The sequence below is a fragment of the Cupressus sempervirens genome, chromosome 11, assembly GCF_028749045.1.
Source record: "Cupressus sempervirens isolate cs-2001-9-10 chromosome 11, ASM2874904v1, whole genome shotgun sequence".
Lineage (NCBI taxonomy): Eukaryota > Viridiplantae > Streptophyta > Pinopsida > Cupressales > Cupressaceae > Cupressus > Cupressus sempervirens.
The window spans coordinates 334,602,804-334,674,892 of NC_143128.1; the positions used below are offsets into that span (position 1 = coordinate 334,602,804).

Sequence of the window (72,089 nt, forward strand, 5' to 3'; positions counted from 1 at the left end):
ACAAGTCTCCAATAGTCTCCCAAGCTCTCCACAACCAATAGAGGAAAGAGATAAAGGAATAACCATGTCATCTCTCACATGACATACATGAGCACAAACTAGTGATCATAATATCTAACCAATCTCAAGTCCAATGTAAGCAAAACTAAACATCTAGGAAGATATCCAAGACCAAAGAGAAACCATGCAAATCATAACCTATATCATGTCCTTCTACATACAGCTCTAGATGTAAACTGTGCAAGTATGATCTCCTCCATAAAACCCCAACCAAGAAACCTCAACAACACCCAAACCATACCATATAACTAATCATGGATGTAAGCCTCTCACAAGAAGATCAAACTCATAAACCATTCCTAATCCAAGGAATATGCCCAATATAAAACTATCTCCCAAACTCAACCAGCATAACAACATATGCAAATGGAGATAATCAATGCTAAACCATCTCTCAAAACTATCTCCCAAACTCAACCAACATAACAACATATGCAAATGGAGATAATCAATGCTAAACCATCTCTCAAATGAACCCTCCAGAACTAACTTATGTACCGTAGCTCAAGATGCATATCGATGAAAGAAAGCATAAACATAATGCAGCTAAGAGAAACAATGGGCTATACCTCTCAAGTAGCAAACCGTCAAGTAGACCAAGAGTGAGGAATGAGAATGCTCATAAAGATATCCAAGTATCCAACCAAGAATCTGTTAGGATAAACCACGGACAGAAATAAAAACTACATGCAAATATAACCAATAACAGAAAATAATAGAACACACAGAAATGAACACAAGGCACCAAGATTTAACGTGGTTCACCCAATCCCTAGGCTACGTCCACCAAACAGCAAGTCCGATCTTATTACAATCCAGTGATTACAACCTGATTACAATCCGTAATCCCTTACAGCTCAATACCGCCGCAAGAACCAATTTCGTATCACCATACATCAAAAAAATACCCAACCCTAAGCCCTTTTTATACAAGTATTAAACCGCTTTAGGGTTATAACATGTCGGCCATATGTCGGCCATAATATGTCGGCTACCATGTCGATGTCGGCTACTTCCAAAAAAAAATTTTAACCCCACTATTTATGAAGTATGTACAGTACATTCCTGATCAGTCACCACAATCTAACAGAATCATATAAGAACAATCTCCTTTCAAGTCCATATCAAGTGAATGCCCCTCAGAATTCCTGCTGAAACCATCAACCATCCCAACAAATACTTCTCTAATCCAAGAGAAATCAACATCACCACTGTCTCTAAGTATCCATCAGCACTTGTAACCAATCAATCCATGCCAACTCCAAATGCAACATAGCAATATCATGAAGTATCTAGCTTATGATCAATGTATTCAATATGAAGAAACTAAACCAAGAATAATGTCAAAGTTGCAACTATGGCCTCAAGAACATAATCATGATAACATGATCTAACCATCTCAACCAAAGAGATAACATGCTCCATATGAACATACTATAACATGTTAAAAACTCTAAATACATATCAAGATTATACCATGACATAATAATGAAACCTTCCTCACACCAAGGATAACATGCCAAATGAAAGCATAAATCACATCTTTACCAAGAACCCCATAAGTCCTCAAGATGCAACCATCTCTACACACTATGAAGAAAAACCATCTCCACATACCATGAAGAACCATCTCCACACACCATGAAGATAACCAAGAACCCCATGATTCCTCAAGATCTAACTATCTTTACACACCATGAAGATAACAAGTGCACCATGCAAATGTCAAAGACGCTTCTATAGCAACAGGATCTAAGACAAACCTCCAACATCTGCAAACACTCAATAAATATATCAATGTCAATAACTCCCACTCAACCATGGTACCAAGTCACCCATGGCAATATAAAATCCATCTCCTACATGAAGATCCTTCAGGCCTACACCCACACAACCGAAGTGCCAATACCAAGTGAAACCAAGATCTCCAAACCAAGAAGATAGAAACCAAACTAGGAACTAATCCTACACTATCACCCCATCACTATCACAAGCTCTCACTAAATCATGTATCTAAGCTATCCATGATATTATGACAAAAAAACCATCCTCTAACCATGAGAATCAACCAAGACATCAAACCATAAAAGAACTCAAAGTGCACATCATCAACTCCTCAAAAGGAAACCAAATAATCATGATCCTCAACAAAGAAGATATACCACCATAACAAAATCAGGAAACCAAGCCAATGAACATCAAGGATTTATCTATATATCCAATAATGTCATGCCAAAATCCATGGCACCATGATCACATCCATGAATCAAGCAACTAAATCTCAATGTATCCAACCTGTCAGCATAAAATAGTCAACCACAATCCTTTGCCATGACTATACCTGGTAGCAACATCTCATCCCTTCTACATGATGAAAAAAAATAGCAAATTATGTGACTTAGGGCATAAACAACCCAAATCCAAGCCACCAATCTAAATATGCATCAATAATGAAAGATCAATGGGCAAAGACTACCCATATCCAAGCTATAAATGCAACTTATAAGTATAAACCGCTTACATCACTCCACAACTTGTAGACCCAACAAGTCATCATACATATCCAAACCAAACACTGATAACCATATCATCATGAGACCAATCTGAAATATAAACTAAGCATATAATGACATCAAATCTTAAATCTCCAAAATATACAATGTCGTAAACTCACAATGTTACCATAGTCAATATATACCATAAACTATTCAGATTAATGTATCACCAAATAAACCACGTCAAACCTGCACCAAATTTGAACCAATGTGTAGAGCTCTCCAAGAGCTTTTCATTGACTACTCTAAGTCCAAAATCTGACTCTGTATGCCCAAGTTATGCCCTAATATGTGCTCAAAATAAATATGACTTTCAGGCTCTTAAAACCTAACAAATTATTAGAATCACAAAACCAAACCTACACCATGTTGTAGTGCTCTAAATTAGCTTTCCAATGCCTATAAGAAGTCTAAAATCTGATATCCTAAGAGAAAGTTATGTTCGTTTTACTAAGACAATATCTTTACCATTTTCACTGCGATTTTTTTTTGTGACGAAAATTTTTGACGAGATTAAATTTGATAGCCATCACAGGTTGAAATGAAAAAACCTTTTATTTTCTCTAAATATGGCCAAACTAGGGCATATTATATATCAAAATTTATGGAAATGTTGACCTAGATCCAATGGTGAGGTCTATTTTTATCCAAGAGGTCATTTTTGCAAGCTCCCCCTAAAAACCTCATTAAAATGAAACATCCAAAAAATCTTTTTGTCCAACAATTTCACGTGCCAAAAATCTTCTAGTATCCCATCATAACAACAAACCCAAAACCCTCAGATCTACAATAAACAACTCATATATCTTGCCATTTCTTTTATCCTCTCATGCATTCCCATGGATGTAATTTAGGGTTACAATAATAAAATCATAGCTCTGATACCACTTGTAAGGAAACTTGCAACAAAGAATATAACTATTTCCACATAACTCATAATAGATCTGAAATAAATATGCAATTAAAATCCACATGCAAGAGAATAGACAATATCCCCATAGAATGTTACACAAGATATACCTTGGGAAACCCTCATTGAGGGAAAACAAACCCAACCTCCAAAAACATCCATCACCATGTATTATTCAACACAAATACCATTGCAATACAACCATGGAAGCCTTCAAAGTCATAGCCCTAACCGACCAATCTATGTGAACAAGCATGAATCTGTACATCCCATGCCATGCTTCCAACCTTCACAAATTCTCCCTTGGCTAACTTGTCAAGCCTTGTCCCACTCAACTCTTTCCTTTTTGTCTTCTGTCTTCTCACATCAACAACTACCCTTGTGGTTGTTTATATAGTACCAAGTCCCACAAAATCACCAAGTGGTATTACATAAACCATGTGTTAAAACCATGTGCTACCTAACCCATTGACCCCACATTTAATATTGAAAATTTAATTCTTTTCCCCAATATTAAATAATTATATAAAATGTTATCACAATGTTACAATACAACTCATCAAGTATATCCCATGGGAATCTTTACATGTTGCACATCCATCTAGGTGCAACATTACATAATAAAATAAAATAATATGATATAACAATATTATGCAATGTGTGCAACACCCATTATCTCAACAATTAGTTGGTTGCAATATGAACATTCTTTGGAAGTGAGGGAGTAATGTCTTGTTAATTTTCAGACTACACAATATGTGGATCAAGTATTGTGTGATATTGTAGACATGAGTTCTTGTTACATATTACTTGGTAGATCTTGGTAGTATGATTGCAAAGCATTGCATGATTGTGTCAAGAATGTGTTTATAGTTGAGAAGGATGGCATGAAGCATTCCTTGATTCCTTTGCAGATTGCAAAACTTGGTAGGAGGAACCTGAGTTTTGGTAGGTGAGTTGAGTTGAAGGATTATCAAAGGGGCAATATGAACATGGAAAATAGACTTGTGATATATTGAAGAAGGATATGAACAAGCAGGTAAGTACTTATTTGTTGGAGGAGAAGATTAGCATAAATGGAACAAAGGCAAGAGTGTGCAAGTTGATATGGTGGAGGACATGTATGTGAAAAATCAATTATGGGTTTATGTATTGAACTTTGAAAGATGTTCTTCCAACTATTGAGAACTTTTTTCTACACATAGGGTGTCTGATGCAGGAGCATCCTAGGGTAGTCAACAATATTGTATGCAAGAGCTTTATGCTTGGATTTGTGGAGTTATGCTTTGTGCAACTGGGGACGTGTTTGAAGTATATTGGGAAACCTTGTACTAATTGTGTATAAAGATTGGAGTTATCATCTTGGAGTTAGATTCATTTCGCTGGTTGCTAGTAACATATTCTTGATTTAGTGGTAGACTTTTCGAGATTGTTTTCACAAGCTTCGATTTGAGGGAGTTGGCATGTGTGCTCTTGGATTTGGATAGTTGGATGGCAAATGGACCTATGCCTAAGGGCAAGTGGTTTTGTGTTGTCATATGAGTTAGTTATGCTTAGTAGACTTGGAGCTTGTCCTAAATATTTAGTTATTTTATGTATTTAATGTATGTTGCCAAGACGACTTGTGGCTTGAGGGTTTATTTAATATGTGAGTGTTTATATTTTAATGTAATTTTCTAGGCCGACCTTTGGCTTAGTTTAGTATAAGTAGGGGGGTCTTGTCTTGCCTTAAGATAGGGGTAAATAATGGAGTTCAAAGTGGAGTAGTTGAGAGGAGCGAGTTTAGTAGAGCTAGTAGCTAAGTGTGGGCTTGGAAAATAAGAAGGTTGCTTGGTGGATTATGAGCACACGATTAGATTATCCTTGGGGTTTTCTACCAGATTATGGATCTGGACTAGCCAGTGGTTGGATCTTGCGAGGTCTTGCATAATTACTATTGTAATTGCTTTGTATTTGACCCTAACTTAGAAGGCCTTACAACCAGCCATGTTGGATGTAAATATTATGATTCTATTATGGGAATTGACATTGTTGTGGATATAAATCTCTATATTATTGTTTACATTCCATTGTGTGGTCATTTTTTGGGGGCTAGGATATCTTCTTTGGGGATTCTCTCATGCCTTGCACTGTGTCACACTTGGTCTTCACCTATTGACCTGTCTTGTTTGTCGTTAAGTCTTTACCTATTCCGTTTACTTGTCTAACTTTATTGATAATATAGTTCACCTATTCTCCTCTTCTGCTCAACCATTCAGTTATTAATTTGTTAACTAATAGTGTTGTTCACCGATTGGTAAAGCAATTTACCTAATGTACATCTATTTACTTGTTTTTTTTTTAAACCTTCTCACCTATGTAATGGATTGTCAACAATGACAACCATATCTTTCAAAGTCATCATCAATGTCAATATTTAGATTCTTACAATTAACAAATACTTGAAAGTAACTATGGATTATAAGCTATTTTTTGTGATTCTAATGAAAAATACAATATTGAACATATAAAGGATTTATTGACTCTAATTGGAATAAATATGTACAACCAAAGGTTGACTAGTGGTTAAAAGATATTTTAGATATGTTAAAGGAATTATGGGTTATATTTTATATTTTTCATGGGTTTAATAAAGGAACCATGAATCATTTGGCATTGCTTTCATGATTACAGTAACATTAGCAAGGTGTTGAACCTATAGGGGTTTGTTGATTAGAATAAAAATGCACATTATTAAAGACTAATAAGTAGTTATGGTTTCACTCTCCTTTGAGTAGTGAGTTGGAGCAGTAAATAAGAATAAATGGTTAGATTGTACACAACTAAAATATAGTATGTGCTACAGTAAATGCTTGCACAAAATTTGTGTGGTTACAAAAAAATTGTGTTAATATTGTTTTGTAAGAATTACATGGTCTTTAATTTTGATATAGCATAATTTATTTGACTAATAATCTAATTTACTAGGATAAAAATAAACATATATATTTATAATGTTATTTTCAGGGAGATAGTTATGAGATAAATGTTATGAAACAAATTGAATCTACTAAATACTCTCATTTTTTTAAGAAATATTAGTAGATATTAATATTTTATGATGCAAATATGTAGTAAGTATAACCATTTCATATGCACAAGGTTATCTTCTTAGATGTGCCATAAAATTTGATACTATAAATATTAGTTGAAATAATGTTCGATCTTTGGTGTTCTATTTTAACCCATAAAAATTTCTTCGCAAGAGAAAATGGTGAACATTTAGTTCATAAATTTGTTTTAAAATTATAGGATAAGTTGTGTTAAGTACATGATGTCATTTAGCATAGAGTCTTGTCAATGTCTAACATCATAATGATTTTAGCTATAATCTATTTGAAGAACTTATCACCACAAAAATATTTAAGTTGTTAGGAAAGTCCAATAGATTAGATGTACATGTGATGTTGTTGCAATGCATATGGTGATAACTAAGAGCACAAAAATACTATCAAGGATGCATAAAGGTATACAAGAAATTATGTGTGATTAGGTGTTTATTTGTATCAATAATAGCCATATTTGGTGTTTAGATATAACACAACAAGTCTTGTATGTGATTTATATAAAGATGGTGAATACCCTTTGACCAAGTGGGAGTGCTACTGAATAATTGTATATAGTGTTTACCAATTTGAATAGTCACATTACTTATATTGTGTAGTGTGCTTATGTCATGACAATCAAACTTTGCTTTTGTGACTATTGGTATTCCATGTAATAGTTAAAAAAAAAAGGTAATTGGAATTCCACGATAATATTTTGAGGGTTATAAATTATCATTTGTATAAATAAAATGTGGACGATAGTTCTTGGACACATAGTAAACATGATTTGAGGTTGTATGCTATATAATGCACATTCAAATTCTTTGTAAGAAATATTGTAGTAGGTGTAATTTCGTTATGAATTTAATTTTTATTATCCTTTCTCTAGTGGATTTCTTAAGTGTTTACCATATGCATTTGTGCCTTGTGTATTTATGATTTACATATTATTTCATATATTTCTTATTGTACTAAGTGAGTTACAATATAATGTATAATCTTAAGGTGTTTTTTAATCTTAGTTCATTTGTTTATTATAATAAGGTATAATTTCCAATAATTACTTTTGTGTATACAATCTATATTTATTCCATGTTTTTGAGATTTTTACATGGGCTAAAACTTTACTTAGAACATTATCCTTCAAATTGATTAGGCTGAATTTTCTACAAACTAAGGACCTAGGCTCATGCTTTGTAAGTGGAAGACACTGGTGTTTCCCGCATGTCCTTCCCTATACTCCAATAACAGGCTGAGCGAGTTGGTGGCAGGATTTTAGTTTATTGTGTATTTTCATGATTGCCTTTATTCATAACCTTGAGTTGTTGTTTGTGTTTCTTGGCTTATTTGTGTGGTTTTATTTGTAGTTTAACTCTTATCCTTCCTATGTTTCTTGCATGTGTGCTCTACATGTGTGAGCCACTAATAATTCAAAGAAGTGCCATTTAGGGTTCAAACGAGGTTAAACTCTAACCAGTTTATGCTTTGGGTAATTGATTCTCCAAATAATGATGGATTCTAAGGAGGCACAAAGGATAATAATGGGTCTTCAGAGAATAAAAATCAACCCAAAAGATGGAAACCATGGAGAACTCTCTTACAAGGTTGTGGTTGCAAAATAATGTTCTCCCATTCTAGAGTTGGCAAGATTCGAGAGCAATTTCGACAAAGTGGGTTATGTAAGAGATTTTTCCAAAGAGTCCAACACTAATGGAGATAGATCAAGAAGTGATAATAGAGAATAAATTGTTGGTTCAAGCCCTAAATCTAGCAAGGAAGGTAAGGCCTTGGAGGAGAGTATGATACGTGCCCTTTCTCTAAATGATGACATGATTCAGATAATTAAATTTGAACAAAGTAGGTTAAAGAACATTGATGTTTTCTTTTTTTGTATGGACATTAAATTTATGTCAGCTAGAAAGTTTTTAGATGACTAGATAAATAATACTTGGGGTAAAAAGATGGGCATTATTGTGAGCTTCACCTATATGGTTTAAAAATAATGGTTTGCTATATTTTAAAAAAATAGTGAAATGCATCATAAAGTTTTAGAAAGAGGGAATTGGTATGTTGGGAAAAATCTATTTAATTTCATCCTCTGATCCCCTAAAAATATCCCTTACCATCTTCTTCTTGTGCCTCCCATTTTTGGATTGAAATGAGAAGTGTCAATCCTAAATTCTGATCTTTTATTCCTTCAATGCTCAAGCCTCTAAGGTCCATTCTACAAGTGGAAGACCCAAAAGTCATTCTTTCTAATCTAAATGCCAAAATATTGATCTCTTTGAAACTAGATGTTGTTCTTCCTGAAATAATATCTATTAAATTTGAATCTAAATCTTTTAGTTGGGACTTGGTGAAATTAGGAGATTTAGGTGCATTTTTTCATTGTAAGTTCAATGGTTGTACCAAAAAATATTGCCCTTCTTTAAAGAACATTACAAAATATTTCTCTACTCCTGGACAAAATATTTCTCTACTCCTGGCCCTAATTTGGGTTCAAACCTCCCTAATGGGGATACTACTAAAAAATAATGTTCATAATGATGGGAATTCTAGCTTTAATTTGCCAAATGGTAGTTGAAAAGCTATTAATAAAGATGATAACATGAAAAATACTGATAAACTCTTAAATAAATGTGTGTCTCTTACTAGCCCACTATTTGAAGATAAGTTTGAGGTAAAACCTATTGCTTCTTTTGGGAATTTGGAAACACCAAACCTTTTTGCTTGTCAATCAGTCCAAATGCATGTTGAATGAGAAAAAATTAATCTTGACAATGCGTCGATCCTAAATGCTCAACAATTGACTCTCTCTAGCATAAGCTCTAAGGTTATTCAAAAGAATACTAAAAATGTGTAATCTATTGAAAACATAAAGACTGATAATGGTACCCCTCTCATGTTGTGGAGAATAACGTTGAATCCCTAACTGCCCATTTAAATTTGGAGGAGAAAGAAGATGGCTCCATAGAAGTGGTTGGAAATAAAAAGAGAAAGACTTATGAAAGAATAAATAACACCAAAATTATTGAGAAGCATAATAACAGTAAAAGCTCTTATTTGCCCACTTGCTTTAACAAATTTTGCAATAATTCCACCCCCAGACAATATTAGTTATGATGTTCAACATTCACAACTGAAATATAATAAGGCTTGAAATGCCAGATAGAAAAAATGTGGTAAGAAATTGGTGTAATAAGATTTTATAAGTAATATTTTGTATGCATTTGAAAAATTAAGGTTACTGGTTATTGTGCCTTTAATACCCTTAAGTTTGTTTGGAATAAAGCCACTTATTTCTTTTCTAGCTATGATAGAGGCAAAGCGGGGTTGTCATTCTAATTGGGCCTCAAGAGGATAAAAACATTATTAGTAATGGTGTCTCTCCTTTCCATAGGGCTATCTAGGTACTTATCAATCACAATGATACTACTATTGGTTTATACAACATTTATGTCCCCAATGATTACAAAGACATGAATAGTCTTTGGGTCTAGTTAGCCAAGAATCTCCCCAATACCTATTGGATCCTTATTGGTGAATTTAATATGATTGAAAGTAGCCAAGAAAAATATGGAGATAATAAACATGAGTGGAAAGGCAACAAATTCTACTTTTGGAACAAGCTTAAAAGAAAACTTAACATCAATGACCCCCTGAATAGGATGAAGAAGGAGTGTAACAATATTTGGTTTACTTTGTGCAATGACTAGTCCAATAAAAAGATAATTTACTATAGATTTGACAAAATATATTTGAACTTTGCCATGCTTGACTTTGTTCATCAAAATGGGATTAATCCAATTTGTGTCCAACCAACTAATATCTCATATCACTACCCCATTCAGGCCTGCATTAAAGTGAAAGATTTAAATTCTCAAGATATGATTCATAGAAGCAAGAATCCCTTCAAGCTCAATACTTCTCTTCTGCAGGATGACGATTCCCTAGAGGCCATTAAAATATTCATTATTATTTCTAAGTTTTTCTCTGATGGAGATAATCCTAGAATTAAGTGGGATCAATTAGTGAAAATCTGGAAGAAGATGTTTCAAATGATAGAAACCAAAGAAGCTATTGATAAAAATCACAAAGAAAAATTATACCAAAGAAAACTTAATACCATTTTAAAAGGATCTTCAATCCAAAGGAGATGATCAATCTTTGGTTTGAACCCTCATTCATACTAAATCACAACTCAGAAGAATTCAATCTCTAGATATTTTGTATAGGGTTTTAAGGCCCCTTCAAAACCTTTTTTCTTAATAAAAAACTCAGAAGAATTCAAAACTACTAGATTCATACTCAAAAGGTCAAAGCCAACGTTAAATAGATAAAGGAAAGAGATAGGGAAACAAAATATTTATTTAATCTCAGTAAGGAAAAGTAGAGAAGATAAAAAATCAATGTGATTCATAACAAGAATGGGTTTGCTAAGGGTACTAGAGAAATCCTTAAAACGTTTGTTCAAAATTTCCAAAAATTATTTGCCTCTGAATTTAACATCAATAACATCAATGCTATGGAACAATGTGTCAAGCTTATTCCTAAAAAAGTAAGCCAAGTCCAAGCTAATCGCCTTCAAATAAACATTGATGCTAAAGAAATTGAGGATTTCATTGCCTCAATGACCAATGGGAAATCCCTAGGGCTTGATGGGTTGCCTTAAAAATTTTACAAAGTCAATAAATATTGGATTTCCCAGGAATTGCTTGAGTTGTATGAATATGATTTTGAACCAGGTACCATGGGGGAGACTATTAAAAGGGGGTCATTAAGCTATTTCCCAAATCTGGTGATGTCTCTTTTTAGAATTGGAGACCTATAATCCTATTAAATATTTCTTATAAAATCATTGCTAAAATTCTTGCAAGAAGAATATCTGATATTCTTAATGATTTTATCTCTAAAACCCAAACTAGTTTTTATCAAGGGCAGATACATCCTTGATAATGTTTTGACTAGCTCAGATGCAATGCATTGGGCTAAGATGGATGGTCAAAGCATATCCATGGTTTTACTTGATTTTGAAAAGGCCTATGACATAATTAAATGAGGATTTGTTAGTGTAATGTTGAGGCCTTTGGTTTCCCACCTTATTTATATGAGTGGGTCAAAATCCTATTAGATAATATTTCCCTTTGACACCAACTCTATTTGTGATTATTGTTGATTCCTTGTCTTTCATACTTAAAAACACTCAAATTGGAACTCTTGTCAAAGGTATCATCTTGCCCAATAGGGAAGACCTCTATAGTTTTCTAGTAACATAACCATTTTTGTTGATATGAATGAAGAAAACTTTGATAACATGATTGACATAATTCATTTGTTTTGTTTAGCTTCACGAGCTAAGATATCGCCTATGAAATCCTTTGTCTTGGGGTGGTTAGATTGTCCTCTAGATTGGCTCATTAAGAAAGGGTGATAATGGTAAGGTCCTAATGATATTGTGAGATATTTGGGAATCCCTTTTGCTTGAACCCTTCAACTAAGGAAATGTGGAGATGAATCTTTAAAAAGATTGATTAAAAACATATCAAATGACAAACTCACATGTCATCTATTACATGGAGGGCCCAAATTCTTCAAAAGGTTTTATCCTCCCATGCTATTTATTATGCTTCAATATGGATGTTAGCCAATTACCAAACTAGCAAGTTGGAGAAATTTTTTTGAGGGATTTCATTTGGTCTGATGGTATGGGCAACAAGAAGAGGGACTTATGTGGGTGGGGTAGGGGGGGTTGGCTAGGACTCAAATATCTTAAGATACAAGGCTTAACAAGTTAAGTGGGCTAATGATAGTAGTTTGAATATGTGTTCCTGTAAGAAAATTTACAATATGCTTAAGTATAATGAAGAGATTATCATTAGAATTTTTCATATTTGGGGTTTTAATTGGGAGACCACTAGATGAAACTTTATCTTTGATTTAATTTGGCACTTCTCTATTGAGCCCAAGGTTGCTTACTTTAGATGGATGTTGCTCTTTAAAGAACTTGCCATTGGCTCAATTCTTAGTTCTTTGTGCAATTGTCCAAAAACCTTTAAGCATCTTTTCTTTAACTGCATATTTGCTAAAATGTTGTGATCAATGTTTTTTGGTCTCTCTTGGCATGAAATACTTGCAAGATTTATTGCTAATTTTGATGTTAATTTGAATAGATTTTGGTTTTGTGTGAACTTTTGAAATCACGTGGATCATTTGGAAAAAAAGGAACAAGGAGATTTTCTCAAGAAACCAAATGGGACCTTACTGAGTTTAACTTCAAATTCACATATTTATATATTGTCTCTCAAGCTACAATGACTATTGAAGTCCCTAAAGACATATTCATGGAGCTTCTAAGAGAAGGGGCTATGATTATTTTTCAAGAGAGAGATTCAAAACTTCATGAATATGGATGGTGAATAGGAGCAAGACTTCTACATAGGCACTAGTACTCAAGAGAACTCCAATATGCTTAAACCTTCAACACTAAACAATGTGAACATTGTTCATAATGTAAACAAACTTGATCCTACCAGCAAAGAGAGAAGGTTTTGTGATGGATGTGATACATTAGATGAATGAGATTACTATTATAATTGGCACAAGGAGTTAGAGTGGAGCCAAGACTATAATAGACAACTTGACCACAATCAAAATAATTAATTTTTTTCCAAATAATTGTTCAAAACTTTGGATTGAAATATTTTTTCTATCTCTATGTAATATATCAGTCAACCTTGTCGTATACTTTTGTTGACTCCCATATGACACATGTACTTCTCTCATTGTTGTTGATCTATCTCAATAAGGTTTTTTTCTTTTCTACAAAGCATCCTCATATATGACATGATTTTATGTTGAAAATTCATTTTGTATTTGTGACAATGTAATTATGCAATTTCTACTCATTCTATTGTGGACTCCAACTTTGTTATTCCCTCTAAATAAATAGTGGTGTTTAATATTCTCATCCATATTCAAGTTCAAGCTAGCAAGGTGGCATTGGGAGTCCAACATTTTCAAAGTATGCTTGATCATTAGGACAATTCTTCTTGCATTATGGTCATGGTTTTCTTCTTCTTCTATACCTTACACTAAACTAGCCCATCAGAATCCATGTCACTCATAGTCTAATTCCTTTTGGAACCATTCACACAACTATGATATAACCTCCACTGTTTCACCAAAACTATTGAATAGGCAATGCTCTAATTAGATCTCATTACCATTATTGCACACAAGATTTTTATTTTTGTCATCGGTGTCAAACTTGTTATCCTTGATCTTGTCTAAGGTCCAAAGTTGTATACAAAGAGATAGAGGTTATGATCAAGTTATGCTTAGTTATATGGAAATTGCTTATAGTGGCTTGATAATTTGTAAGGTATGTTCAAGATATGCTCAGTTGTGTTTAATAGTATTCTAGAGTAGTTCAATCATTATGGAGTTTATATTTAGTTTAGTCATACAATATTATGCTATGAACAATATTAATTATATATGATTATAGTGACATAGATAATCAAAGTAGTTTGCAATTGATTATATGAGGTATTTCTGTATATTTTAGATATTTTCTAGAGGTCTGGAGTTTTTGTTGATTGCTTGCTCATTGAAATAATTATGATTATTCTAGTGAACAGTTTGGCAGATTGTGTTTTGGCATTTTGCTCCACATCTAGGCTCATTGGTGTATTTTTGCTTGCATTTAGGGAATGGTGTAGATGGATGATGGAGGATACTATATCTTAGGTGTTGAAGTGCAATTTTCCTAAAAGTTGAAGTTATGATGTTCTATGTAGCAAATTGTAAGAAAATGCAAATGTATTAAATTGTAAGAAAATAATATACAAGAATGCTTTACATTCTTCTTCATCAAATGTTTTGATGTAGTAACTTGATAATATGAATATGTTATGATTAGGTGATGGTATGATTAACATTTGTAATGATTTTGGACGACTACACTATCTCTTGATCTTGTTTAGTTGACATACATAACAATCTAATTTTGTGGGGCTGACCAAAGTTTCTTGGCTCATTATGGTGATGTGTGGTATCTATGGAAAACATATCTTTGATCTTTAGAAGGATGTATATTCATGATATGGTACTTCATACATTACCCTTACACTTCACATGTGTTAGAGGATGTACTTTGGGCTGACAATCTTCATGTTACATGCTACATATTGTTTCACTTGCTTATTTGACATTTCTGGCATTGCAATGCATATGACAATGGTTATCCAACAAAGTAAATTATAATATATACAAGGAAGGTTTGGAACGCTAAGTGTCCCCTTGGTAAGATATGTGTTTTATTTTGTTGTTTAGACACACACACACACACACATTCTTTAAAGAGCATATAGAGATATGGTATGCAATGCGATTAAAAGATAGGTAGCATCACCTGAGATATTGTGAAGTGTGGCATATTAACATAGATGAAATCAATAAAAAGATACATGGTCAAGGATCTGTAATTATAGTTTTTGGGAGTGCACTTCTAACAAGATCAATTAGTATTGTTCCCTTATTATTAGTTGCAATGTATCTTACCTTGAAGAAAAACTATAATCTTTAGTGTTTGCAAATCCTTTTGCATCTCACAAATTTGTGTGCAAGTTCTCTTTCTAAGAGCAATGTACTTTCTTGGTAATGCACTTAAATCAATCAATGTAATATTTTTCATCATATAGTGAGTATAATTTTCACCATGGCTTTTCCAAAGTTGGGGTTTTCACCTAAAACTATTGGTGTCTCATGTTGTGCTTTTTCTATTTCAACTATATATGTTTGCATAGGAATTGTATGGATAATAATTGTTAAGTTTTAGTGCTGGCCGATTCACCCCCATTGTCCTTAGCATCTACAAGTGTTCAACAACCACCCCCCATGGTCTCACTACTAGATTGGGTGGTTTCCATCTTTGCATCACACTCACATATCATCTCAATGATATGGAAGGATCCCCAAATTAGGATGAATTCCTTGATTGATTCTTTCTACATCTTTATTGAGGACTACAAAGAACTAGCCATAAGAAAGATATAGTGGAAAAAGACAATGTTGCTTTTACTCGCTAAGAATTCATGGATATGACATATCTACTAGGTGGATGGTAAATGATCTTGATGAACAAAATCTCCACTATTCAAATTTCTAATATTAGATAATCACAACAATTTCATTTTATTTTTGTCTTATAGAATTTCAATGTTTATTTATAGGTTTTAAATTTTTATTTTATTTACTTAATTAATTTATTTTTAAAAATTATTTATGTTCAACACACCCCCACGAAAAAAATCTTGATAAAATGGAAAAATAAAAAATTCTGTGAAATCATCATCTTGATTTCATCTCTCACAAATGCACTTCATCTCCAAATTGTAAAAAAGAGAAGATTAAGATACAGAGAGGAAACGAAAACGAATTCAAGGCGGGGTAAAGTGTACTCGTTCAGCTGTTTCGCGAAGAGGGAAAAATGCAGGCTGTGCGAGGTTGTTTATCAGTTGCAGGAGTTCGATGGCTGTCAGCGAGTGCGGCAGCTTCCGATTCTGCTTCCATCGCAACCTCTATTTTGAATTCCCTCAAACTTAAAAATGGTAAGAACAACACTCGTTAGGGCTAATCAATGCCATCTGTACTCTGAAAATTCACGGTTTCTGGTTTCTGAATGCAGATAAATTTCTTTAGACGGTGTCGTTCGTTTCGTTAGTTTTTTTCCTGGGTGAATTCGTAATTTTATAACTCCCAACTGATTTATTTGGCCGCCCGTCTAAAGAATGATGGTTTTTTCATAGATCGATATTATTAATTTTGTGTTCAATTTTATAGATCCTATATTTGTAATTGGCAATATTTTTTCAAACCCACAATGCTCGCGCAGGTTTCGCGACCGGTCATTTATATCAGGTAATGCTTAAATTTGACCAAATATTTGTTCTTTCAGCAAATTTGTGGTGTTATGACACAGGTTTCAAACTTGAGAGCTATACAAGTTTAACCAGCAATGTAAATTACAGCGCCTTTAACCCTGCCCAAATCAGCCTGGCAAAGAAATAAAACATTCTTTAATGCAGGTCACTGTCAATGGATTCCGTGTGTTGTGAGGTTATCTGGCCAGAAGGTGTAGCTCTTATTCAATTGATGCCTCAGTTTCAAATTTCATAACAATGCAGACGTACAATTTTCAATATGTACGATGGAATTTATTGAGTTTGGCTGTGATTTTATCCTTCTTAAATAACATTAGCATCTTTTATGGTAATGCTTTTAAATGAAGCATTATATGAAAACTATGAATGCCATATTCAACGGACTTGGTGGTAAGTTAACTTGCGATAGCAAGTATGACCTAGAAGTAACTGCAAGAAACCAAAATGCAACTAAAACTGTAACAGATCCTGTCCACAGGGGTGAACCCAGCAAATAAAATGTGTAAACCTTAAACAAGTAAAAAATAACACCACATTCTGCAAATAGCAATGTAAGAGGAAGGCCTCTACCCAAAGAGCTTAAGAGCAAAAGTTCTATTGGCCACAAATCTGGCCAGGGAGTGTGGCTTGACCATCAATCCTGATGTCAAGGTAGGAACGCGACCTTACATCTTAAAGAACTAAAAAGATAACACCGCATTCTACAAATAGCAATGTAAGAGGAAGGTCTCTACCCAAAGAGCTTAAGATCAAAAGCACACATTATTTTTTGAAGATCAAAACCACACATTATTTTTTGCTTCATCTCAGAATCTCAACGTTTTATTACAAAAAATCAAAAGACACACCATAGGAGCAACCTAAGGTCCCGAAGAAATGATTTGTGATCCTTTATACTTGACTTCTGCTGCCACATATATTTGGCCTCATGAATAGCCTCAGTGGGCTTACGTAAGATTTCCAAGCTACCAAAATTTTCAAGATAGTGGAAGACACATAAATAGTTCGTGATGAAATTATGTGAATTCATTGTTGATTTGAACATTTATCATCCATAGATGCATACGTTCTATGCAATTATTGTGGTTCTATCATGCATTCTCATGCCTGGTTTGTCAACAATAAATTTTATAATGAAATTAATGATCAATTAATGGAGATATGCTCCATTCTATGATCCAAAAGCCTGTGAAAGTATGGCGATATTATCAAACAAATTCATGTTGAAATGAATTGCCTTGTATGACATCTCATCTTGCATTGTCTGCCAGACTGCCTGCTACTCCAATAACAAACATCTTTGTTTCATGGCTATCTGCATCATATCTACAGCTACACAGCAGACCCTTTTAGGCAAATTCAACTTATCTCCTATTCCTTCGGGATCTACCGAGATCTAAGTAGTTCCCTCACTCATTACAGTCCTTAAATTTGACCTGTATTAAGAGAGGAGCCATTTGACTATATGAGAAATTCACTGTAAATCAGATATGTAATTTGTGTCAAGGTGCCAAAAATTAGCTGCGATACTTTGAAATTATCATCTGCATGTGGTAAAGTTGTGCAATCTCATATGCAATCCCTATCATCTCCCACTCAATCTGTAAGATTTTTTGGCAAGATATGTTTACCTCATACTTCTTCTGCTTATGGCATGCTCATTCATAGATTTTTGATAACTTGTTTATGGTTTTCCTGTGTTTGAGGATGTTCTGCTTTCTCATGCCAGAAGATTATGCTACTGGGGACATGACAGTCCTCTTCTCAAGATTGCTTGTCCCAAGCAATTTTAGGTGTGGATGGTTGGAGATTTCTGCCCTTCCCAGTAGCATCATCTATAGGTAGATATTCTTGAATAGCTTTATTTTTTAGGTTCTTCTCTCACACAGTAAGAATGGTCTCTGGCTCCAAAATCAATTTGCTTTCATTGTCTAATGGTGGCAACTCTGGACATGGGGTAAGATGTTGCCCTATTGCCTTTTTGAGGTGAGATGCATAAAACATGTTGCGAGTCCTGCTATTTATGGATAACTCCAGTTTGTAGGAAACTTCTTCTATTTTTGTTAAAATTTTGTAGGATAGCTCCAGTTTGTAGGATAGATCCAGTTTGTAGGAAACTTCTTCTATTTTTGTTAAAATTTTGTATGTCCCTGAAAACCATGCGTTGTAAATTTTGATTACTTTGATTCTTCCCCTCTTTACGAATGCTTTTTGTTCCAGCCTCATAATATATTGTAAAAGGGACACTCTTCTTGACTACTAGAGAAGAATAGGAAAAGAGTGAAGATGAAGAGGCAAGTGCGATACACATCCTGCAACGGTTACGAAAAGTGACATCTCAACACCACAAATGAATTGAAGAGTTGAACAGGAAACTGATAGTCAAGGATACCGACACCATTCAATAACAAATAGCACATAAAAACAATAAATGCCGACATAAAACTGAAAACACAGCTGAATGTGCATCAACGATGCCACATCATGCATAGGAATATAGGAACTGCTCCAAGTCATCATTAACATAAAACATACAAAATGCTACAGCCACGAACAACCTTTGTGAACGATGGAACCAAACACAGAGCACCTCCAGAACACAGCAACCACAAAATAAAAATGGAGAAGAAGAACAGAACTCCATCATGAGCTCTTGCCAAGAGGAAGATTATCAACAGGATGACAATGAAGAGCTATTATTGAATAGGCAAAATTGTCAAGATCTATTGCACAGCTATAATCTTCAACAAAAATAACATGCGAATTAAACGTGCAAAGGAAATGATATTTTCAAGAAAATATGTAATTACAAAGACAAATCTATTGTTGATGTTTCTGATATAAAACATGCATGGCTGTTACATCAAATATACTGTTGTTACAATGCTAGAACATGCACAAATTTTCTGCCAAAACCTGTGTAAAATGATGCAATTCTGCTCGATGATGAACTCCAAGTTAGCCCATCTCTCAAGTAGTGTTGGGTGTCCGTCCAACCTATGAATATCCAAGTGTTTTTGTCCTCATACATGGCTGCTACTGTCAAACCAGCAACAGTGGAGGAAATTATCAAGTATCAAATCAACATATCATAATTTTTGGAGAAGGAAGGAAACCCTCCGAGTAGATTTTCTAAACCGCCTTTGAACATCAAATCGCAATGCAAGATTTTTTAATAAACTTTTGTCTACTCCAAGAGATTCGTCCCACTTTGAGAAGGCTTAATGAATTAAATAAATTTATTTGACAAATCTTCTTTCATGATAAAGTCAATTTATATTTTACTACCTTCTTAGTAACGTCACTATATGGCTTTATTTCATTGCTTGAGTTACTTTATTTTTATAATATATATTTTATAACCAAAAGTGACTCTCCCCCTATAATATTATTACTTTATGGGCTCAGAATAATATCATTTGTTTCTCCATCTATAATAATTGACAATGCCAACCTCTCATCCCTTATATCTCTGAATTAGCTTACCGGGATTCCAAAAGAATAGGCTAATCAGCACGTGAATCATCATCAGTCAACCAACCATGCTTATAGACCAACTAAAGGATGTGATAAGTAGCTCTCATATATTCAAAAATCAACATACTAGGCCAACACATACTGCTGTTATACTTCAGACCAGCAACAAATGGCATGACAATGCTGTCATCATACCAAGGCAAAAGTAGAAGACTCATCTCACGTGGATTTCCCATTAAGTAATATTGTTCCCACCTATTCCAATACATACCCTTAGTTGATGTAGACCTCAACAATTCTAAGAATGTAATGAACAGCCATGTTGGACAATCACCTGGCACTAAACAAATCATGTCATTTGACTCAAATACCAACCAATATGCAGCTGTCCCGTTAAAAGAATCAGGTGCCAATATCAAATTTGCAATCTAGATGCCATCACCAACACCCAAAGTCAACTTGTGAGTGGCTGGTCCACTAGTAGTAACTTACATAGAACTATCATGTCTACCAATAATAGTAATTTGTTGCAGGGGAAATTTTTTTGAGGTGAACAAATTCAGTCCTCTTGGAGGATGCTTCATCAACCAATGAATGACTCATGTTCATCTTTCAAAGCTCGAATGATAGCATTAGGTGACTCCATCACATTGTCTTCTCCGTAATTATGGGCTGCATTACCTTGAGGATGAAGAGATATATCATTGTTGTTATAACCTTGGTTACTGGTTTGAGTTTGAAGAACTGGTTTGCTGGTTTGGCGAGATTTTGGAAAGGGTTTGGGTTTTTTTGTACAAAAACATATAAAAATTATACACACACACACACACGAAGCCCAGAAGCATAAGTTAAAATTAGAATGTCACATAGTATGATTAAATTATATAATTTAATCTTGTAGACAACAAAACACCATAGGCACAAACTTTAAACATGTAATCATGACATCATGAATCATGACCATAACATCATATATTTCAAGTTCAACATCAAAGATTCAAAACATTAAAATTAAATCATGAATAATAACAGCAAGTTCAAGTATCACTGTTTCAAGTTCAACTAATGTATAAAAAATCTCTTAACATTCATCTTCTTCTTCATCATCATGTTGTTCTCCTCCTTCTAGTTCTTCGGCATTAGTTGACTCAACAACAGAGCTAAGGCCAACAGGAACAGCAACAACAGAGCTTTTTTAAAAGTTTTTTTACTACTGCATTCAATGGTATTTTACCTACGTTCTTCTCTCTTTTGCTTCCTCATGCTCTTGAATATATTTTAATACTAATGAATTTGGCACATGTGCATTTCTTTTTCCAGGACATTTCTTGATTCCTCTTCCAGGTTATCCACACAATTAGCCCACCGCACGAAAAATATAAACTATTTCTTTCTACATCACAACCTTGACATTTCCAATGGAAAGCACCACCTTGTGGAAGAGGACGTACAATATCCACATACTTCCACAAAGGAGAATCATAACGGGGTTGTATTCTTTGTTGGGTATTGGCATCGCCTCTTGAGGAAGAGGTAGATCCCATTGAAGTTCCTTTTCCTATGGCAAGAAATTATATACATATTGAGAATGAAAGTTTAGGTAAAACAATGGTTAGATCTTATTGGCAATGAAAGATAAATGAAAAAAACAAAAAGCTTAAACAAAACAAAAAGAAAATGGAACAAGGACTCACCTCTTCCTGCCATTGTAAGCTTGCAAATGTGTAGGAATGAGGCACAAACACTTCATGATAGCTCATAAACCAATCTTCCAACTCCTCCTTGACAAACAAAACTCTTGCTCAACCACCTATTTGCTCTTGCTTAAGACAAAATAGCCTACTTGCACACCACAATTGAGTGTTAGAAGCCAATATAAGCCTTTCAGCTTCATTTTTTAGGGTTAAGGAACTCAAAATATTATAAAATATGCAAAAAAGGTCACTTTTCCACTGTTCGCAGGACCCTGTTCTACAAAATTTGCTGCTGGTTCAATCTGTGTTTAGCCAGTTCGCCCGGGTTTGATGCATGATTGGACCAGTTCAAACTTGGGGCCAAAATATTGAAACCTGTTCAAACCAGTGTTCGAACTGTATTTGAATCAGGTACCGGTTTGAACCCTGGCCTGGTTTGGAGGGCAAAGTAAAGAACTAGGGTAACCAAGGTTATAACAATAAGCACAGATGTCATGATTTTGTGTTCTGCCTTCAACTTTTTCAAGCACCTCTTTATGAGAAACTTCATTCTCAACACTTGTACTTCGAATTCTATGTTCTGATTTTTCCTTATGTGTAGCAATTGTTTCATCATAGGAAACAACTAGCACACTAGAAGATGCATTATGGTCACCCAAATAATCCATACCATCATTACCCATATCAATCACATGCTTAACATGAGGAAGTCTCATGTGAGTCACTCTCCAATACTTTCTTTTTGTCCTTGTGAACCAAATCTGGATGTTTATCAAATTCTTCATGTAGATTTTTCCATACCTCCTTTGAATTTTCTTTCCTTTTGTACTGCTGTTTTAAAGTTGTAGATGATTTTTCTTCTCTTTTTCGTACAAAAGTAGGCTGAAGAGGTCTATTTGAAACTGTTGCAACAGATCTACCAGTATTGTTTTGCCTTCTACTACTCTCGCTTCATGACGTTCTTGATCATTAATGATCCAATCTCATTTGACCTGTTGGCCTAGTTTTTCACCTTGCTTAGTTTTGTTATACTCTATAGTGAGAACTGGTGATCCTATGTTTATAAAAAATGTGAGATGTGTTAAAACCCTAGATGAAATAATAAAAATTTCATGAAACCCTTGTTATGTGCCCTAGTTTTTAAAAATTTCGGAAAGTGGTGTTTCATAAAAATGCGCGGGAAGCTTTTACCCTAAGATTTCATTTTTACCTTTTCCCGTATTTATTTTAAGTTACTTTTCTGGAATTTAAATATCCTTTGTTGTAAACCCTTGTCTTAATTGTGGTTTTACCTTCGTTAATTCCTTAAAAGTTTCCCGAAGTGTTTTAACCACTGCAGGGTTTGTGTTTGATAGCCATTGATCTTTGAAAGATCAACGATGAGTGCTTGCCTGCATTGAGAATTTGCTTGACCTTTAGCAAATGCAGGCACGCGCTTGATTGCCATGTAGTTCTTTATGACGTTAGCCCCTCAACGTGCTGCAAAAGCTGGAAGTGCCAGAACGGTTTTAGAGTTGTCAAATGGACTTCAGAACATGTTGGGAATTTCGAGCCATCTCATTGGTCAAGCTAAGTAGTGGGGTTACCTTTTTGTATTATGACATTTCACCATCGATCTTTGAAAGATCAACAGAAGGCGCATTACTGCAATGAAAAGATGTGTGAAGTTTAACTAATGCGGGAAAGCGCCCTAGCGACACATGTACTCGGTGATGACAAAAGTGTCCCAGTTTTTAATAAGGCGTCGGGAACAGTTGGCAAATGTCAGACACGCTGGAAAAAACAACACATTCCATTGGTTGCTCTTGCTAACAGGGTCATAAAAGATATGAGATATATGCACCGTTGATCTTTGGAAGATCAACGAAAGGAGCATTCCCGCTCTATAAAAGGAAAAAGATCAATAGAAGGAGCATTCCCGCTCTATAAAAGGAACTAAAATTTGACTAAAGTGGGAAAGTGCCTGCTTGCCACGTGGACAAGTGGGGCTAGTCATTCAAAGGGTTGCCTAGTCACGCCATGTTGGAAAGCATGTTGACATGGTACATGATGATTAGTGGAGCAGCCTACGTGTTCGTTGACTTGGAGAGTAATTGTACCAGTGGGCCTGTAACTTTGAAGCCAGACTATAAAGTTATAAGGATCTTCATGATTGTCGATCTCTGGAAGATTGATGATCGATGCTTTACCGCTTCATAAAAGTGAACGAAATTTAACTAAAGTGGGGAAGCACCCTGTTGACGCATGGCAATTTCCAAAAAGGGTTAATACAACCATTTTGATTTCAAACTAAGCCGTCCGATTCTTGATGATCGATGGTTGAATTTCAAATTTTGTGGCGCAACACAAAATGTGACTATTGAAGCATTAACTGTGATCAATGCTGTTTCGTGCGAGCTTAATGCTATAATAAAATTTCCAATTCTCCATTATTGAGCCATAAGATTGCAGAATTTTCGCAACTCAAAGATTTCCAGAGCTAAGGGCAAGATTTTCCAAGGGTTTCGACATATTGTTGAGCTATTTCCAGAGAGGAACAAGCAGGAAAAATGGCTAAGTCGTCTAAGCTTCTGGAAAATTGAGAAGTTGTAATTGCATTAGGGTAAATTTTAAAACATGCCTCCATGAAAGGATTTTTCGAGGAAAGTAGATTATTTGAAGAGGTTAGTACATGATGGTTTCTTGGAACAAATACTACAGTCTATGAATGAATTAGCCAAGGGAAAAGGACTCATTCTGAAAAACCCTAGGTTATTGGTCAATGAAGGTTTTTATGATCAAGCAAACTGGTTAAGGGATGCAAAAGTGTCTGTTGGAGGATTAGGGCTTTTCCAGAAATGGTTTGCAGAAAGAAAATTAGATACTCCAGTGAACAATGTTTGGGAATTCGATATAGGTAAATTGATTGTTCCAGGAGTTTTCTACGATGATGATCTACTAGCAGTAATGGCAAAAAAGTATGACCCAATTACCAGAATTGTAAAGAATCATGTGGGTGATAATCTTTCTAGGGTTTCACCATAACTTATCAAAGAAGTTTTTAAGCTAAACCCTAACCATGTAGTTCATGAAAGAATAGACATGAAAGATCTCCAAGCTAGGTATGATGTACAAAGAATATATCTAAAGGGAGGACCACTGCAGAAGCATTTTATAAAAAATGGATCTTTGCCCTTGGTCACATAAAACACCCCTGAGCCTCTATTGAAAAAGTATTTCAAGCCTAGGGCACATGCCTTGTATTTTTCTCTTTGCAAGATCTTTGGTATGGATGAGCAAGATCACATCCCAGGCTCCATTGTTTTCATTATTACTCAAACTTTTCAATATGGGATGAGTTCAATTTTTGATTTTGCTACTCACTTAGCAGAAGAGATTTATAATGGCTTAATAGGAATTGCAAAGGCTAAGGTTAATAAGCCCTTCTGCTGGTACTCCATGCTGATGTATATATGCTTATACAAGGGAGTTACCTTTTTCTCTAAGGAGATGAAATTGGAACTAGAGAGAAATGGAGAGAAGCTTCCTGTTTAATTATGGAGTGCGGATATGACATGGGAGGTGTCTGATGCCAGTTTTGTCAGGTTTGACAGATATTTTGCTTCTAGGCTTTGAATGTTGTTAATAGGGGACAGCCCTAGGATACCACAACCTCTATTAGAATTGATTAGACCTAATGACCATGTTAAAGGGCTGTTGGTGAGCCATAATTGGGGAGATATCATCCCATATGCAGTGTCCACTATTTTCAGAATTTATGGTTTTTTGGGAAAACCACATGTGTTACCATACCAAGTGCCTTTAAAAATAAGGATTGCAGAATTGTTGTGGCAAATTGGATCAGTTGAGGAGAGAGATACATTGGGTAAATCTATAGGTACATTCTTTCCACAGCGTACTATTGTTCATAATTTTGTATTTGCCAAAAAGGTTTGGAGAAATTTGGAGAAATTTCTGGATAGATATCAAATGGCTCAATCCCATGCTCGTTTTATAGACCCAGAGGGATTTATGACCTCTTTAGAGAAAGTAGTAAGGCTAAAATTCAGAAGCAAATTGTATACTTTCCTGAGGACATAGTCAGAAATAAGTTCTCATTGCAAGAACAATAGCTTAGGAAGGAAAAGTGGATAGTTTATAGTGAAGTCCTAGACTTTGTAAATGCTTTTGAGCTAGATTATGATCCCCTAGCAGATAGAAAATATTGGGGTACGAAAATATATGTGCTTATGGATAACTTTGCTGGAATTATGCAAACATTGAATGAGAAGAAAGAAATTATAACACAAGCATACCCAGACAAGGCCATTGAGGTGGAGAGAAGGCTAGCAAGCAAAATGATTTTGACCTCAGGGCAGTATACATTGCAGAAAAGAGCTAGGTATGTAGTGGCCAAGAATGTGTAGTATGTTCCTCCATATAAAAGACCAAGGTCTGAGAGCCCACCTGATACACATGATCCCAAAAAAAAAAAGTTGGAGCTAAGATCATCTTCTAATGTTGAAGAATACTCACCTACCCAGACTCTACTTAGGATGGATGATGAAATATCCTTGAGAGAACAATTGAAACAAATTGGAGGGGAGAGGGATATTGCGGTCACAATTGCTGATATTGAAGGAGGAGTACTTGAAGAACCTCCTGTGCCATCATTTGATCTCACTGTTGGAGATTATAAAGGTAAGGAAATAGGCTACCAAAAAATCTATTGATGATGAAAGTTTTGTAAAGTCTAGAGCTTTTGCTCAATTCTTGTGGAGAAGAAATATTAGCAATTTTGAGGCTAATTGTAAACTAACCAAAGCAGAGCAACCTAGTAAAATGGACTCTGAAATTGAAGAAGTAAAAGCTAATTTCATGGAAGAGTTTGCACAAATAACCCTTGAAGAGGGAAGACAATTGTTAAAAGATTCAGGAATTTTAATCTTGCTTGAATGGGACATAGCCAATGCTATGGTTTTTGATGCTGTAAGGAAAGCAAAGGACACTCTGTTTAAAACTAAGGAGGAGGTCTTACAGGCACAGAGATCTGAAATTTAGCAATGATCATCAAGCATTGGTGATATGGTCCATTGAAAAAAGGGATAAGACTAGAATACAAGAGGTGTCAGATGCTGATCATATAGTTAGCCTCATGGTTTATAGAGCAAAGGAGGTAGACAGCAAGAAAATATCCAAAATGACTAAGGAAATGGTGGACTTTGGAGTTGTAGTTGCTGAAAAGGATAAAAACAAATTCTTGGAGCTCAATGCCAAATTTGAAGAAATGCTAAAAGCATATGAGGAAAGGGGAAATAAGATACATCAATTGGAGGTTCAGGTAGCCCAAATGGATAAGTTATTGGGAAAGAGAAAAGTGGGAGAATCTAGTTGGCCCCAAATTACTTATCCTCATCCCCTAATTGAGCCATTCAAGCCAACTCCCTTAGTAGAATTACCAGATACCCTGCAGAGACCAAAATTTTACACTGCTGAGGAATTTGAAGAGGAGAAGAATAAACTCCGCCCATTACATGTGGAGTTGAATGATTTATAAGAGGACAAGATCAAAAAAACAATCTTGTATCTGGTGGATAAGATTGAATGACCAACATTTTATGAATAACTAGTAAAAATAATGGACATGTGGACTGAAATAAAAGGTGGTGAGGATGCTTTGAAGCCCATTATGAATAAATGGAGTAGTAGGGATAAGGATGTCACCCTTTCGTGTGTTTTAGTTATTAGTCTATCTTGTGAACAAATAAAAAAAACTTTTGATATGACTAATAATTTATCTGATTTTGATGAGAAGAGGGTTGCAGTACAAAAGAGGATAATAATCTGTCTTTCTAAATATTTAGGTGAGAAATTTGAACTTTTCCCCTATGCACTTAAAAAAATAGATAAACTAAAAGAAAAGGAAGAGTGGGGCAAAGAATTAGATGATTTATTGTGCCTTAGAATAAATGGGGTTATAAGTGAAAAAGGGCATGTGCTATGGGCATCTACAACTGAAGAAATTGTTACAGTGCAATTATTTTATATTTCTGTTAGAGAAGAATTTGTTGAAATCAATAAGTTAGGAGATTTTGTGATCAAGAAACAACACGAGGTTTTGAGTTTTGATTGGCTAGATGACACAATTTTCAACAAATGGATGGAAGATTTTGTGCACTCAAAGCAATTGGAAACAGAAGAAGATGAGGTGGACCAAGATGAGAGGCAAGCAATTGATACATTAGTTCAAGTAGAAGAAGACAGAGGAACAATCAACTGCAATGACAAGAATAGAGGTCCAAATTGATGATATGGCAGCAGGAGAATTAGATGTAACTATTGTTTTGACAGTACATGATGACGTGGATGTAGAACCACGAATTGAAGTAAGTCTACAAACATCAGAGCGAGGTTCATCACAAGCAACTCCATTGGTTACACCCTTCGAGGAATGCCAGCGACCTCAAAGCCAATCATGAACAACTCATCAACAAAAAGTGTAGCAAAAGTGGTCCCCATAAAAGAATTTTCATGATGTAAAGTCATATGGTTGACTAAATTTTGTCTTTTGTGATAGTGAACTTGTAAATATCTTTCTGTCTCAAGGACAGCTGTTAGTACTGTCTTAGCCTGAAGCTTGTTGCATCTCACATTATATAAGTGAGATTCCAAGGCTAGAGAAAGGGTCCGAGTCATTGTATACCTTTTAGTTTTGCTAAGTTTTGTTCAGTCCAGTCCTTGATGCAAGTTTTCTAATGTATTTCTCTGCAAATTTGAGAATACATTAATTTTCTAGGATTATGTTGTCTTATATTGAATTGTTTTGAGTTCCATTCCAATGTTATATAATTTTCAAAGAGGATTAATACAAAGATGAACTGTCACCATATCTTTTCTCTTTGAATCTCGTCTCCATTTTATTGACTGGTTATTTTGAGGTTGTGTGGGGAAAGCCTTTCTCAATTGAATGCAACTAGGATAGGTTGTATATCAGTTCACTATTGCTTTTGATTCAATGAATTGAGTAAATGCGTCAATGAATATGATAGGATCTCCAGGCAGTAAGAAGGATTTATGTAAGACTGAGTTTTAGGGAAAATTGCTGATAATATTGATTGTGATGCAGTCGATTAGGTCAAGAAATTGGATAGACTCTGAATCTCAATAGATGAGGCACTGATCAACTAGTTCAGTTTGCATATGAAGAAATCATGGATAAGCATCAAGCACAATCTTAAAAAAATCAAAATCAATTTTACTTTAAATGTATGAAGAATGTCATAGCTGGTCAATACTTGTTTACATTTGATCTCCGAGTCTTAGTTAGCTGCTATTACCCAGAATTATTTGTAGATCTAAGAAGGATTGTGACCAATCTGTTGTAGGGGATGAATATTGTAATAAAATGTCATGGAATGAGTGAAATGTGAAAGTAGCATCAAGTTTTGAATCTTTTTATCCCTCAGGTGCACCCGCCTTGGTTTTGTAGAGCCAAAAGAGTAGAAAATCTTTTATGATTTTGTTGAAGTTGGGTTCAGATCTAAAGGTCATTTAGCTGATCATGGGAAATAACTAATCCTTAGGTTATTTTGATCTTTACCATCTTGGTATTAAGTATTTTGTTGCTTAGTAGTGTAAAAACACCAACAATGACCCATAGGTATAATCATACAATCCTGAAATTGCTGTAGCATTTCCCATTGTTGCTGTGCAAAGTTGGTCAAGGTATCATAAAGCTAAATATTTAGTTACCTTGGTGGGCTTTCACCTTTTCTTTCACCCATTTCTGCTTCAGCTAGGTTAATTTGAATGAGTGTCCTATTTTTTCATTGGTTGAAAAAATCAAAATAAATGTAATTTTCATATTGGCCCATGAATTGGTGCCCTCGTGCAATTGGTTGTAATTTGGCAACCTAATTAGGGTTTGTGGGGTTAAATTTCAGCCCTTGGTCTATATTGATCTTGGCCCTTCATTGTAATTGATTATCTATAAAGGGCCAAGGCCTCCTTATTTGTAACTAATTAGTTTTAGAGTAGAGCAGGAAGAGTAATGTTGTGTCATGCCCAAAAATTAGGGCCAAAACGCACCAACAATTTTTTAAAAAAGATGGTTATGACTAAGTTGTCCACACACTGACACTGAAAGAGTCAGAGATAAGATAACCATATGACAAAGTTTATAATTTTAAGTCTTGAGGTTGCACGATTAGGTTACAAGTGTTTAGGGTTAAGATGTAGATTTACATTATTGATCAAGGTGAAAATTGGATGATGAAGAAGTACATTTAAAGGGTTTTGTTCTCGCTTCAAGGTTTAGAAATGCTATTGAATTCAATTAAACTTTCCAGTGTGATTCATATGTTGCTAAAGAAGGAATCCATAATTAAGTTCGATAAGCCATAATATGTTGCTACAAGAACACTCGATAACGGGTTGATAAGGTCCAATTTGTTAAACTATTTGTTAAGACAAGGAATAATTAGGTTTTGACTTCATTTTAGAAAGTTCAATCTACTAGGTTAACATTTAAAAGATTAAGTTCATGTGTACATAGCAACGTATTATGAAATCATTTTCCTAACATTTGAAGAAACCTTACTGCAAAAATCAACATGTAACAAATATATTTATAAAAAGTTATATTGTATCTAATTCGAATATGAATAATTAAAAGGTGTATATAAGGACCATACATATATAACTTAAAACACCTTACAGACAATTTCCTTATGTAACACTTATCAACAAACCACACTAATAAAATACTTATTCTAAACATTCTAACAACTATATCATAGGAATATATCCACTTAAAAAAAATATAATACTCTAATAACCTTCAATAAATCAAACTCACTAGTAAACTACTAATTTACTTATTACAACTAGCCCTACTTACTGAGTATGATCTACCTCCTAACACTCATGGTTAAAATCTAATAAAAGCACTAATAACTAATGAATCAATACTAATAAAATAAAATATATATTCACTTCTTACACAAAAATCAACTTGCAAAATGATCCAAATAATCAAACCTACATTTCACAAATCAATTCAAATCATAACTTTATCCTAACACCTATCTTCAGTTACCTATTAATTAAGCCCTATCTATAAAACCCATTTAACTAAAGGCTAAGTCTGATTTTTATAATCTACTAACATATATTAACACTAACTAAATATCCTAATAATAACTATCCATATTATTAATTACTAATTAAGCAATTAAGACAAACTATCTATCAACATCCTGAGTCCTACCCTACTCCCTAGGCTGCCCTACAAGTCAGTTCCACTTGACAAGTGGGCTATCCTTGGTCTGCTGCGTTTCCACATGGCTTGGTACATTGATCAATGTTGGCAGACCCATGGCTGACTTAAGTAAGCGTACTTGGAAGGTAGGGTACGCTTGGGATGGATGGGGTATTAATGGAGAAGAAAGGAGAGCTGGGGGGGAGTTGGTGGTCCCACCAACTTTAAGGTTACTCCAATTTTTTTATATAGAAACTTTTAATGCCCATCCAAAATAATAAGGGCTGCATGGGATTTTAGGAGGGTGATGAGGTTGATTCCTTCCATACAAATTCTAGAGACCTATAGGTCTCAATTAGGAGGAAAAGTCTACAAGACCTATTTGCTCCCAAATTAGATTTATTCCTTCATCCATTTCAATTTTGATAGAGTCATGAATTACTAATTTTGCAAGTTATTTATCACCTAAGTGCTATATTCATAAGGTTTTATATGGACTTAATCAAACTAGTAGTTAACCCATTTAATCTATTGGATCAAATAGTATTGAAAGTTTGAAACTATGCAATGTAACAATTAGAATGTTGTTTATTCCATGAACTATATAACTCTATTAAATTTGAAACTTGATTCTTCGTTACATAATTTTGAACTACATAAGGAAGTAGTCCTTCATACTTTCATTGCTAAACAAGATGAAATCACACAATAATTTGAATCAATGATTTCAACAAACTTATCTTTATTATCTCTTCGAGATCAATGAATACAATTGAAGTAACTATTGAAGTATTACATCAATTCATTATACCTTTCCTCACATAATGAAACTATCACTTCCTATCAATGGATATGCATATACATTTTTTCAATCCAATACATTGCAAATGAGTTTACATTCTTTCCACTACAAGATATGAAGCAATGCAACCAAGAAGGAAGACGCACGTGGAGAATTCTCCAAACACAATGTGACATAATGAGACATCAACTCTCCTTCTTCACAATGACACCATCAAGAGATCAATTTCCAAGCTTGCTCCAACGTTTGAATCCAGAAAAACTTGCAAATAAGGATGAAAAACACCATGGAGAGCTCACCTCCCAACCTAGGCCTCAAGGAGGCCACCCACCGAGCTAGGAGAACCAATACCAACTGGGTCACATTCAAACTCAAACTACAAACAAATGAATATTACAAGAAACACCCAACCAAGGATATCACAATGGGTTACACCTATGAACCCATGACAAAGGGTGAAGGTGAAACATCCATGAAGGAGATGCCAATGACAAGCATACAATAATATGCTTATAATCACACACATCTTCCATAAGCATACTCTCTTTATCTCCCCCAATAACATCAAATACATTGGCAACAAGGGCCCATACACCTTGCATTTTTCCCTCTTCTCCATGAGAAGAGACTCTACACTTCCATGGAGTCACAACTAACCCCTTCACCCCACAAGGCCACTTCTCTCCTATCTAAAGATGAGTAATGCGTTCACACCCATGAACAATCCCTCAAGAAAATGCAAGAAAAAAATAAGAAACAAAATTGAAATCACAATTTTCCCAACCCTTACAAACACAATCCCACAATACATACAAATGCAAGAATAAGAACTCCAAACAAACTACTCTATTGCAAGAAATGAAGAACATCCATGGCAAAGAAATCACCAACCTTACTCAATGTGTTATGGAATAGAAAGTTGAGAAGAGACCTATCCTTTGTTGCTCCAATTCCTAACCCTAGTGTCTCTAAAGATAGAGAGTGGGTGAACATCCACTAAGTTATCCGAGGGCCTTTAAAAAGGCCTCCAAATCCCACCCACCTACAAGCAATAACTTCTTCAGTTGACCTGAAGTCCCTTGGCCATCATACATGTCCCCTACCATTAATGCAAGTTTGGGCAAGGGTGTTAGTATGGCTAATGTCATAAGACCACTCCATTTTCGCAACTATTGGAAAATGTGAAGTTTGGAGGGTCCCTAAAGTTACCTGGGCCTTCTAGTGGTGCTAATTAGGCCCTCAACTGACACCCCTACCATTTAGACACTTAGATTCCACTAAATTTGGTTCCTAGGACCACTTTTTGGCCTCTAAAAGTGACTCAAAATTTGAATTCAAAATTCCTATTTAGTGGGACTTCACAAGATATCTCTAAATAAGAGGGGATTAACTTAGGGTCCTAATTAAGTTCAATTTTAGGTTAAGGTCACATTGTCAAACCCTAATTGATATGTCATTTAACACATATACATGACAAGTGTCATTTAACACATATGCATGACAAGTGTCAAGTGACACCATAAAAGTACATCCTAGAAAACAATTGACATGTCACTAATAACATAATGAATTAACCTGATACATACATTCAAATTAAGATTACAAATTAAATTACATGACAACGAGGTTTGAATCTCTTTATTAGATTTGACCTTGGCTTCGCGGTTTGCACATAGGTTTGGTTCTTGGTTCTCTAATTAATTCCATGGTTAATTTTCTTGCACACTCAATTCGAATATCAATAGTCTGAGAAAAATCTCACACACGCACACATGCACATATAAACTTGCATAATCAAATTTAACCAAACATTCTAAATCTTATTTCAGTAATATTTTTCCATTTCTACACATTGATTAAATATGTTTTACTTTGCATAATTGAAATACAATAACATATTCATCAATTCAAATTAAATTACCAAAATAAAACCATCGTAATGCACGCATCTATATAAAATGTCATAAATCACCATAAGTAAAACATACTAGAGTAATCATCACATGGCATAAATAATACTGATCAATTTCTAGTCCGTCGAATAATGTCTCAAACTATTGAATCATAATGTATCAAAATAAATGTATCAACTGAGCTATGATGGGTCGGGGTGAGGCCTCACATGTTGGAAAATTATTGCCAAAGTACTACCAAAATTGTTCTCTATTCATTGTTGGTTTTCATGGTGGATATGTATGATAATTTTGGAGTATTGCATGGTTCTTTGCATCTCTTACTTAGATTAGGATTTTATTTCATGTTGTTTAGAAGTAGCTTAGTTGAATGAGAGTAATTGTGGATGTTTACTTGCTAGACTCGAACAAATCCAGGCCACTAGTCTCTTTCTGATTATAAGTGTGCCTTGTGGCTTAAGACGATGTTTGAAAGCACTTAACTTCAATTGCTATTCAATCTTTAGTTTGCATCCATTGATGGGATTGAAGACGATAGTTATTGATTTGAAAACCATTTGAGTATTTCCTTAGAAGGTTGCATTAGGTGGGTGGAGTCGCTGATTAAGCTGCATCTAGTAGAGTCCAAGCCATCCACGATTCCATGCATTCATAGTTGGGAGTAGAAGTTAGCCAGTTTAAGTTTGAGTTCAAGTGGAAAGGTTAGAAGATCAAGACTACATTTTCATTGCACATTATGAAGCTAAATCATTAAAGGTGCAAGAGTTGATATCCATTGATGACCAGCATATCAGATTATTTCACTGAGTGAGTATCCACAATAGAAGGAACCATGAAATCTTTACACAATTTTATGTTGCAAGCTTAGCATGAGAGATGAACTTATATCAAGAGAGGATTTAGTAGTCGATGTTTCCTCTGTTGATGTTTCATCTCACAACATCGGATATTTAATTCTGCACGTTGTAGCGGAATAAAACTCACATCAACAGGTACATAGAGTCAATTCAAATTAACATGCAGTAACCCATTTTCACAAATTGATCAAAACTAACATGCTACCATTTGGGTATTCACTGAACTGACATGCATCACAAATCCACATACCAGGATTGCTCAAAAATTACATGCCATGGTACCTCTTCGTAAATTGGTTCTAAATTGATATACAATCATTTGGGTATTTACCAAATTGTCATGTGATAACATCTGACACACAGGCAACTGCAAAATCTGACATGCGTCTGAAAAAGCTAACATGCAACTGAAAAATTTGACATGCAACCTCTTTTGTGCCTCTTACCAATGAAATATCCAAACTAGGGTATTGTTTCAAACCTGATTTGGGTTTTCAAAATTTGCCAGGTTTTGCTTCATTTATTACAAAATAACAGCATGCAAACTAAACTTGCAATTGAAACAATATATATTTCCAAGGAAATAAGCAATTACAAACAGAAATCTATTTATAATTGTTAAATTTCACGATCAGATTTATATTAACTTCTTACTTATTAAAATATTCTCACATAATATATTCTTTATATGATATAAATAATCCTTGAATCAATTATTTTATTTCTACTGCCACCTTTTATCTTAGAAGACTATATTATATTTATTGATAAATGTCTAGCATTGAGACTGGCATGGTTTTACTATAAATATAAAATAAAGGGGCAAAGAAAGGGAGACGTAACCCTGGGAATGAGACACATTGATCAAGGAGAGGTGACAGTTTTAGTAACTAATATACATTGGTTAACATGCGGCGAATACCCTTATCAAGCATACAAGGAAGTCAGATGCTTGAGCAACACACAATAACAGTCTTCGACAGTTACAACTTATATTTCCTTTGCACACGTCACATCATGCATATGTATGATGCTTTGAGACCATTTAATCGATGGACATAATGTAAATATACAAAGACTTTGACTTATATGTATATATGTATATATGTGTGTATATATATATAATCAACAAGTTGTTCTTATGTTTTATCCAACTGAATATAAAACATTAACAATAATGATTCTGATATAGAACATGCATGGGTTGTTAAATGAAATATACAGTTGTCGCAATGCTAGAACATGCCTTCCAAAACTTGTTTAAAACAGTGCAGATTTGCTCAGTGATGAACCTTGAGTGAGCCCACCTCTCAAGTAGTGTTGGGTTTCTGTCCAATCTGCAAATAACCAAGGGTTTAGTCTTCATTTATGGTTGTTACTATCAAACCAGCAACAATGGAGAAACTATTAAGTATCAAATCAACATAATTTATTACATAGCTTAAGTCACTTTATTTTAATAATTCAATTTTTTTACCAAAAGTGGCATTTCCTTTATAATATTACTTTATGGGCTCAAAATAATATTATTTATTTCTCCATTAATAAATAATTGACAATGCCAGCCGCATCTCTTGCATCTTCAAATTAGCCTACTGAGATGACAAAAGAATAGGCTTATCAACACGTGAATGATCATTGAGGAGAAGGGTACATTACAGAAGCCCTTTGACTAAGTTGCATCAACTGTTGTTTGCCCCTAAGGCTGGCCAGACTGATGCCCCGGTTGCACTTGTTATGTCCTTAAATTGGACGTTACCTATTTTTAGCTTTTTACACATAAATAACAATTCCAACAATAAGTCACCAAAGTAAACTTTGTTAGCCATTTTGAGAAATAGTGAAGAAATACATCAGTTATTGAACAAGGATATTAAGATATGTATTATGTCTGGCTAACCATCTCATAACCAATAATAAATTAGTCTTGGTAGGAAACTTGAAAGGATGTTATGCAACTAAGCTCGAGAGCACACAACATTCACATCATGGCAACTTGCTACAAGCAACTGGAACACCCAACTATGGCCAGTTCCATCCTTAGGTGGTTTACTTAGTTCGGGGGAGCCAATTAATCACATCTCCCTTACAAATTTACATTTGATTGATTACGGGCATGACCAGGATGTACATCACATTGCAACCACATGGAGCAAAAATGCTCACTATGTGCCTTCAGATGAATGAGGACACAAAGAATGAAAAAAAATTGTAAATACTTTTAAAAAATGAAAATTTTCTCTAAAAACATGTGCTAATAAGAATTTTTGGCTCTTTTTCCTTACTAAACCCAAAATTGTGAACGTAGACATATATGATATGGCTTATTTGAATATTTGTGAACTATCAATTGGCATTTAATATTTATCTTTGAGAGTTGGCATTGATCAATGATGTAGTATCATACTATCAAACGATCTAACTTTGCACTTTCATTTTGTTGTATACATACATATGTATGTGTATACACCAACACAGACACACACATACATCACCCACACGAACACACACACGCATACCAGGTTCTTGTACCCACTACTGCATCCAAATTTGAACCAATAAGTCTTGAAGAGACTTAAAGAAAGGCAACAAGGGTAGGAATACCTTCTAAACACTTGCTGTCAATGCTTGAATTCTTTTAGCAGATTTGTATTACAAGGAGGAAGAGAAAGTAACTAGTTTTTTCTTTCTTAAACATGATTTGAGAGAAATTTCAACTGATAACTGCAAAATTCTATTCCACCAATGAAAATAGTTGGCAGAAATTTAATCACATTAGAATATAAATCTAACTGTGACTTGAGTATTAAAGCAGTAGTTTTTCTAACATCAGGCACTGTGCAATACTAGTCTTGGTACATCAAGGACTTGTCATGTAAAACATTTGTACATTGTGTGACTGTCTACTGGCTGGTTGCTGAAGCAGTTATTTGTTAAATTATAATTATCAAGCTAGCTATATGAACTTAAAATAAATATTGCACTGTCTAAGCAATCTAATGATGGTCAACCACATAATTAAGTCAGCTGTGAAATATTTCATTTTTTAATGATAATGAGAAGAGCCACAGATTTATTTTTTACTAAGAAGATATCTTGTGCTAAATAGCTGCTACCATTAAGTAGTGAATCTTTTCTAGTCCAATTATAATGTGAGAGCATTTTTATTAATATCCCAGATGAAAACATTTGAGAGAAGGGAAACTTGTATCTTCCATTTGTTCATACTTTAAAACCAATAATCCCAGATCAACGGCGTTTACTTTCAAAATCAAGTACAGTGGCATAAAGGTTTATAATCTACATGTCAGTTTGTTCAAATTTGCAAGTATATGCATTACTTTTTAAGATCGAACATTTGCTAATTGGTGTGCAAGGTATATGTTGAACTGGACATGGTAAGTGATGCTTATGTTCCCTGTTAGAAAGGGGTAAGAATTTTTCATACCAGTCACAGTTATTTTATGGGGGTAAAATATTGTTTCCAGGATTTTAATATGATCTTAAAGTTAACACGCTCTAAACTTTGTTGGCAGGCGAAGCTCTAGTACAAAATGAGGGAGACAGTGATATTAGCAGAGCTATTATTAAGCTGGCAAAAGAGCGTGGGATCACAACAGTTAGCATAGTTGCAGATAAACCTGGCAATTCTCAGATAATTGAAAGCCTTAAAGAACTTGGTGGGGATATAGTTGTACCAGAAGGCTATGCATCAACATGGTGCACACTTCTTTTCTTATTTTTGAATCTATTCTAGCAAGCAGGGCATGAAACTCTTGATTTTATACTAACACGCTTTGCCAATCTAAGGCATGCCTGCACATGGATCCAAAGTATGAGTTATTTGGTTTGTTATAATGCCAGATTCTGTTTCTTCTATTTGCATCATTCAGCTATACATACAAATAGGATATCAATTGCATCATTTAGCCATAATTACAATAGGATACACTCGCTTGATCACATGCATGAAACATGTCCAGATCAAGGGGACAGTTTGAGAATGAAAGGAATCTTGAGAAGATAAGTGCTGTTATCTGAATTTTTATTCTGTATTGGTTAGAGGAGTTCTAACCAAGCTAGATTAAAAGTCAAGATTCATATTTTGTTATTATGTCTTCAGTTCAAAGAGATTATAGTTATTTAAAAGAAAATCCTTTATAATTGTCATTTTGGATTTCACATATTCTCACTACATAACCTCGTGGCATATTTCTTCTTTAAGTCTGCTCACCAAGTCGACTCTTTAAGTTTGCTCGCCAGGTCGGCTTCCCAGGTTGGCGCGTAAGTAGATTTTACATTTTTCCATGACCATATTCATAGGTGTTGATTCTTAAACAATCATTGAAGCCCTTTGGAACATGTTTTTTAGCTTACCATCTTAAGAAGAAACCTTCCTGTCTGTGTAGGCTGTGTATATTAATCTTGCTTGAAATGGGGTTGGATAATTTTCTGAATTTGTTGTTTCCATTGCCACCAGTTTACAAGGCCAATTCTAATCTATACTTGGTCAAGTGACCTGCAGGGAAATAAAAAAGAAAAGGATAATGCTAATTTCTATTAGTGAACAAGTGTGGTCAATGAGGTTTAAATGCACAGGAAGTTAACCATAGATTAAACTAAAAGCGATAATGTAAAGCACTTCAACTCAGCTCAACTTCTAAAACTTTAATTGAGTATTAATTTTGAAGTCAAAATATATGCAAATGTAAATAACATGATTAAAAAAAGTTCTAGTCGCTGAGCTCTATGTAACATTGTTGAGCTTGTGTTATAGCGAGTCTGAACCATGAAGTTTCTCTTTTCATTAATAAATATTAACAGGAAAGTGTTCTGAAGATGCTAGCTAAGAAGTGTACTATGTAGGATCTCTTTTCATTTGAAGCTGATTGTACAATGTGGCAGGGTTTGATGAGCTAGGATCTCTATACCTTTTGCCTCGTGGAATCATTTATGGTAAATTTTGTTGTCTGGTGGTCTTCATAATGTGTTACCATGTAGTTCATAACTCTTATTCCAAATGAATTAGCATGAAACTACCTGTCCTCTTTCAAGTCACTCCATACTGTAGACATTTTGGGGATACAACAAGGCCTCAGAAACAATTCTGTGCTGTTCTTTACCCTCTCCTGCACACGTGAAATTTCTTTGAAACATGAAAGAATGGTAGGAAACATCAGGGATGGTTGGAACCCTCCACCATGAAAAGGTCTGAAAAAATTAATCTCTGTATACTCTAGGATTTAATTTTACCATGCATATGATGCCTTTTTTCCACTGCATATTGACCTCCTTGTATTTGTTGATTTGCACCCCACATATATTTTCGTTCTTTACCATGCGTGTTTCTATCGCTCCCTGTTTGGTGATGGATTTTATGACCATTCTTTATTACTTGTGCAATTTTGTGTCTAAAATGTTGTCCTTCATGCATCGAATAATTTATCTTCTTTTCAACTGTATTATTATGAAAAATTCTTGTTGCAAGTGATGCATGAGCATCCCGTGGTGTAAGGGCAATTTTGCATCACCCCCAAAAAATTGTATTTCCTTTTGTTTTGTAGGTGTCTTTAGGTGTTTTGGAACCCATGATGACACTTACAAGGTGTAGGACAGTTGGAAGTTTGAAACAACATAAAAGTCACCACCATTTATAGTAATTCAACGCATATTGAGTATTGGTTATCATCCCAACATTTGTTGCACCTTGTCACTAGATCAATGTCTCCAGGTATTTTGGCAGAAGCGTATTGCCAAGTTATTTGTTTCAAATGCCCTCTTCCCTCACACAGGGCAAGGGTTATCTCTCAACAAATTTATACTTTTGAGATAACCTGATCAGGATTTTGTTTTCTTGGCTCCTCAGGAGTGAATGCATATCTTGCCATCCATACTTGTGGGAAACCATTGGTCTGAGTACTTTTGGATATATCTTTATTCTGTTTCAGATTCAGTAATCAGTTAAGGTTTCAGAACCAAGGAGAAAGTATTTATGAGAGCTTAAAATTTCAAAATGAAGGATATTATCTGCTCATTTAGAAAGCACTGCAATATTTGACAAGTTGCGACGCTGGAGGTTTGTAAGCATGGTTTTCTGTAGCTTATGTGAAGCTTTATTATTGTGCTAAGAAGAAGCCATTTGAGAAAGTCTCAACTCATATATTTTGTGTGTTGCATTTTGGTTAACGGTAGCACATTATAAGCATGCACTTAAATTGATTAACACACACTGGTATAAGTAAAAGTCATGCAAAAATAATTTGTCACTCGAGAATAATGAGACAGTTCTTTATATTTCATAATCAAAGAGACTATACATTCAATATTTGGCTGGCAGGTCTGGTGATAGGCACCAGGTTTGCCTCCTCCTTTTGCACCAATATCAGCATAAGTAAAAGACAATTGAAATAATTCCTTGCTCATGTTGCACAAGTGCTTTTTTGACCATTTAGGTCCATTTCTGTTGTGATATCAAAGCCATCAGACTTTGAAATGAGTTTTAACCATCTTTTGAAGAAGAAAACTTCCTCACAGATAATATTGTGGTGTAAACTATGTAGGTGGAAATTTTTTTGATGTTGTGTCTAACATGGAGGATTATAGCTGTCAAGGGAAAGGACTTACATGTCATTGTCAACATTGCAAGCAGAATTTTGAAGCATATATTTCTAGGACGTGGGAATGTGGGAGGATGAGGATGTTGTTGGGACATTACATATATGAAATTCAAAAGGTTTAAACATTGCTCATTCTATTTCACGATTCATTTTAAATAATCAAATAAAGTCTCGAGTAAAAGTTGGGTCAGTTTGCTTTTTCAAGCCCTCCCCACTGGTTTTGGATTAACACATACGGTCATTTTAAATTCTTGATGTTCTTTTCGAGGGCATCAAGAGCTTTTCAAATATGTTATTTAGATTTTGTCCGAGCTAAATATATTTGGACCCAAATGTTTGATTTTTTACCCTGGTAAGTGTGTGACTTTGAACCTTTCACTTGGTCTATGTTTTGATTAAGTGATTTGGTCTATGTTTTGATTAAGTGATTTGCCTCACATTACCTTAAGTGTACTCAGATTTCACATGATTTTATAGTGAAGAATATTTTTAGAAATTTGGAAAGATAAATTCTACTATTTTTTCTAGCTATTCTAGTGAGTGCCATATTCTTTGTTTGGTCGGTAATAATATATATTTTTATTAATAATAAAAGTAATCACATCCCCCCTACGCCATAGCCCTATACATATTGTCAAACTTTACATCACCCTAGTCAAAATACCTAGACTATAGCCTTAATCTATCACAACATACCTTTCTGTAGGAATCACATATCCAGGCCTATTGAACTAACAAGAAATTCATTGTCCAAACTTTTTCCTTTACTTCTATCCTATCTTCGATATTCCCACACCATTGTTGATTGCCACTGGGTCCTTCAAGTTCATCATCCTTTGCGTCAACCCCTCTATCTTCTTCCTAAAAGGAGTGCAAGCAAATAAAGTTGCACTTTAGGTCGCCCACTTGAGTGTTATTGGATTATTTGGGCAATGCCTCTTGTGCTGCCGGGTTGCCTCTGATACCCATTTCTTTTCAAGGCCGTTTTCCTCTTTAAGGGAATCATCTATGTCATGTCTCCTTTCCAAGGACAGTGATTTTCGTTGCTTAATTTGCCCATTTTGCCTTGGTGCTAAGGTCTAGCCTGTTAATTTCTAGGATCTTTGCAAATGTAATAGTATTGCTGTTATAATTGATAATTGTCCAAGTGCAGATCCCAAACTCTCATAAATATAAGAGTAGGAGACATGTCTCATGAAGAGACATGTCTTTATGATTAATCATTATTAGTTAATATATATTAACAATATAAATCACAATATAACATATGATTTTTATATATATATGTAAATTATATTATATATATATATATATATATATATATATATATATATATATATATATATATATATATATATATATATCAACATTTCGTCTTAAGATTAAATCAATTCGATTGTAGCTATAATCTTAACACTCGCTCTTCGCTAGGGAGGATTTGTGATATTGCTATCAGGATTTAACTATGATTTTGAGTCAAACTCATTGACCCATGTCTCATGAGTAGTGATTCGACATGAATCCATCTCTCATGAGAATAAATGGAACACTTAGCACTCATTGGATCTAGGTGATGCTCACAGGGGTGAAGCACCAGGACTTCCAGGGAGGTCACCCATCCCAGTACTACATCCTGAGCGCGCTTAACTACGAAGTTTCCTCCATGGTTAAACCCAAAGCTTGCAACCCCATTTGCAAAACCTTCACTAAGTGTTGTGCCTTATGAACCATTCATTAGAAAGCCCCTTGAGCTCATCAATTGATAAGTAGGGAGGATTTGTTATGGAACACAAAATGCTCTCAAGCATACGGAGATATAGCATCTCAATGTGATATTTACGGATATCAACAAAAATCCATCAACTCACATATATATTAACATATATAACATATGGAATTTGCTCCAATTCACTATGAGGCTAAATTTCTCAACACTCCCTCTTTAACAAAGAGAGAATTAAAGCAATTTGATTACAAAATTTGAACACCACTTTAAGTGTGTGGTCTATGATAGATTTAAGTTATGGTGTCTGGCAAGATCTGGCCTGAAGAATCATAACAACTTTCATGGTGTCCGGAAAAATCGGGCCCGAAGAACCATGATAAGTTGGTTATCAAGGTGTCTAACAAAATCCGGCCCAATGAACCATGATAACACTTGCTCCAACACATTTTGGTGTTAAGAGATAGGTCTACTATTGATAAGATCGTCACCTTTCAATAGTTACCTTCTGTTCATTAGCATAACTTCCGGCACTCCAAGACAACAACTTAATGTACTCTGTTATGCTAATAGGTCCAACTATTGGTAAGATCGTCACCTTTCAATAGCTACCCTCTAAATATATACATCAATGAAAAATCGTCACCTTTCATGACATAATCACAACAACATTATGTAGTAACTCACATGATATCCACCATGAACCAAGTCAGAGGGTGGACCTACCATAGCTACTACTAGACGGTGGAACAAGGGTTTTCACCTCAGACTTCTCTCTCATAGAGGAGAGTGCACTACAAAGAATTTCTCTTAGAACTTCTCCTCATAGAGAAGATATCATCCACAAAGGATTGCATCTAAAAAATTCTCCCTTTGAACAATGATCCTGGGAAGTCAAGTCTAGTAGTTACTCCCTTAGAGGCTCTCTTCCCCCAAGGATTCTTGTCACACTCACTCTGAGTCTGATATCAATTTTCTAATTTTCTAGTGATAAGTCAATACTTCCTTATGATGCTCTCAAGAGTAGGCCCATCAAAATCATGCAATGACACACATGTATTTCTAGACTCCCATGTATTAATCTTCTAAGCTCTTGCGTTGCCTTCGAAGAAGTGTCATACTCGTTAATGTAGAACGATACTCATAATCTCAATAATCAAGGATATTGGATTCAAGAGCCTTTTTTTATCCATCCCGATCACAACTTCTTTTAAGCTTATTGCCATAAGCTGCCTAATGCACCATTCTTCTTTTTTGCAAGATCAACTAAAGATACAAACGAAAAGATCAAGGCAGATAACTCTTATAGATGTGTAGAATTACAAGTAAGAGAGTACAATAAGCAAGTAAATATAATACTCAAGGATAATAAATACTTATGTGCACAACAATGTTCTTGATACAAGTTGCTCCAATGAAGGTCCATATGCATCAATTAAGAGGATGTCTCTGTATAAACATTTGTCAAACAATGGGAATGAAACATTGGTTATTATTCCCCCCTACAAGGTAAAATTCTCACTCATTCCATCAACATTGTTGGGTGATAGTATCTATTTAGTGATACTTAGTTCTCATGAGCGATAATTTTGTTCTATTTCCTCGTATCATCATCTCCTTGGTGTGAAAAAGTTCCCTCTATACAGTTACTTTGATTCTATCTGATTTCCCAATTTCAAGAGGGTCCTTGTAGTTTCCTTGTAGAATATTTCTCACCTTTCACTTTCATATGTAGTAGGGTTTGCCTTGGTTTTAAGGAGATCCTATATATTTTACTCTTAAGAGTACATGTTTCCTCTATTTTCTCCCTCTCTTTCAAGGTTGCCTCTTAATGAAATGTCAGCTGCCCTCTGAATCTGATATCAATCTCCCTTTTCTTGCAAGAACCTTATATGGTCGGTAGCCCATGGCCTATGTTCTGTCCATTCAATGTGCATAGAATTACCACAACTCTTAGCTTTCACGGTGAGCTTTGTTTGAATTCCAACCCATGCCTCAATGCCTTTCAGTTAGAGAGAAATGAAACTGTCTTGAATGAATGCATGGGATTTGCATATTAAGAACCAATAAACAGTCTTGATGTGGAGCTGCCCCATTTCTGATCACAATATATTTGCTTCACATTCAACCATATTGATAGTTTGAAGTCTCACAGAAGAACCAAATTCCCTCGATAGGTAGAGGACTGATTACCACAGCTGAGTAAATAATTTAATACTAAATGCTGGTACTATTGTGTTTATTGATAGAATGCGATGTCTCTTTCAATTATTTGTTGATGTCTCTGAGCAGGGTTGTCTTTCTCTCATTAAGCATTCCATAGGCACCACTGATATGAACGAAGTCATCTTCCAGCAGCCACATCTTCAACTCTGATAGCTTCTTGTAAAAAATAATGTGCTGACCAGATCCGCTAAGAGCTACACCCTGTCCTTGAAAGCTCTCCCAGATCTCCATTCAGTAAAAAATCTAATTCCTTATCTTCAGAAGATCATTTACAGCTGTAAGAGAATATACACTATTTCGAATGGAGCTTTAGATAAAGCAACAGCCAAGGCAGCACCAACACAAGTGATGGTGTTTTCCTCCTCCATTCTAGCAAAGCAGATTTGATGATTTCCTCTTGTTTGTTAAGCCAATGCCTTACTACTTCCAAAAGCTCTCAGCCTTGCTCACTTGCTGACTGTTGTTATGATCTATGGTGCTCTTCACATGATCATTCTTTTTGCGGAGGCATTCAGCATTAGTGAGCAAATCGATTTGATACTTCATTTGGTTATTCGATATCCACTCCTTCAACTATGAATAGAGATTCGTACACCTCTAGATTTACCTACGCAACCAGCAAAGAAGAAAATATACATGCAATATCAAATTTGTACAACTTAGACACTGAGCACAGACATCCACCGCTGCAAGAGATACATAGCCTCCCAAACAGTTCATTGCAATATGAGGACCCATCCGAGATTAACCTGTTTTCGTAGAACTTATAAATATATGAATGTAGTGTTGGCAAACTCAGACTCAATGCAATAATAAACTGGGTGCTAGATTATCCTGGGCCAAAATAATTTCTTCAGCACCGTTGATCTTTCACCCATTTATTTTAACTTTACATCTCCACACGTTGCTGAAATGCTTTCTTCCTTTGTGGGGAAAGTTCTCCAGCCAATAAATATTTGGTACGCTGAGAATTCTCCTTCCCTCGATTTCGTCCCACAAATTATTTCCCAATAACTGGTGATTTCAGGGCCTCTAGCTACTACAATTTTATAATCTCGAAATGCCCAGCTATCTTGAGTCGAAGTTTTGATGTAGAGTATGCATTGACGGTGTATGCAAGTATTCGCAATATTGAAGGAGTGATGTCAAATAGTGGAACCCCTAGATTTTTATTTTTATTTTTCATGCATTACGCTTAGTAAGTATTGAAGACTGACGGTGGTAAGATGAACTCCAGTACTCAATAATATTAAATGGTATATAGAAGTCAATCATATTTGCACATAATCGTTTTCATCATTTCTTCATGTGCGATGGGATCTGCTTGCCCATAAATCGCAGGGTATTTACACAGGGTACTATAACAATTTCCAGGATGTCGCCCTTTCAATATTTCTTTTGTAAGTTACCGACTCAGATGTGGATTGCGAATGGGGGGATGTGGATGCATGTGTGTATACACACACACACACACACACACACACACACATACTACATGTATGCAAAGAAATCAGATAAGTAATTTCAGTCTTGTATTCTTACCTTCAAGATCAAAAGATGATTTACATTGTTTCTTTCAAGTATTTTGTTTAGATGCAAAACTCCTAGAAATTTATTTGTACAAGGTACATAATCTGCAATCTGTTTACTTGTTTCAAATTTTAGGCATAGATTAATTAAAGAAAAAATTCCGCCCTATAATTTGAAGAGAGAATTTCCTCTCACTATTTGTCACTGTAAGAATTTGGTAATATGTAAAAATTTGCCTAAGGCAATAATTCAACACCAAGATCAATAAGCTCAATAGATAGCACAAGAGAGACTAATGATGATCAAATGAGAATCTCAATAATGATCAAAATGATAATGGATATCAGATGATTGGGTATGAGATATCTGATGAATACACACTAGAAGTGCCTTGTATATAAAGACAATTAGAATGACTAGGAGTCAACAAAGAGATAAACATCACAACTAAGCACATGTCCACCAAGAGTGGATTATCCTTTGAGCACAGTAGTCTGTGCGATGATGAGAGGATAAGTTTACATAGGTGTATCTCATAAAGAGATGTTGTAGACAGCATGTGCTCTAATAAGTTGCTAACTCCTATGTTGTCAACAAGACAACTCATATGTCTATGCATATTCCTAAGTGTCTACATGACAATTAATATAAAAATGCATTATCCTAAGTAAACTCAAGTAAAGTGTAATAATAATTAATTATTCACACTAAAACCCCCCCTTAAGTGCAATTTAGGGGAATGCACTTAAGCTCACAAAGCTAAATGCAAGATGCAATGTGGGTCTCGGCTACTAGGCCATGTTAGGTACCCATGTACCAATGCAATGTTCTACATACAATGCTATGCAATGCAATCTCTTTGAAAACAAAGAAAGAGGGAAAACCTCATGGGAAAAACCTCCTCAAAAAAGAGAGATGAAGAAATACAAGATGCATGCAAGGATGGAGTAATCAAGACCTCCCTAATATGACATAAATCATGCATGTACAAGCATATATACCCCATAAGAAAAAATACATGATGGTATCCCCCCCTTATTGAATAATCTCCTGCAAGAATGTCATGAAGACAAAAAAGTAGCCAATGCCTACAAATGACATTTCCCCTCTTAGGAAGAAGATACACCAAGTATAGGTGCAAGTATACTTCCCATTGTGGATAGGAAAATGGATGAGGAATCCATATGTACTATGTTATGGGTGCTGCCTTTGAAGTCTGCTCATATGTTGACAAGTCCTTGATGAATGTAGATGCCACAAGCCAATCTGGTGGATGCCCAAAAGGTGGCAAACAAGGTAACATGTCCATGTATGAAAGTGAATCAAACTCCAAAGACAAGGAATCATCCTTATAGGAAGATATGGGAAGAGAAGCAATGTAGCTTCCCCTCAATGATGAATGCACACCCATGAAAGAAGCTCCTTGATAACTGAAGAAGTTGCACCATGAAAATTGAATGATGTTCCTCCTTGTAGGAAGAAGTGGTGCCATAGGTGTAGTGGATAATGCTCCCCAACTAGTAGGAAGAATCCTCAAAAGATATGATGTCTGAGGAAATTGGAATACAATCTCCAAAGATTGATATGTCTCCTTTGAAGTAAAAGAGTCCTCCTCCAACTGTTGAAAAGAAGTGTCCACAATCATGTTAGTTTGAAAAAAAAGATCAAGTGGTTGAGGGTTAGAGTGTTTCCTCGCAACAAGTGAAGAAGAAATCTCCTCAACAAAGAGAAGATGGATGTCATCAATAATGTCCCCCACATCTTCAATGTAAGACTCCACAAACAACATTGCAATGTTTGGAAGGAAGTCATTCCATGAAGCTGAAATAGGAGGACATGGTGTTTCCTGTTGCACTGAATCAGGAGCATCTGTGGCTGAAACTGGATTAGTAGAAGCAACAGGAGCATCAGGAGGTATGATCTCAACTAGAGTTGTAGGTACTACAACTGGAGTGATTGGAGGTAGAATGTCCTCTGGTAATGGAGGGACTCATGGATCTCCATATGCTTCCCAAAGACACATCCAAATGTCATAAGGACTACTTGCCTTACTAAGAGGAGCAAAAGATTCTTTACTCATACTGTTATACATAAAGTGAAGAAGAAGAGAAATATGTTCCCAATTAGTATTAGGTGGAAATATCTTCGAATATATATAAGGAAAACACTTCCTTATGTTCTCTTAGATGATCAATCATCAAAGCACTCCATTTTTGATAGTTCCTTTTTGTCAATTTGAATCTTAAACCAAAGTGACACTTTTGACACGACTCCATGAGATCAAATAATGTATGTACTCCCAAAATGCAAAAAAAAATCAAAGAACCCCCCCCTAATGCATGATTTGGCACTTTATATTTAGTGCTATTACAATAGCCACTTGCCAATTTAGGGCCTAAGTGAACTTCTCATTTTGCTGGTTACAACAATAAATATGAAGCTATATCGGACTAAACAAGATAAGACACAAGACTTCTCAAGGATCTAATTAAATACAAGTGCCAATCGGCCAAAATGAGACCAAAATTTGAAAGTACTATGTCTACTCAAAATTACTCCAAACTGATACCAGATCTGGAAAGTAAACAAAAATTATGCACCTAAAAAAAATTAGCACCTGAATATGTGTCCCTATGAGCCTGAACGAAGCCTTTGAAGTTGCAAAAATTGGGATTGGCAATTTTCAGAAAATTTCAGAAAATTTCAGAAACAAGGATTGCAAACAACCTGCAACAATGTGTAGATTACGAAATTCTACCCCAAAACAAAAAAAATTGCTCCAAAAAAAGAGTCCGTATGAGGGAGATATTGCTGTTTGAAAATCAACTTTGTAATTATTTTTCCTGAATCGCCTCCATTGCACTTCCAAAAATCAAATGACTCTAGAATTCACCTTAGATGTCCGATTTTGGTGAAACAAAAGTCGATTTGAGGGTTTTTTGACCTTCTAAATGTGATACCAATATCTGATTTGCACTAGCAAGCTCCAATCTTGAACTGCAAAAAAACATAAAAAATTCTCTCCAATGGCTATGCAATGAAGCTCCCGTCACTCTGGTACCATGTAAGAATTTAGTGTTTTTGGTATAACTCTAATAACATGTAAGAATTTGCCTAAGGCAATAATTCAACACCAAGATCAATAAGCTCAATAGATAGCACAAGAGAGACTAATGATGATCAAATGAGAATTTCAATAATGATCAAAATGATAATGGATATCAGATGTTTGGATATGAGATATTTGATGAATACACACTAGAAGTGCCTTCTATATAAAGGCAACTAGAATGACTAGGAGTCAACAAAGAGATAAACATCACAACTAAGCACATGTTCACCAAGAGTGGATTATCCTCCATTGAGCATAGGAGTTTGTGTGATGATGAGAGGATACATTTATATAGGTGTATCTCATAAAGAGATGTTGTAGACACCATGTGCTCTAATAAGTTGCTAACTCCTGTTCATATGTCTATGCATATTCTTAAATGTCTACATGACAACTAATATAAAAATGCATTATTCTAAGTAAACTTAAGTAAAGTGTAATAATAATTAATTATTTACACCGACAGTCACAAAAATGGAAACTTAAAATGCTCTCAAACTTGAAAAGGTTTGCAAAATGCATTTCCATATAAGCTCAATTAGATAGTAGCCCAAAAGAAACCCTTGCAAAGAAACCTATGGCAATTCAAAAGGAGCTGTAGAATCAGTTTTGTAAGCCATTTTAAAGCACTTAGCATATAGTATTATTCGGTTAAAGTTTTCACCCACAAAGAGTTTCTCTGAGGCATCAATGTCTCATTGTTGTTCAAATCTATTGTATTGCTCTTATCTTTCATTACATTTATTTAATTATTTTACTCATTGTACTTATGATTTAAGCTTAATAGAACCACGACACATGTTAAAAAATATTAAAAATGTTTGTCTTTCTTTTTTGGGCGATGAAGCCTATGGATGCTTTCGGGTGTGGGTGCCATCTGGATGCCACTCACAAGCACCTGGATGCATCCGAATGCCTGAGACAGGCATTTGTCTGCATTTGGGTGACACCCATAGCGCACCCATCCGCCTCCAACACCCGTCCGCATCCACTTCCGCATCTAGCCTCCAGGAGGCCGAATCGGTAACTTGGTTTCTTTTATTACATATGCAGTCCTGCTCTGAGACCATGCTAATTTCTAGGATCTTTGCAAATGTAATAGTATTGCCGTTATAATTGATATTTTCCAAGTGTAGATCCCAAACTCTTATAAATATAAGAGTAGGAGACATGTCTTTATGATTAATTGTTATTAGTTAATATATGTTAACAATATAAATCACAATATAACATATGATTTATATGTGTGTGTGTGTGTTTATTATATATATATATATATATATATATATATATATATATCAACACATATATCAACACTGCATCTTAAGATTAAATCAATCCGACTGTAGCTATAATCTTAACATAACCGAATTTTCTCTAGGGTCAGTTCAGTTTTTGACCTTGACAGTTTCAGTTGCTAGCCAATCATGGTTATTTCAGTGGACATTCCAAACACTTACTATTTTTAGTAAGTCAGCAGGCTCAACATTCTTGGCATTTCAGGGTTGGACTAGGAGCGTTTTGTTGAGAGCTTTTTGGTAAGCCATCATACATGCATATCCGAGTCCAACTGATTAGAGATTTTAGTGCCTGAAGATTTAACTGATTTATTTTAAAGTGAATAACTTAAGTTCATATTGTTAATGTCACTTTATTATATGTGGGCACTTTATTTCCTTAAGTGGGGGAAAATAATTATTTTAAAAAGGAAATAAAAAACAGAAAGGGGAATGCGAAGATTCACTTGGTTGTGCTTAAAAAGGGAAGAGGGAGCTCATTTTTAGCATAGTTGGAGGGATAGTGGCTCAAAACCCATTGTCGGTGGGAGACATCATGATGATGTTTCACATTGTAGTTCATGTTTATTTTCTGTTATCCAATCTTGCTGTAGTTATTGTATCTGTGATTGGATTTGATTTTGATTTTTTTGAAGAACTTCAATGAAATATTATTTATGAAAATGTATTTCTGTTGGAGGTCTATGGCAATAACATTTTAAGATTTCTTTTTATTTGGTTGTTTAGTGGGGTTTTGCTAGTGAAATCTGAAATACATTGTGTGAATTTATTCATTTAGAAATATATGAGATTTTTTTCAAAAGTTGGGTAAATATCTGGTTAGGGGTAACATAATGGTATCAGACCATTGAATCTGCCATCCTATTGGGTATAAGCAGAGGCTTCATCAGAACATAGATAGATATATAGATGGAGTAATACTCAAATAGGTATATGCAGTTATGAAATCTATTAGAGTTGAAGGAAACAAAGAAAAGACAATGAATATTTACATAAATATTTTATTTCTAGGCGGATATTTCTGGGTTTTGGGTACAAGGTATAGTCCAAGAAAAATATATCTACAGGTCACAATCATTCTATTTGCTCCGAGAAATCGGTAATGATGGGTCTCATGAATGTCAATAAATTGTGGTGTCATGAGCTTAATGTTTTGGGTCATTATATTTTAACCTTGCAGATGAATTATTATGGTTCTCCATTTAGAGAAACATTGCTTTTGAATATTAGAGTCCGAATAATGGTATGTGGAAAGCTGAATAATAATGTATTGCATTGAGGTGGCAAATATTATTGGAGACTGAAATATTTATCTAGAAGGAAATTATTGTCATGGTGACATCCTCGCTGGGACCTTGGAAATATTTTATTAGTTTGTTTGTAGGCCCCGATTCTCTATTTGTCTTCTTCACATGCTTTGATGTTTATAATGTTTATTTTTGAAGATGAGAGTATGGTTGCCATCATATATATTGAAAACTTAGTTTAGAATTAAATTGTTGCTGTAAAACACATTTTGAGAAGATTAGTGTTTTATTTTAAGCGACTTTAGTTGGAACCAAGAAATGCTGTTTTGGTCTATTACTTCAGAATGGCGGACGAGCTTCTTGCATATAAGGCAAAGAGCAATCATAGTTGCTGCTAGACCCTGGCGTCTTTAACATTTTTGCAGATTCACCACTTGGACATTGCTGGAGCTGTCTGTTGAGAATTCTGAAAACCAATACTCTGCTAATGTTTGGCATTGGAAATATTTATTGGCAATTGAATTATAAACTCTGCGTCCGCCATTTACTGTGAAGGAGGATTTAGTACAAGCTTTCACCAAAGCTTGGATTTTATTGATTAATTAAGGTTATCTATCTTCTCTAATCTCTGCCATCAACATTGCTGGAGCCGAAAATATTGGAGGCTTAACATTATTGATATTGACTTTTTAAGCAACAAAGGTTATTGTGGTCTCTACAGAGAAAAAATTATATATTAAGTTGGTTTGAATAGGATTGCAATAAGAATATTAATATTTTGAACAAGAGAATTGTATTTGAAATCTGTGGGCCCTACAGCTCCTATAGTTGGCAGTACATTTATGTAGTTTAATATTTTCTTTGGGAACCATAGACAACATTACAAGTAACAGGCGATAAAAAATCACCACAAGCACTTGACATGTATGAAGAACAACTAATTCGCTCAGGGCAGTTGTCAAAGGAAGAATTTGATGCTTTGCACTCTAAAGTCAATTCGATTTTAAATGGAGAGTTCATTAACAGTGAAGAATATGTGCCAAACTGACGAGATTGGCTATCAACATATTGGAGTGGCATCAAATCGCCAAGCAATTGTCTCATAGATGCAATACAGGGGTCAAAATAGAGATATTGAAAAATGTTGGGAAAGCTATAACTACTCTTCCTGAAACATTAAATCCTCAGAGGGCTGCAAATAGGATTTTTGATCAACGTTTACAAATGATTGAAAAAGGTGTCAATTGACCTGTTATGTGGATGTCTCCTGGTACAAATGAGTGGTGCCAGAAAGTAAGTGCATTCTTTCTGTCTAGAGAGCAACACAGTGTTGAATCAAACACATATTGATATAAGCTTTCTGATGATTGGTCATTTCATTGAAGTTTGTATATCTTGTACGTGAGACCATTGTTGGTGTGCTTGAGTGGGAGATTGTCTCCTTGGTGAGGTAGCTTAGTGCCGCTGAAGATTCAAGGTTTGTGTGCTTCATTTTTAAGAATTCTAAGCAGCCATTGGTGGATAACTGATACCACTAATATACTGATTAGTCTTCAGCTGGGGATCTCTCACAAATGGTCCAGGTGTGCCAAGAACTAGATCAATTTTTAAAATTTACTGATTTTCTGTTTTTATACATTCTCCTAAGTATTGTTATCCATTTTTGGAGTCCTGTAACAGACTATGGTAATTAAAGGATGCCCAATTCATTATATTTGGAAGTGCAGGTTTAATCTTTGACAGTCTGACAGTGGCTTGGACCTAGAGAAACTTCCGATTTGAACTTTCATTTTATTCTTTGATAGTCAAGCTCCGATTTTTGAGAATAGTTATAGTTTAAAACAATTGACAGATCTCTTGAGAGGAAAATAGCGGCAACATGGGAAGAATATAGGGCTTGGCAAAAATTAGAAAGGAATTTCTTTTTAATAAGTTACAGCAAGAGTTAGCTCAGAATTGGCAGCTGGATAAAAGAAAAGAAGCAATCAACATGTTAGATGAATACAACTCCCTCCCTTACAGGTTCAGAAAGATTTACCGTTCACTGATCACATGGACTTTCATCCAAGCCTACAAAATAAGAATAATGTAGCAAAGAAACAATATCAGGAGCACAAAGGGCTTGTAAAGAGTTGCATGAGGAGTTTTCAGCAGACAAAAATCAGCTTATAGGTGGTCTTGAAAAAGAAGAGCAACCGATTACCATTGATTTGCAGCCCTCTCATGATTATGTAGGAAATGTTAAATATGGTACAAATCTATTGATTGGTAGTATGGAGGTAGAGGTTTCTTGCAGGGCTGACTGCACTAGAGCTTTTGATGGGCATGCCGATAATGCATTAGAGAAGATTGTCCAATCAGTCAATGATGAAGACTAAACATCTTTTGTGAGTACTGATGCCGATGTTGATTCAGACTTGAGGGTTTGTACTTACGGTATGAATTCTTCCTGTGATGAATTTATTTTTGAACACAATGCTGCCCCTAATTCGTTTTCACAGTTGGTTATGATAGATGACATTGATAATGTGGATATATATGATGAAACACTTTCTCCCACCTCATTTGCATTTGAATTATCGCATACACCTACAAGTTAACCTTATTCGGAGAGTCAAATTAAGGTAACTGAAAATAAATTTGTTGCAACTCTATCACATTTTGATAACATATTGATATATGACATGGTTGAAAAACATTTTTGTAAGGAACAATTAGAGAGAAGACACAAAGGACTCAAAGAGGAGTTTTCACATTTGCATGTGATTAAGGGATGAAAACAATATAAGCAGACTATCTACATCTTCTTTTAGATTGTGACCATCTTCTCAATCTCATAGAGATCTATTCCAAGGCATTAAGAATGAAGGAAGAAGAAGTGAACATCCTTTCTTGTGAGCTCATGAATATTAAGGACATCCTAGAGGCTGCCTTAGCGACATTTCATGAGGCAAAAGATCAGATCGTTGAGCTTAATCAGGAATCAAATTTGGCATGCTCTACCTTAGCTCAACATTCACATGTGAGAGTTGAGGAGATTGATAATGATGATAGTGAGAATGTTGATCAACATGGACATATTTCATCCACATTCAGTGGGCACATAGTACCATATGATGAGTCATTGACTAAGGTTGAGGTTATACATTGTGACTATACAATGAGGAGTGGTCATCACTTTTCATTTGATCTACATGTGGAGGATGTGATGAGGCATAGGTGAGGATTGGCTCAAAGTCGGTATCATCCATTGTGGGATGGAGGTATGCTATCTTCAAAAATAGGATCAAAGGTTGCAAGTATCCGACTTAGGTGATTATGATATGCTATTGATACGGGCACTAGTCAATTCTCCATTATAGCAATATGCATCCAACTATTTGTGTTAGTTGGGAAGGTATTATCCCCTTTACTGTGCAACTATTACAAGAATTAGTTAAAGATATCATGGACATCACACAAGTCTTTGCTTGGGATCCAGGTGGAGCATTCACATGGGTTATTGATTAGGGAGTTGAGAGGAGTGATTTGTTGTACTCCTTCCTTGATGGAGTTTGGTACACTTTTGAGCTCCTGCCACCTCTTGGTATTAGAGGTGTGTATAGTTACAATTGGAGTGAGGTACTTAGTTGGGTAGAGAGCATTTTCTTTTATGATAGCAATACATGACAAGTTGTCTCAATTGAGTATACACATGAGATGTTTTGTATTCCTGATATCCATTTGATTGGTGTTTGAGTTCATTTTGCGTTATTTTACGACTCTGGGGTTAGAGATGTTTGCACCTGTGTAATGCAGATAGTATCAACTTTGAGGTAGATTTAGGATCCAGGCATTTATTTCTAGTGTACAAATGCGAATTGCCTGCTGGCAAGCAATCTTTGGGAAGGGAATACTGTCATGTCCCCTTTCCAAGAAAGTGATCTTTGTTGCACAGTTAGACCGTTTTGCCTTGGTCCCGAGGTCTAACCAAGTTTTCTTTGGGATTAGTTCAGTTTTTGGCCTAGGCAGTTTCAATTGCTGACCAATCGGGGTTGTTTTAGTGGGGTTTCTGCACTTTTAACTATTTTTAGTAATTCAACAGGTCAAAACTTCTTGGCATTTCAAGGCCGGACTAGGGTTTGACTAGGGAAGTCTCTGTGCTTTACCTCTGTGAGCATAACCTAGATCCAATGAGTGCTAAGTGTTCCATTTATTATCATGCGAGATGGATTCATGTTAAATCACTACTCATGAAATATGGGCCAATGAGTTTGACTAAAAAACTACATAGTTAAGTCTTGATAGCAATATCACAATAGGAGCATCTTGTTAAGACCTTTTTGGTGAGCTATCACACATGTATATCCGAGGCCATTTGATTAGAGATTTTAATGTCTGAATATTTAACTGACGTACTTTTATCCTAAAAAAGGTTGAAAAGTATTATTTTGAAAAGGAAATAAAGAAACATAATGGGGAATGCCAAGAGTCACCTGTTTGTGCTTAAAAAGGGAAGAGGGAGCTCATTTTTAACATACTTGCTTTTGTGATTTGAATTTCATTTTCTCTCTTGGAAAGTTATATTTGAATGCTTTGGCTTTCAGCAGGTGAGGACAGAAATCCTCAATTTTGGATAGTGGACAAAAACCCATTGTTAGTTGGACACATCGTGCAGTTGTTTCACATTGTATTCCAAGTTCATCTTTTTTGTTATCCACTCTTGCTGTAGTTACAATATCTATGATTGGATTTGATTCTGATTTTTCTGAAGAACTTCAATGAAATATTTACAGCACCAACATTTTAAAACTTCTTTTCATCTGGTTGTTTAATGGGGTTTTGTTGGTGAAATTTGAAATACATTGCATGAATTTATTTGTATAAAAATTTCTGAGATTTTATTCAGAAGTTAGATAAATATCCGGTTAGGGATAATACAATCAATGGGTCAGCCATTATGCTTGTGACACTCAAAGAGGTGCACTTGTAGGATTCCCTTCCTGTTATAAGAGATTATGGACATTGAGGCTGGTTGCACTTGGCTCTCACGGCTTGGCTTTGCCACCCCCTCCTGCGGACGGATATACAGGCTGACTCGACTCCGGCAAGTTCCCTTTGTAGGCTCATGTTATTTCTACTGCTTGTATTTCTGTCGAGGAAGCTGTAGGAAATGTTGATAATGATAATGGTGGATGGGACCTGTCTATTGTTGCTTTGGACACACTGATCTTTATGGGGCTAATTGGATGGCCAGGATCACCCTCCTCCATCTGCATAGTGCTTGCTGTTTATTTTTTATACCTTGGGCTGTAATCCTATGTGGACTCTAGGATTGGGGCTCTCTTTCCATCCATCTCTTTTTTGTGAATATGTATAACACTATTTTGGACATGGTAATATACACTTCATAAAAATAAATAATTTAAATAAGCATGATTAATGTGGCATATTTGATATATGGGTAAAATTGTTTCTTCTTCTTTTGGCATTAGATATCTGGATGTTGCTTTGGGAAAGTCTTTATAGTTGATTAAAGCTTTCTTGAAAATCACTGTTGGTTTAGTAGGATAAGTGTGGCTTTCATGTTGGACCCCTTCTCTGTACTTCCCATCCTGGAAATTTAGTTTCTTCAATTATACAATATATATGCATACTCAAAAGAGAGTATTAAGTATTGTCAATTTTACTTTATTCAATATTCATCCCTGAAATAACAGTGTCCAAAAAGGTGTTTCTTATTGCAAACATACATGTTTTTGGAGCTAAAGCAACTTATTGTCTTTGTGCAGGTACATGAAACGTTTAGTTGCAGAAGTAAAGCCAAAGGCAGGTCTTAACTTCAGTGATGATTCCCAAGCCACTGCTGTGGGTAAAGCAGTAGCTGAGGGTGGAACATTCCTTACATATGGTAAAGAGCTGCCCAAGCATGTTATTTATCGAGGGGCTATTCGTAAGCAGATAGAATGGAGTGAGTTTCTGACAAAGAAGAAGCTGAAAGCTCAGTTGGTGTAACTGAACCGATTCAGTTGACTTTGGGTTTTGATTGTTCCATTGAGCTGATAATTCAAAATTTCTGCTTTTTAATTGACATGCAATAATTATCTCTGTTTCCTCCTTGCCTGGATTTGAAGGTTCTGTGGTGCTTTTTATGTAACGATATAGATAACTCGCCTCATTTGTTATGTGATGGTACCAAATTTATCAGATGGAGATTCATTGAGCAGTCAGAACACATGTTTATCATTCTTATCTGGTTAAATGAGGGATGTAAAGAAAGAGCGAGCTGATTCAAGGCTACAGCTATGTTTTAACTAGCATAAACCATTTTATAATTTCTTGCTTCAGATGTTCAGATGAATAACATCTTCTGGATTTGACTGTAAAATCTTCATTATATTGGAAAGTAAATGTCAGTCAAGGCAATCATTGTTATATCTTTCTAAATTATTTTTCATCTCAAACATGAAAGTAGCCAATATTTTGTTGGTAGTCTACAAGCATAATGGGGAAATTGTACGTGTTTTAAAAAAATTGTGTATTAATTTTATCCAGTCTATTCTGTCAATTGAAAATATTCAAACATTTTACACTTGAGATTTTCTTGGCGGGCTTTTACCAATAGTAAAGGGATACAACACAGTAAAATCCACAGCAACCTAATAATAATTTGTCAAAGCTGTTACAATAAGAGTTCACATTGTCAGCATGGTTCTTGCCATAAGTATAGACATACAGAAGTTGTGGGTTAGAGTAATCCTGCTATAATTTTTTCATTGCATGTGCTTCATAGATCATCACAAACAAGGGGTGCATGCGCCAAAGTTCCTGCCTTCATGTTTTTATGGTTGACTGAAGTAGTATTGCATGAAAGGGAAATTAAATTAGTTACAATTTTTAGCATAATAGAATAAAGTGCACAAGAGTGGAAGAATCATGTAGAAGAAATATGCAATTGAGATTGAATATAGATTTAATCAGCTTAGTATTAATTTTAGATTTTAATATGCTATTAACAGCTAAATAACACAAAGGTTCCCAAGGCAAAAAATTAAGTCTTGTAATTATTACTTTAATAGTGCTAGAATATTGAATATTTAATAATAATAATGTCATTTCAATAATAATTATATTTACTAAAAACTTTAAAGCTTGATTCATGTTTTTCACAGTTAAATAGAATGATATTTAAATTTCATATAATATATGTTTTAAAATTATAAAGTAATATTAAAATAAAAATATATAAGAATTAAAAAAAATGACCACATTATTCAAATTCTTCATAATTTTTTTAAAACAAAATTTATAAATATTTTTAGTGAAAATTTATGAAATAATTAGATTTTTAAAAATATATTTTTGTTATTTATTAATTTAATTACAATTTTTTTTGTATTAAGTATAGAAGGATCAAAAAACGTACAAAAACGAATGGAATCAGTTCAGAGGAGGCCAAGCCTCACCAAAAGACGAAAGGAATTACATTTCAACCAAGCAAAAGAGAGAAGAGAAATAGGGGCAACTAATGGAGAACATCAACATAAGTATCCATCCATGTTGTCCAACCTAGATTTCCTTCCATCCAAACTAGGTTTTTTTGATCTCGAATCTGTTTTAGCATATAAATCATGTCACTAGTGAAGCTTTGAGGTGTTCTCTTGATCTCCTTTCTAATGGCTTGAATGGTCTGATTAAAGAGCTTGACATTATCCAAATGCTGTCTCAAAATGTGTCCATCCTTAAGCTCGTTTGCAAAGAAGGTAGCATATCCATCCTTAAGAAGCCTTTTGAACTTGGACTTATTGGTTCTCATTGTGATTTGGACTTGTGAAATTTTTTTAAAATAAGTGAGACTTCGAAAAGACTTAGTAAGCAGCCTAGGTATATTTTGGAACCTTTCTTCATTTCTGCATTTTCAAATTTGCCATAAAATGTTAGCTGAGAGAATATTCCAAAATATGTTAACATCCTTTTTAGCATTGCAGATAAAACCAGTAATAATCTCAAAAATAGTATAGGAAGTAAGAATAGAGATACCAAACATAAGCCAAATTTCTTTAGCAAAAGTGCATTCAACTAAAATATGCCTACCTTTTTCAGGGACCCTGCAAATGTTGCAGTAATCAACAGTAGAGAAAGAGTTCCTAATAGGAAGCTTGTTAAGAATAAGCAACCATTTAAAACATTTGATTTTTGGATCAATAGAGCTTTTCCACAGATAATCAAACTTTTTCATCCAAGCATGTTTGTCTAAATCAGTATACCAAATCTTATTAATATGACTTAAGATGTCTTCATTATGATTAATAACTTTGTATATATCTTTAGCTTTGATATTAAGAAGAGCAATACCACTAGGCCATTTAATTTTCTGATAACTGTCGGAATCAACATAACATAAGTAGGGATTTTTTTACTAGCTTTAGCAATCATATTGTAAGTCCTCTTATGAACATCTGGAAGGTTAAATTTGGGCTAATAATGGTAACAATTTGTTGATATATTTGAGAAAGATTCTATTTAATTACTATATATATATATATATATATATATATATATACGAGAATAAAATAAATTTAAATTTAAATTAATATTAGAATAAAATAAATTTAAATTATAATTAATTTAATTTTTTAAGTTTCAAAAATCAGTTATAATTTAGGTAGCTTTACAAAAAAAACATGTTATGATGTTTGCTTTTAAAAAGTTTAATTAGAATAAGATTGGAAAATAGTAGCTTGTAAAATATAGTGTAAACTTAAAGAAATAACATTTTACAAATTACAAAAATAAACATCAATGTCAAATTAATAATAAATATATTTAAAATAAGACATAAAACATTTAACTCAATAGTTGAATTTCATAAGGAAAATAGATAGGGATAATAAATATTAATTAGACATTCATTTGTGAGGTGGAAGGAAAAAATGATTGTTTTTTAAAAAAGTTAATCCACTTGTCAGAAATGTGGAAAATATAAAGTTGTAATTAATGCATTCATTAATAGAGTTGGTAAAAAATATTTGTATTTTTTGTTGAAGAAAATTGAATTTTTTCATTGCCAAAAAATAGAATGAATGAAAAATGTGATTTATAAAATAATGAAAAATTAGAAAAAAAATACGAACATTTGAAATTTGTTTTAATTTTTGAAATCTTATGAATTGATTGGTCAGTTAAATTGAAAAATTGAATTGAATGAAAACAATAGTATCCGGCCAAAGGCAAGAACTAATAAGAGCATCCAACCTATTATTTGCATAAAACCTTAATTGAGCTTGGATACAAATGTTGCAATCATAATGTTTTTGCTGGAAGAACGGATTTTCAAACTTATAGACTAATCAAAATCTAGAGCTCTTCCAGATAATTTTGCCTGTAGTCAAGTTGTTGTGATTCATGGCCTAAACTTTTGTAAACATGAAATTCTAATATGAAAATTGGCATTGAGTCACTAATGAAGTTTTACCTTAGACCAGTCATATTTTATGCCTTCGAAGATGGCAATTTCAAGAGGCTAAGTGTGACATGTGGATCGTGATGATACTTTTCACCATGCAAAAATCTACTGGACTTGTATTGTACCGTCTCAAGTCAATACGATGTAATTGTTCTTTACCTTGTGATAGAGGACTATGGATGCCATTTATTAATTTATTATGTAACATTGATTGATAGGTAATTACGATTCTTGAAGCAGTCTGTAGCATTATGTAATGAGAAAACTACATTAAGTTGTGTTCCTTACATCACAGCCAAAATTAGTAAACTACAAGGTATTGCTCAATGGGGGCATCCCAGAGCATTCTGGGATTATGACATCCTTATAAGATGTCATGTTAACCTTGCTTTGCTTTACAACTTACCAAATCTGACTAAAGCAGATCTCTTACAACTCTAGATGCCAATACAAAAGCCTAGTGGATATATTAATTATTACTTTGACTTATCAAAATGATGTGGAAGTTCCCAATTGTAACTGCATATCAATAGCCATAAGGATCAAGATTTCCATTTGGCCTGTTAGTATTTTGATTGTTCATCCATTTTTTAACGATTTTGAGTGTTTAGAGGACCTTGGCAAATTTCTTGGTTATCCGAGTTTTCTTTTTCGAGGGGGACCTTTGAGTTGTCTTATAGTCTTGCTCCTCAAAAAATATCTTGAGGGGACTTTGAGCTTTAAAAGCACTCTTAAAAGTTTGAATATTCTTTATCAAGCTTGTACAACTACTTACAACATAGGATTCTAGGGTCCAAGTCTGGGCATTTATTTTTTTAGAAGTGCAAATGTTTTTCTACATTTATGAATTAGATGGAGTAAATTTGTTTTATTTAGGCAATCAATGTTTAAGCTGATAGGCTTATTGTATTTAAGCCGATAGCCTAATTGTGGGAGCTTTCCTCTTGGAAATTATTTTTTTGACGAAAATGTTGTAAGATTCTATTTTTTAATTATGTTGTAAGAGCCCCTGGTCGCCCCTGTCCATCTCATTCATTGTTGTCATTTCCTTCGAGGAAGGATCCCTAAACCCTAATCATGTTTGGGGTGACTCTTGCTCTCTTCTTCATCCTCTATTTTAGGTTTGTACTTGCCTTTTATTGACACTGTTTGGTGTTTCGTTTGATGCTATCTTCCTAGTCCCATAGACCTGTGTTGTGGTCTCTTGTTGGATATTAATATTATCTTACGACAAAAAAAATCTGATTTCTAAAAATTAAACTTTACTTCTAGCCTTGTGAATCATGCCAACAAATTGTAATTCTTCTTTCCTCTCCACAAGTTTCTATTTTTTCCACGTCATAATATGCTTGAGGGTGGGGAAAACTGCATATCTTGTTGTAGCAACGAAAAAGAAAAATGCAGAGCAGATGATGAGGGAAGAGGGTTTTGAGTAGAATGTAGCAACAAAAAAGAAAAATGTAGAGTGAATGATGAGGGAAGAGAGTTTTGAGTAGAAGGCCCTTCATGGCTGCCCTACAAAGGAACTTGTGTCGTATAGGAAGAAAACTTTGAGATAGTTCCCACTTCCACTTCCCTTGTGTGTATAAGTAAATTTTCCAAGCCATATGTGTTGGGCGCACTTGAGATCCTACAAGAGAGATGGTAGGCTAGTTATTTAGGAGGTTAAGGTTCAACATCATGATTTTATTAGGGTAGAGTGCTCCAATCGCTGCCTTAGTATGCGATGAAGGAAAGATAAGAGCTCACCAAGCTCGAATGGCCAAAGTAGAGCACAACGGGATTGACGTTGATCCATTAGACCAAGATTGTTGATGAAGCTAAGGAAAATGATAGAATCAAAATTGAAGAAGCCCTTGGTGAAACAATGGATAGGCTTCCACACAATGGCAATGACCAAGACAAAGCTTACTTTGGGTTTAGATAATGTTGGAAAGGATGGAGTGGTTGAGAAGGAAGAAGGTCCAAGATTTAATGGGGATTTTGAGGATCCTACTAGTTACAGAGGAGAGGACAATTTTTTAGCTAATTTTGGCATAGATGAAAGGTAAGTGATACTTCCTCATCTAATATGTGTTCTTGTACAACAATGCTTCCTAGGAATAAGTTTAGAAAGCCTAATAGGATGTTGTGCACCACCACTAGATTCCTTGTTTGGAAGACCCATGACATCCATTAGGCCAATCCATAGCTAAAAATACTTCCTTTCTTTACGGGAACTGACAATTTTGTAAATCTTGTTGCATTCAGAAGACTCTAGTAGTTCCCTTCTTCAAATGAATGTCTCCAATTGAATTCAACTTGGGATAGAGTGCTAGGTTTTTCCAATTTCATATCCTCTCAAATCAATTTAAATCCACATTGTGCCAATGCATATAGAAATGCTATGTTTTTGATGTGGATGATATGTTTTCCATGAAATATCCTTTTCTTTATTAGTTTCTGATGCTAGGTACCTTAGCATTTTTAGACACAAACTATTTATATTCACTTTGCATCTAGAAAGGTATTTTCATATTATATATAGAAAGGTCACAATGAGTAGCCCTTCAAGGGATTAAAACATATTGCCTTAGATTTCCAACAACAACAACATGTTGTTGCATTAATTAGGTAAATCTTCAACAAATACGTGCAACCTACATACAATCATATATAATTAAGTAGACATTAGGGTTTACAAAAGATAAACAGATATAGATGTTAAAATTTTTATGAAAATTTTAATATAATTCTGAAAATACCTTCTTCGGTGGTCATGTTTTGTCCAACTAATGACAATTTTTGAAAAATTAACATGACATCGAGAAACTCAATAGCTTAATTAACAAGATCAGACACATGATATTGTTTGGTTTTAAACATGGACATTTTTCAATGGAGGTTTTGGATTTTTTTTCCTTGATAAAAATATATGCAGTTAGAAGTCCAGAGCCATAAGATTTGTGCTGTATATAATACAATTGAGGTTATTCTCTCACATCTTGAATATTTTGGATCAAATGCATGGTCCAACATCAGGGAATAGATAATAACAAGATAAAAAGTAAACCATAGAACTTGATCCTTAATATTGAAGAATTAAACTTACGCACTTGACATCACAAAATAGTCTCAACAAGAGTAAAAAAGACTATTCTAAATCAAAGAAAATTAATTATAAACCTATTAGCAAGATCATTCAGTATTGTCTCATGATGTTGTAGCAGCCAATCCTTTTATTTGATGGCCTTGTTCCAGATTTTGTTCACTTTAGTTAAGTCCATCATTGTAAGGATGCTAATACATGGCTAAGGAAAGTAACATTATTTAACTAAAGTATAATGATATGCACTGGTGAAAATGAAACCCATGTTTTTCCAAAATTATTTCTTTATGCATAGACAAGATAAGATAAGATAAGATAATAATATTAATGTCCAACAAAAGACCACAACGAGGGTCTATGGGACTGGAAGCTTACACCAAGAAAATAATAGACAAATGGAGCACCAAACAATGTCCACAAAAGAACAAGTACAAAAAAAGAAGAAGAAAGTAGGAGACATCACAAAAAAGATTAGGTATTTGTCCTCACAGGGAAAAAGTCCAACAACGACTAATCAGTGCAGCTACCAGAGGCCCTGTGATGAAGCTGAGTGCTACAAGAGGAGTGTCGCTGGCGAAGAGAGAGCAGTTTGTAAATTGCTGTAACTTTATGTAGAAACTGACAAAAAATACTTTAAGGTTATGATTTCTCTTTAAGATTATGATTTCTTGTTAGATGTCCAAATCAAGTAGCTAATCGATTTCTTATTTTTATTCAATTTCAAAGTAGAAATTTCAAACACATTCATTCTTGAGTGCGTGTTTCAGGGTTAGGAAATGTTTCAACATTAAGAAAATAAATTAGTTTTTATTAATTTTCACAAATGAATACAAAAAAAATAGTTGGTTTCATTTCTTAGGCAATCAACTTAATTTCAAGGTATACAACTTGGTTTGTACCCTACTATTTTTATATCTTCTTTTCTAATCTATATCTTCTTTTAGACTATCTTCCTCTCTTTTCTGTATACTATTTTATTCTTTGACTTCCACTTTTATATTCCTCTCTATAAATTTATGGTGTCCTGAGTATGTTCTTTCAATCTACCCTATGCCTTGTATTATTTTCTCTTTACTATGTTTTTATTTTAAATTCCTCCTAAAAGTCAACCGATTTTCAATGTATATAAAATAAAGCAGGGTTTCCAATGAATAAAATATTAGTGATAAGTATGGATGTGAAATAATATGTTGAATCATAGTTATATAATATGATAATTTTATAATTATGTATAAGAATTTTGAAAAATTAAAAAAATCATAATTTTTACTAATTAAATAAAGATTAGAAGTCAAATGCATGCGTATCAAATTATGATGTCATACATCTAGAAAAAGGAAGTTTATAAGTACCTTTGAAATGATTTTTTAAAGACCGAAAATTTCATATTTAGTATGAATAGTATCATGAATAAACTTCGGCGTAGCATAAAAAAAGTACTAAAATATAATAAGATAGAAACAAGCAAAAAGGTGTACTTGAATGCTTATTTTTAGCAGAGAAAATTCTTTGGATTGTTTGTTTGAGATGGCCATTTATCTTTGTTTTCTATTTAATGATAAAGACTGGAATTAAGATTATTTATCTGATGCTTGGTTTAGTTCAATTAGCAGTCCATTATTTAATTTTTTCTTTGACAATATTTATAACTAGAAACATAATTAGGCCCCCATCCAACAACGCAAGATCGAATCCCTTCTGTAGCATTCATCGCTCCAGTTTTTTATTACTCTAATTGATCTCATTCATCTCCATAGCATCTAACACCTTGTCCTTTTCCTTGCATTAAATTAGTATCATTCTTATCGACTAATTGTTGCACGTACAGAAATGTACAACTACTAGTATATATTATTAGTTATTTAGTACATTTAATTATTGGTCCTGGGAGTTGAATGCCAGTTGACTCTATTGGGCTTTTCCTTGCCTTTATAAGGAAGGCATATTTGTACCTTATTTGTATTTCAATTCCAATTCATTATTTGGCAAAATAGGTTTTCTTGTTTCATTTGTGAAGGTTTTTATAAATTGTGTTCCTAGATTGATCAATGGTTTCCTTGTTTTTGGTGGGGGACTTTATTATTGTGGCATTTCAGGCAAGTCATAATTTCCATTTCAATCAAGTTTCTAGTATGACTCAAATTCATTTTGTTATGTTTATCATACGACTCAAATTTGTTCAATACCAGTTCACACAATGCATTGCACTTTCTATTTTGACAAGCTAATAAATTTTAATATTTTTTTTGGGAGCTCATGGTTTCATATTGGCAAAACAATTTTACCTTTGTTGCTTTCCTATCTCATAAAAATTGTGAAAGAGCATGATGTTTTAGGTGGCTTACAATTTTCTATTAAGGTAGGTCCCCATGCAGCTTCTAAGCTTATTTTGGCTAGTAATCGCTACTCTATATTTTTGGTAGTTATTTGTGGAGCTTGTGGCCCTATGCTTATGAATTTTCCTTGCCTATTTTCTTAGAAGTTATCTTAAAAACTATTTTCAAATAAAATCATTAATAAAAAATGAAACTAGAGACAAATAAAGGAGGGAGAACAAATTGTGGATCCATGTATTAGTTTTCCCAACTAGCAATGGTTGTTGTTGGTGTAAATACGTATTCACTATTTACACTTACTTAAGTTTACTTAGGTTAATGCATTATACTAATATTTATTTATTAGTCACCTAGGAGTATGTGCACTCTTGTGACTTGTCATGATGAGATCACAGGGGTCCGCACCTCTTTTAAGCACATGTTGTCTACAACACAAGAATCTTCTACACACATATGACACTTTTTCATTCTTATCCATCCATCTAGAATATTGGATAAGGTGCTTAGTTGTCTTATCTCTTGGTTGTTTCTAGAGACATTCTAGGTGCTTCTTGAGAGGCCTTTATATACATGCACTCCTAGTGTACTCTTATCATGGCATATTGAATATATCATCATTCTAATCATACTCTCTTTGGTCTACTATGTGCTTGTGTTTGAGTTTTCAATTCTTGGGTGAATTTTTCCCTTAGAAAAATTCTTACATGGTATTAGAGCAACTTGGAGATTTTCTCATCACATAGCTGTTCGAGACCACACTTGCTTCAACATCTCAGCCTGAATCCAGAGTACTATAGAAATTGGGAGTGTCTAGAGCAAGATCTGACCTCGCCATTGCGTCCAGAACATTGATTCGGTGAAAATTGACTATAAACTCGGCTACCTTGGCCCAAAGTCAACCGTGAGGAAATTTTTTTTTGCAAATCAAAACTCGGAGGCCTCGATTTGCAGATCTTTTTAATTCATTTTTCAATTTTTAGTTTTTTTTCTCTGCATTTTCGATTGCAAATTTTTGAAATTTTTTTTTCGCCCTTTAGGCACATAGCAGAGAAATTTTTTAGCAAAATTGGGTAATGACACCCTAGCTTTTCCATTTGGAGGGTTTAATTATTTGTCATAGATTAAATTTGGTAGAATAATCCTCTGTATTTTATCCCGTAGGCATCTCAACAAATCAGGGATTGCACTGAAAATTCGGCCTGTATAACTGGACCCGACACCCTCAACAACTTTCCAGCCACACAACCCCACGATGAGCCAACCAAACACCGGTGATAATTCTTGTTTGTGTTAAATGTGCAACAACTTATTTTTAAAGAGTCCATAGACTCACCGTATAGGCGATGTGGGATTTAAATCCCAACACCGTTGGCCTCTAAAATTTCCTGCTACCACATTTCAAAAACCCTGACACTTTTTTCAAATTTTTCGGCACATGCTTAGCATTTTCTTGACGTCCTTTTTTTGGCACTTGTGCAAACAGCAACAATGACTGTTTCCTCGCCCACAATTTTCCTATTCTCGGTGTGAACATAATAACTCCACGAGGTCTGCAAACTCCGACAGGGGTTTATAATTTTGACAACTATTGCATCTTTTTTGGCATCTAAATACCACATCCTAATGTCATCTCTATCTCGTGCGGAAAGGATTTCTGGAGGCCTCTTTCATGGCACTGTCTGAAGGTTTTCTGGCAAGTGTAAACACTTTTTCGGTGGATTTTTTAGAAAGGTAGCGACAGTTTATAAACACCCGTGCTTGCCTATACCTGCCACGCGGCAGTGATCCAAAGCGCCACACAGATCAAATAAATTCAGCCACTGCCTCGGTGGAATATTGTGCCCACCACGTGTCAAAGAATAATCATTGACATGTAAGATCTTGCCCATTGCCACGCAGAACAATAGTGACACATCTGCCGAGACTACCATGTCACCACGTGAAACTTGGATTTTTTTGCCATGCCCACATCCATATAGTACAAACATCCTTGTCAGTGCCACACCTGATTCTGTACGCTGAGTCAGCACCGAGTCACCTGACATGTCAGTAGAGGGCCCAATTTTTTTGCCCATGTCATCATTTCATGAGGTTAAAATTGATGGCCATTTGACCGTCAAACCCATGTGTATTATAAGTACTAAGATGGCTATTTGTCAAATTTAAGCTCACAATTTTTGCTTCAAACCCCTCTCTAGATTGCATTTCAATTTGGCAGCTTGACTTCGTGAGCTCATAACTCAAACATCCAAACTTCAATTCAGGTGCGATTTTTTTGAAATTGAGTAGAATTTCTTGAATTTTTTAGTGGTGGTGTTGTTTTCTAGTTTTGGTCCACATATTTTGTAGAAATTGCATTTTTTGGCAACTGTACCTACATATTCTTGCGTTTTGCAACTTCAAACACTCTGTACGGGCACACTTGGTCACTTTTTTTGAAAGTGTGTAATTTTTTGTCTAATTTCCAAATTTGAAGTTAGATTCTAGGGTTGTGTGGACTAAAATATCACTTTTAGAATTAGGCCTTTTTCGACATTGTAAAGCTTTGATTCTTTTTTAGAATTGTTATAAATCTAAGCCACAGTGGTGAAGTGACAAATTTAAGCCTTATAAGGTAGTTGTAAAAGAAAAATCAGAAAGTCCACTTTAATCATTTTGACAAGTGGCCCATTGTAAACACACTACTTATAAAGTGCCAAAAGCATCTTTTTTGGTGGGGTCTTTTGATTGAGTGAAAAGGGGGGAGGGGTGTGTACTGTGTTTTTTATGTCTCTCTATTGTGCTCTTTTCATTTTTTGCATCATGGGTTTTAAATGTCCTCCTCTAACTTCACGCAACTATTCCACATGGAAAGATATTGCATGGAGTAGATTAATGGAAAAAGGATATAGTCTTTATGTTGATGGTACAATTACCAAACCTACTGATGCTAAAGAACTCATTCGTTGGAAAAATCAAGACTGACAGGCTTTAGGAGTTATTAGGAGTTGTGTACATGGCGATCTTCTCTTCCACATTAAAAATTGTTCAGAATCCAAAGAAGCTTGGGACAAACTTGAACAGTTGTATGGTAAGGTGGATGAAGAAAAGGGATTTTAGATTGAGGATGATCCACTTCTCTTGGATCCAAAGAATTTTGACACAATTTAGGATTATATCATTAAAGTCAATGAGTATAGGGCAATTCTAAAAGATTGTGGAAATCCCATGAAGGATGACAGGTTGATTCATCACATCCTGAAGAGGTTACCTTTTGAATACGCTAACTTTGTTTCGAGTTTTGATACTCACAGGTTGACCATGGAATTTGCTTACCACCAGGGATTTTTTAGTGGCGATTAGTCGCCAATTGGGGAATATGTCCCGATTGGGCTGTAGAAATTGGCGAAAAAAAACACCGTATACTAGTTGACCGGTTCGCCCAGATTTTATAAAATACTCATATAGTGGTCAGAACATTCGCCACTATTATTACATAATTTCAGATTGGTAGTTGGGTACTTCGCCCATATTTCTCTTTAATGTTTACTCTTATTCGCCACAGAATTAATTGAGTGTCTCTTTCGACAATCATCATTCACCAAATTCCCATTTTCCTATGTGAAATTTTTATTTGTCCTAGGACCCATTTCGCCATGCATCACACACAATGGGGTCCCAAATTCCTGCCCTATTCGCCCACTCGATTACTTGAAATTACGCGAGCTTCACCAAATATTAGTTCTTATCATATGTAACGGTCAACCCATTCACCAAAATGAAAATGATTTATTTGTAGTTGTCTATTTAAGACATGAGTTTCATTATTGAAACATGCCGAATGAAGGAGCCTTCTTCATAGTATTGCAATCAGTAGAGAACCAGAACGACTACGACTATGAGTCCATAGTATTTTATTGCAGTCTTAATTTGATGGAGATGTCACAGTCAAATTTAAATAGGAAGAGGAGTATGACTAATGAAGGTGGAGATGTCCAAGAGAGGCCAACGAAATGCAAAAATATATCTTCATACTTTGGCGGGGGTAGACGCAACAGTGTCGGTCAAAGTAAGGAAGCTACATCATTAGAGGAGCCTGTACAATCTCAACCTACACAGGAGTCCATTCAACAAATTGGGGAGCCTAATAAATCTGGTGACGAAGTTGCAGAACCTGATATCTCTCATGAATATGACCTTGAAGAAGAATATCTAGTAAATAACTAGTACTAGGACGAATCAATCGACTTCGGTGATGATGATGGTGCAATTAACAATAACAGTGACACTAAAGGGAGAGGAAAATTGAAAGAAAAAATTGATCGTCAGTGGGAGATGGCCAGGAGATTTAAATTTGATTGGGCAAAAAAGTATCCATTCATTGAGCCCGTGGACAATCAAATTGTAGGTGAGCCACCAGTAGAATGCAAATGTGCAATTTGTAGTTGGAAGTATAAAAAGGAAAAGCGGTTGCAGCTTAAACTAGACACCATAGAGAAACATGTTGGTAAGATTTACGAAACCTCAACTGTAGATGGTAAGGAAATAAAACTGGTAAGATATAAAACAAAGGAGCAATGTCAACATAAAGGGAACGTTGAAGAATATTATATGTTTCAAAAATTTCAGACGAAGCTTGGTGAAGTTCAAGGTTCTATTAATGCTATTTTTGAAAAAGCAAGTGAAGTAGAAGAACGTGGAAAAGCTGTTCAATTAAGTAATGTTTTCTATATTTTGAGCAAAGGGCGTCCAATGACAGACTATCCAAAAATGAGTGGTTTTTTACACTTTTTGAAAGTTCCTAACTATCCTGTCAGTCATTGGTCAATAAATAGTGGATGGGAATGGGCAAGTTGTATTGCGTAGGTTGAATTAGAGGATGTACAAAGAAAAATACAAGAGTTAAGCTTTATTGCATTTTCCTTAGACGAAGTTATGACAATAGATAATAC

At 34.7% G+C, this 72,089-nt stretch overlaps 1 protein-coding gene across 1 annotated transcript; it reads left to right on the forward strand.

Moving 5' to 3' along the window:
• Positions 1 to 16,023: 16,023 nt before the first annotated feature.
• LOC149529450 (uncharacterized) lies at positions 16,024 to 58,703 on the forward strand. Its single transcript, XM_089809820.1, has 3 exons — positions 16,024 to 16,222; positions 38,073 to 38,256; positions 58,061 to 58,703. Exons 1-3 carry the CDS (start codon positions 16,102 to 16,104, stop codon positions 58,281 to 58,283), a joined length of 528 nt encoding a protein of 175 aa, XP_089665946.1. The 5' UTR covers positions 16,024 to 16,101; the 3' UTR covers positions 58,284 to 58,703.
• The last annotated feature ends 13,386 nt before the right edge of the window (positions 58,704 to 72,089 follow it).

Bases quoted from the DNA above. Each gene is read 5' to 3' on its own strand.
- LOC149529450 (XM_089809820.1), top strand. From the start codon at position 16,102: ATGCAGGCTGTGCGAGGTTGTTTATCAGTTGCAGGAGTTCGATGGCTG. The intron at 16,223-38,072 runs GTAAGAACAACA...CTTTGTTGGCAG, and splicing joins TTCCCTCAAACTTAAAAATG to GCGAAGCTCTAGTACAAAAT. The intron at 38,257-58,060 runs GTGCACACTTCT...GTCTTTGTGCAG, and splicing joins GAAGGCTATGCATCAACATG to GTACATGAAACGTTTAGTTG.